Source organism: Glycine max, chromosome 13 (assembly GCF_000004515.6).
Source record: "Glycine max cultivar Williams 82 chromosome 13, Glycine_max_v4.0, whole genome shotgun sequence".
Lineage (NCBI taxonomy): Eukaryota > Viridiplantae > Streptophyta > Magnoliopsida > Fabales > Fabaceae > Glycine > Glycine max.
Genome location: NC_038249.2, coordinates 32,448,205 through 32,520,293, shown reverse-complemented (window position 1 = coordinate 32,520,293; position 72,089 = coordinate 32,448,205). Strand labels below are relative to the sequence as shown.

The 72,089-nt window shown below is 32.1% G+C and overlaps 6 protein-coding genes and 1 pseudogene across 8 annotated transcripts; 4 read left to right on the top strand and 3 right to left on the bottom strand.

Moving 5' to 3' along the window:
* Window positions 1–440: 440 nt before the first annotated feature.
* On the bottom strand, window positions 441–5,207 carry LOC100784060 (nuclear intron maturase 1, mitochondrial-like; annotated as a pseudogene).
* A 4,552-nt stretch (window positions 5,208–9,759) lies between these two features.
* Window positions 9,760–10,218, bottom strand: LOC102664871 (uncharacterized). The gene has a single exon (XM_006595336.1). It carries the CDS (start codon window positions 10,216–10,218, stop codon window positions 9,760–9,762), a length of 459 nt encoding a protein of 152 aa, XP_006595399.1.
* Window positions 10,219–12,332: 2,114 nt separating this feature from the next.
* Window positions 12,333–16,600, top strand: LOC100789211 (mannosyl-oligosaccharide 1,2-alpha-mannosidase MNS3). Its single transcript, XM_003542886.5, has 6 exons — window positions 12,333–12,685; window positions 12,898–13,865; window positions 14,075–14,336; window positions 15,283–15,480; window positions 15,690–15,838; window positions 15,987–16,600. The coding sequence occupies exons 1-6, from the start codon at window positions 12,608–12,610 to the stop codon at window positions 16,234–16,236; spliced, it is 1,905 nt and encodes a 634-aa protein (XP_003542934.1). The 5' UTR covers window positions 12,333–12,607; the 3' UTR covers window positions 16,237–16,600.
* On the bottom strand, window positions 16,161–20,960 carry LOC100783528 (potassium channel KAT3). Its single transcript, XM_003541614.5, has 11 exons — window positions 20,230–20,960; window positions 19,919–20,134; window positions 19,682–19,834; window positions 19,520–19,577; window positions 19,098–19,415; window positions 18,496–18,735; window positions 18,232–18,330; window positions 18,095–18,127; window positions 17,821–18,006; window positions 16,981–17,695; window positions 16,161–16,797 (listed from the first exon to the last, which is right to left on the bottom strand). The coding sequence occupies exons 1-11, from the start codon at window positions 20,409–20,411 to the stop codon at window positions 16,664–16,666; spliced, it is 2,334 nt and encodes a 777-aa protein (XP_003541662.1). The 5' UTR covers window positions 20,412–20,960; the 3' UTR covers window positions 16,161–16,663.
* A 22,615-nt stretch (window positions 20,961–43,575) lies between these two features.
* On the top strand, window positions 43,576–49,161 carry LOC100788675 (uncharacterized). Its single transcript, XM_003542885.5, has 3 exons — window positions 43,576–43,780; window positions 47,453–47,950; window positions 48,397–49,161. The coding sequence occupies exons 1-3, from the start codon at window positions 43,690–43,692 to the stop codon at window positions 48,987–48,989; spliced, it is 1,182 nt and encodes a 393-aa protein (XP_003542933.1). The 5' UTR covers window positions 43,576–43,689; the 3' UTR covers window positions 48,990–49,161.
* A 3,022-nt stretch (window positions 49,162–52,183) lies between these two features.
* LOC100788145 (la-related protein 6A) lies at window positions 52,184–57,204 on the top strand. 3 transcript variants are annotated; one of them, XM_003542884.4, is made up of 11 exons: window positions 52,184–52,690; window positions 53,142–53,223; window positions 54,476–54,570; window positions 54,663–54,734; window positions 54,809–54,888; window positions 54,967–55,054; window positions 56,049–56,096; window positions 56,191–56,256; window positions 56,330–56,461; window positions 56,580–56,673; window positions 56,760–57,204. In XM_003542884.4, exons 1-11 carry the CDS (start codon window positions 52,373–52,375, stop codon window positions 56,885–56,887), a joined length of 1,203 nt encoding a protein of 400 aa, XP_003542932.1. In that variant the 5' UTR covers window positions 52,184–52,372; the 3' UTR covers window positions 56,888–57,204. The 3 variants fall into 3 exon arrangements, with proteins under 3 accessions (XP_003542932.1, XP_006594501.1, XP_040864225.1); XM_006594438.3 differs by lacking the exon at window positions 56,191–56,256 and having other exon boundaries at window positions 52,293–52,690; XM_041008291.1 differs by having other exon boundaries at window positions 52,293–52,690; window positions 54,809–55,054.
* Window positions 57,205–60,295: 3,091 nt separating this feature from the next.
* LOC100782986 (phospho-N-acetylmuramoyl-pentapeptide-transferase homolog) lies at window positions 60,296–67,422 on the top strand. The gene is made up of 8 exons (XM_006594437.4): window positions 60,296–60,646; window positions 60,754–60,828; window positions 61,405–61,622; window positions 62,666–63,116; window positions 63,743–63,807; window positions 65,146–65,333; window positions 66,187–66,395; window positions 66,917–67,422. Exons 1-8 carry the CDS (start codon window positions 60,308–60,310, stop codon window positions 67,100–67,102), a joined length of 1,731 nt encoding a protein of 576 aa, XP_006594500.2. The 5' UTR covers window positions 60,296–60,307; the 3' UTR covers window positions 67,103–67,422.
* Window positions 67,423–72,089: the final 4,667 nt, after the last annotated feature.

Below are 72,089 nucleotides of genomic sequence, written 5' to 3'. Positions count from 1 at the left end.
TTCACAACCTAAAATAGAAAAAAAAGTAAAAATAATACCAATGAAAAATCCGATCTAGGGGAGCCAGGTTTTCACTTCAATAATATTTTGTATCATTTAGATAAATTATTTGAAAATTATATTATTTGAATACATATCTAGGGGGGCAATGAATTTTTTTTCTTCTTCTCTACCTGTTTAATCTTGTCTCTATTTTTTTTCAAACGTATTATTTGTGTAAAAAATTATAATTACTTTTTATTTTTATAGTTACATAAACATTCCATTTTAATCACTATATTTTAAAAATATCTTCTTAATCCTTCCACACATAATTTTTAAGCATTTTTAGTCCGTAAACGTATCATTTAACCTCTAATCATAACTACTAGGAAAGTTTGATATACCGACAAAATTTAGAGCAATAATTCAAGAAACAGTAACCAAATTAAACAGGTAGAGACGAAAAAACCAATTGTCAATATAGAGAGGATATTTACAGATGGAAATATATATCTGTCTCTATGGTGTTCCATCTCGAAGTGCATCTCGGATTGGTCAAACTAAGTTAAGAGACGGATATTTGAGACTACAATCATATAATCATAAAACATTACAAAAATTAAAATCTTATTCAATAAACTTAACTACCTAAGCCTTAGATTAATATAAACTTGTCCTTCCTACTTTAAATATATTGAATTTGATTGATACTCCAGGCTGGTTTCTAATCTTGTCTTGCATATAATAATGCTTTTTCCTCAAAAGTGGAACCATTTTCCTTGATCTTTAGGCAAAGGTACAACCGGGAATTACGTGAAACTGTAGACCCCAACCACATACGTTTCAACTGCTATAACACCCTGCTCCTCTCTCACTCTATTAAAGACAAATTTCCATCCCCATCCACGCAAAACAATGGTTTTTCCTCACCCCTTCTTCACCTTTTTTCTACTCTTCCTCTCATTATATTGTCTGAGCACATCAACACTTAATGCTAGGCCTTACAGTCACAAGCCACACACAGTTGTTGACATACTAAATGACCTGCCCAACAACCCCAAGGTGCAATTGGAACTTCGTTGCGATGAAGGTTCTTCCTTTTATCTCAAGCTAGGCCATCGCCACAACCACACTCTCACAGCAGATCAAGATTCCGAATGCACTGCTATGTGGTTGCCATGGTTTACCACTTGGGACGCGTACCATGCCGTGAGGGACAAAGGCCACCACTCTGTTTATTGGTCTGTGAGAAAGGACGGTTTCTATCACAGTTGGGATGGATCTAATTGGAAACTCCTTGAAGACTGGTACAGTGAATGATAAATCATACCTTGAAATTTTTTCTTCTCTTTAAGTTGTACATCAATCATCTGGTTTCCTCCAGGTCATGAATTAAAGCAGTTTCTGTCCAACTAAAAAATACCTCCCTGGAAACCAAATTTCTGAAATAGCATTAATGTTATTAATTCAATAATGCATAGCACATTAAAACTTAGAATCAAATTAATGTGCTAGGAATAACGGTCAGACAAGTTGATCTGTTTTTAAACATAGGCACTTAAAGGACACACCGTTGAAGAAATAGTCTCCAGCAGGTATATTGTTTTCAATCTTGAAAAAAGGTTTAACTAAAGTAATTTAAAAGGTTTTTTTATTCCCCTAATTGAAACAAAGAACAACTCTTCAAACAAAAAAAATTGAAACAAAGAACAATAGAGACAACCCAGCAATTACAGTCCCAGCTAATATGGCCTTAAAACATTTGTATGCAATCTCCAAGTCAATTCCATAGACGAATGGAGTTACCACTATTCATTTGCATAAAATACAAATCAAGGTAAACTTCAAAGCATCTTTTTGGCAGAAAATATTGATATTTACACAACTAATGCCTAGCATGTATTAAGTATTTATATTGCATTTTAACTTGAATGAATTTTGAATAAATTCATTGAATTAATCTAATTTGGGAAACAGTTTAAGCAGTCGCAAGAAAATCAGCATATGTTTAAGCACAAAATCACCTTATATACAAAATGATTGATTAATATAAATAATTGATATTACATAAAAATTTCAAACATTGAAAGCTAAACTTAAGCACCAAATATGTTGGATCCATCTTTACTCAGTGATAAGTAAGGGAATAATTAAGTTTTATTAAATCCTAATTAACATTTGTATCTGAGAGTCAAGTTATTTTTGTAGGTAAGCTAAACTGTGCTAAAAATTTCAATGCTAGACAGGCATAATGAGATACTTTCAGTCTACAACTGTTATACGAAACCCAATTTAAAGAAAAACAGCAAAAACAATATAAACAAAAAGCAGAGATTTGTTATTAAGTTATAGAAAATATATAACCAGTAACATATTTTGGTTCCGGGAGGAGAATCCTAATATATATGACTTTCAGCTATTACAAATACTAAAGATTATCAACTACAAATGTCCAATAAAATTTAGCCTGCAACCATTAAAATTTACTAGTAGACCGAATTGCCTCTTTTAATTTCTATTCCAAAAGATACCTTCCATATCCTAGTATCCCATGCAAAAAGTTATTCTTAAATATTTCATTAATATTACTTGAAATCTGTTGGCAAACATTCAGCAGAGATTCAGATACAAGTTTGTAAGCAGTGCTTCCCTGGTGACATAACCAGCAAACAAATCTTTATTAATATATTGTAATTGTAAAACATCCTCTTCAATTAACAATTTCAACCATGGCCTCAAGGAATCTCAACTTCAGTTCTTATAAAACTCTTACGAAAAAAATTCACCAATTACTAGCAATTCAACAATGTTAAAAAATTCGTCTGTACCTGTTGCCATGTTCCAAATTGTCAGTACTCGGTAGTTAATTGCAATGCTGCCATCTGAGCCGTGCACCCATCAAATGGACGTATTCTGACTTTTATGTAGATAATGTTAACATGGAGTCATGGACTAATGTTTCTCGTGAAACTAGTATTTGAAGGTCTTTCACCCTTAAGTGTTCAACATAAAAAATGGCTCAACAATGCACAAAACCATATTTCTACCATACCAGATCACACCAATTTGGAAGCAGAACCTTGATATTGAAGATACCACTAATTTTAGATCATTGCCAGGTTTACTCAGTTATCTCCTCCAATTCAGATTTTATTTCTTTATCCTTGTTAGATTGAAAATAACGAACCCCAAGAGTTTTGTAGTCGCATACCATTTGAGATATTTCATCTTGAGGCAGACTTAAACCTTTTTGCTCAACAGATCTAAGCAACTCACAGAAAAACTTGGGATTTTCAAGTTTTATATATTCATGCAACACCCTCTCATCCGGGATCCAGTTTCTTGGGAATGGAGTATAATCACAAGATGGAATTAAAGACATGTGCGAAAACTGAACACCTTCAATTGCATCAACCAGCCCCATCCTCAAAAGATCTGAATATTCAGGTGCAGAATTGTTACTGCTCTCCCTCAGAGGACGGCTGAGATTTCTTGAAGCTATTCCATACACCTTGGCACGGGACTTCAGCCTATACCTAGCAGCATACAATTTGGCCAAAGTGCTCCGAACAACATATGCACAAAAGCCAACAACCTTTTTGCGATTATCAGCATACCCATACCAATCAGCCATGGTCTCAAGGAACTTATTCATCTGAAAATTCGTATGAGCTTGACCCGAATACAACATAGGATTACACGGAAGTGGCTCGGGGTCCTTATCACCTTTCACAAGCTGAAGCCGCCTAAACTCGCGAATGCATTGCTGCAAGCTAGCAGTAACAGAAAGCAAAGTCCCCACACCCTTTTCACTCACTATGTTCGCTCCAGAACCAGTGTAACGCAAGGTAGGTAGGGTGTATCACCCTCCGGCATATTATATGATCCAAGAACTGTATCCCCCTGGTAACATGCTCAATCTCCAGCTTCGAATTATCCAACCTCACCCCAAACACACTCTCACAAAATGCAACAATCTTCTTCCTCAATTCCGCAGCATCCTCCCTAGGCCCTCGGATCCCAATCAAAAAATGCCCTCCAAACCTAACATAATCCATCTTCCTAGTCTTTTCTCTCCCACTGGATGGAACAAACTCTGGTCATGCAGGGTTATGAATCGAATGCTTCCATATGGAATCAAACGCACACGGCCTGAAAAACTCAACAATCTTTTCCTCCATCCAATGATCCAACTCATTAAGACAAACATTAGCAAGCAAAGGACTTAAAATCCCACAATGGCCATAATCAGGCACCTTAGCAGCTTCCTCAGGAGAAAAACTGAAAAACGTTCTCAACCAATAAGGATCGGGTTTCGGTTCATTATCTTTCAAAATCCTCTTCTTAGTAGCCCTCCTCTTCTTTAACCTCCTCAACTCATCAACATTCTCTTCCTTGAGCGACACATCACGCAATTTCTCATTCTCCCCGTCAAGCGCAGATTTTATCAACCCTAAAATCTTCTTATCCCTGGTACCCTTTTCGAGGTAACGCATTACAACATTCGGATCCACACGGTCCAAAAACTCGGTCAAGTCCCCTTTGAGGAACCAAAGGTACCCTGCGAAGTTACTCCGAATTGTTCGAATAACAGTGTGGGCGTTTGGACCGGGTCGAAACGCGTGCGATTAGGGGGGAGAAGCGGGGTTCAAAAACCGGTTCGAGGATCATCAACAGAATCTCCTGAACGACGCGGTCCTGGAAGCAGGGCTTGTCGGATTGGATAGCGGCGCGGAGCTTGCGTTTGGAGAGGGGCTTCGAAAAGGCGGCGTCGTTGGGGGCGCGGAAGAGAGGGTTGGTTTTGTCGTTCCATTCGAAACGGATCCGGATGACGGCGTTACGGAGGGAGTGGAGAACGGGGGTGTGGACGGCGTTACGGGGAGGGAAGGTTCCCGTTGCGTGGGCGCAGGAGCGTTGGTAAGCGAGGAGCCAGAGGTCGAAGTTGGAGAGGAAGCCAGTGAGGTTGGAGGAGGAGAAGGTTTTGACCCATAGGGAAGTGCAGATTTCGATTGGGTCTTGTTTCATTAGGGAGTGAGGGTCATGGTTTTGTTCCGCTGGTTGCGGGGAATGGGTGGCAAGTGGACGCGAGAAGGAAGAGAGTGTGCCGCGACGGTACTGAAAGTGTTCGACGATTTTCCTGAATGACATTTTTGAATTTTCTCATACTCGCACTCTGGAGCAAGATGGCTGGCATTCCCTCACTGGGAACCGAACTAAACTAACTACAGTCAATTTAATTCTTTATTTTTATAAATCTTCTTCCAATCTATAGTTTTAATTTTGTAAAAAATAAATATTTATTTAAAGAATTTAATTTAATTCAAAATAAAAAAAATTAACAAATAAATTCTATAATTTATTATTTAATATTTTTTTTCTTCATTAAATCACTTTAATTTGTCTTACACATATTATTTTGTCCTATTTTCTTCTCATTTTCTTTTATCATACCTTTATTTTTATAAATTTTAGTTATATAGGCTAAATTGCAGGTGACTTATTTTTAGTAGCTAACATTAGTTATTCACAATATTAGATTTAGGAAAATCCGCGGAGAACCCACCTCAGACTTAAAAAACTTTAGCTTTTTATATAAAAACAGTAAAAATATTGTATAAATGTATAATGATAAACTTACCAGTCAAATTATGAAAGTTATGAGAAAAAAGTCACTTAACATAGATTAAGAGAGCATTTAGGATTTTTAATAATAAAATTGAATTTATGAAAGGAAGGTGAAGCTCTACAACACATAAGTTATTTATTCCGTTGCTCATGTGTCTGATATCTAGGTTATACAAGACATATATGATGAGATATCTATTAATGCAAAAACTCCTACAAACGAGGAAATAAACTTTTCTACCAAGATAAATTTATATTAAAGTTTCTTCTCACGTCTTTCCTTGCTAAATTTAGTCTTATATATACGTGTTTATTAGAGATGTACAAAAGATTGTCCAATTCAAAACATTATCTTTATAAATATTTTCTTTTAATATTATGAAGTTTTGATTAAGGAATTAAGAGAAAATGTTAACTCTAAAATTCAGCTTTGGAGACACCCTAATTAAAGGGTTTTTGCTCGAGTATGATTAGGAGAACGTATATACATTGCAATTATAGCAAGAAATAAAAAGAAAAATGATTTGAAAGTAAAAATTAGGAATGTCTTACCACATGCATGTTGTTCCTTACTTATATATATATTAATTTAATTATATCACTTATTGACATGAGGTATTTAATACACACATCTCTTATATAAAAAATCAGACATTTCAAGTATGAAAATTTAAGATTCAATATGTTCAGATGATTTAATGACAACATCCAGTAAGGAACTGTCCAATAAGTTTAACAATTATTAAACTAACTTTAACCTTTTAAAATTAACTTGTTGTAATTTTGTCATATATCACTAACCTATATATCCAACATATTTGTTATACAAACGATTTATATTTTACGGGCGTGAACAATGAATTTAAAAACATCTGTAAATTATTGTTAAAATAATTTTCTAGTGTTTTGATCAAATCTTAATATTTTCAAAATTTTAAATATCAGCACTTAAATTATTTTGATAAATTAAAATAATATTTTTTAATTTAATTTATTTCAATTTATAAAAATAAGTATATGATTTATTGTCTTTTCTCATCTAAAGCAAATTTGAAGCATAAAGTCTGATACTATTCGGGAAGCAGCTTTAAACCATATATAAAGGTAATTGTTTAATCAAAGGCTTGGTTTCCTCACATCAATCACTAATCAACTTAACTTTTATTTATGCTGTCTCTAACTTTATGTAAATGATAATAAGTGGAATTAACAGTCGCGTCCTTCAACACACAAAAAAGTGGCGTCCAATTCTTTGGAAAACATAATTAATCCTTCGCGTTAAGTTAGCGTGCCAAATAGTAAAAACTAAAAACTTGTATTTTAGAATGTTGAGTAAATAAAAAATATTATAATTAAAATTTTAATAAATATTTTGAATATATAAGTTTATTTTTTTACAACAAATAATTTAAATTATAATAAAAAATTATTATTTTTAATTATTTATATTTTAAAAATGTTTAAATTTAACATAGAAATAGAGATAAAAGAAATGAATATATATAAAAAAGAAAGTAGTAAGACGAAGTTGTGGGAGAAATGTGTGAAATGTATCTCAAAATAAGAGAAGAAAGATAATATTCAGAATATAAAATTAAAAGAGTCAGGTCATATTCTCCAAGTTTAAATTCTAATATAGTATAGGAATAAATTTATGACATGCTGGGTCAACAAATAAGGTTATGTTTGAGTTCTTGTTTACGTTGTAAAAAAAAGTCTTGTTAATTTATGGTGCTCCAAATTTGATTTGGAGAGTAAACTCAATTTTATGACATGTTTGTTTAGCCTCAAAATATATGATGACACACTTATAGTTTGTTTGAAACCAAATATTTATAATAGTAAGACCAATGTTTTGCAAACTCAGTTTATAAAATAAAAACTACTCAAAATTAAGTTTGCCAATTTTAACTTAAACTTAACGTTAACACTTTTGTCAAAAAGAAAATGTTAACACTTAAACATGCATGTACGTTTAGTTTTCATATTTTTTGGTAAAAAATCACAAAGTATTTTTTTTATGGAAGACAATTATACAAAAAGTTAAACATAAATGTTATGAGATACAATTTTTTTTCTTCAAATATTTAATTCAACTACGTAAGATCATTGATTAAGTTGAAACAATTACGTATTTATTGATTCACACATTTATTGATCTTTAATTTTTGTATTTAAAAGTTAAAACACTATTAGAAGCCATTTTTTGAATATCTTGATTGTAAATTTTTAGAATAAGACGAATTAACATGCAAACGACGATAATTCGAATCATATCAAACAAGAATACATTCGGTGGCTACAACAATAAGATTAGGACCCACTCAATATTGACTATGGTTACCGTTCAATAAAAGAAAAAGTAAATACAATACAATACTAGTTCTAGTAATTAAAGAAAGATTAGCATTAATTTATATATCATTCTTTTAAATTCCCATCTAGGGTCTTAGCTACGGCCGCAATATATCAATTTTTGTTGTGACTGTAATTACAGTCGCATAAGCGATAATTTCTTGTAGTACTAAAGATTTTACCAGTTAATTATTATAGCCGTAATTGTTATTACAATTTAAAACATTATTATTTCGAGAAAATCATTCTCTCTCTTTATATTATTTTTACACGCTTCATTTGATACTATTGGAGGCATTAGATCTTTGATGTGCTACCCTCTTTTGATGTTGTTCCATTGCTAATTTGTTTTTGGGATGCAAGTCCCTTTAGAAAATAATTAATCCGACTTTAGTTTAGTAGTCACAATTGAAAGGAAACAGCTTTTTATCTTGACTCTTTGATGTTGCCGAAATGTTTTGTTACTTGAAAAGATAAATTTTTTCATATATTTATTGTGACATGGATCCGACTTGTGTGGCACATCGTCTAGAGAGCCGTCCCTACATTGCATGCAAGAACAAAGTAAACGCCACGAAACTTGAAGGAAGGGGATTCAAATATAGGACTTTTGCTTTCCCCAACGATGCAAATTCACATGCCTTTCTCTCATTCCCTGTCTCTCCCCAAAATTCATTTATTGGAAGAAAGCAACATATATACTTCAATAATCACAGACATCTCTGTCTATAACTCTGATTGATGAGCCCGCACGGCTTAGAGGTTATTTCAATTGCACAAATCTAAGGAAAAAGAGAGAAGAGAAAAAATAGTCTCTATTCATTATTCATATACTAAAGTGAGAAGAGACTATATAAAGAGGTTTAATCACAATTTGTTGAACTTATCATAAGTGATAAGTTATTCACTTTTATGATAATTTCTTATTGATTGAACTTTTGCACTATACAAAAATTAAGCTCAAAATAAGAAAACTAACTGAAACGAAGAAAGGAAAAATATTATGTAACGATGAAATTACTGTTAAAAGTAACTATGCTTAATTGATTTTTATAATTTTATTTTTTCAAATTATAATAGTTATCTTAAAAATTATACTTATCATAATTTTTTATTGATTACTTAAAGGTTTACACCGTAGAAATTAAACTAAAAAAAACTAATCAACATAAACGGAAAATATATTGTAACGATCAGACTACTATCACAATAATCATATGAATAATAATAATTTCACTTTTACAGTAATTATATTTAAAGTAATACCTACTTTATATATGAATCTTTGCTGGTTCAATTTTTACAGTACTCTATAGAAATTAAACTAGAAAAACAAGCCAAAACCAAGAAAGGGAAAATATACTGTAAAACAATCGCTATTACATACTGTAGCAATGAAAAAGATGGTCACCAGAAAATTAAGAGAACTAAAAGCTAAGCTTCACTGATTTATTATACTATACATTTTGTGAATGTTTATTGTCTTTTATATATGACAACATCAACATAAGGCAAGAAAAAACGAAAACAGTGAGTAATTATAGTCTTGGAGAAAGTTATACAATGCAAGAAATAAGGATCAAAAGCAATGATCAATATATTGTAGCTAGCCCTTTCCCCTTTCCTCACCTTAATTTCTAATCTCAATGCCCCACGTGTATGATGATGATATAATATTATATATATATATATATATATATATATATATATATATATATCTATATATAAATAGTGATCAAGAAGTGACGGTTATAATAATGTGTGGGAAATTATGAACCTTTAAATGTAGCAAAGTCATCAAGGTTGTTGTGCCGTGGTGGTACTGAGATGGCAGTGGAAAGATGAAACCGAATTGGGTTGATCATTGTGGCAAGGTGAGGAACCAGAAGGAGGGACAAAACCCTTTGGCAGCATAACGGAGAAAGCTCGTGATGAGTCTCGTGTCTGTTGTAGGTTCTTGACCATCTTCTTTCTATGCTTCATCATCATCATGTTCTTGCTAGTGTTTCTCTTTATTCTTCTCTTCTTGAAGCGTTGTTCTTGTTTGCTCAAAGTTGTGGAGTCTTTGTTCTTGAGGTAGAAGACTTGGTGTTGGTGGTAATGGGTAGGGTTGGTGGTTGAAGAAGAAGAAGGATTTTGGATCTCTTGAGTGGAGGAGTGTGAAGAAGAAGAAGAAGAAGCGGTGTAAGAGAGAAGGAAGAGAATGAACAGTGTTATTGTGCACATGCACTTGAAGCTTTGACTGAGATTTCCCATTAGAAAAAGAAGTGTTGAGAAAGAAGAGGCTAGTGAGTTTTGTAGTGCATATTAGGTAAAGGAGAATTATGGATGTGAGAGCGCCGAGATTGAAGATGAACGGGAATTCCAATGGGTGGTTGAGGCTTTTGAGACCATAAAGGGAGAAAAAAGGAGAGTGGTGATCGATCGAGTCTTCACTCCCTATGTCAAAGTTTAAAACTGTTGAAAATGGTATCAATTTGTGGGTTATATATAACATTATTTTTCATAACATGTATAGGATTCTTCATTATTAAATTAATACAAGTTATTGAAAGTTTTAAAGTTATAATTGATCTTTCTAAACTCTTGATCCGGTTTATTTTGCAATTTTGTTAATTAATTACCATGCAGATGATCAATTAATTAATATTATATTGTCAATGAGCAGTTTCTATTACTGCATCGATCATTCAAAGTAACAGAGCAAATTTAAATAGGAAAATAAATCACAAATATATGGGAGGAAAAGAGTAATTAATTAGCCTAAATGAAATAGTTTGTCAACATAGATTTAGCTTAAATGTAAGTTTGCAGTTAGCAACACAAGTCTAGTTTGCTTCTTCAAAATTAAGTTTTCAAATAAAATTTTAGTATGCAAATGTACTTTATAGGGCAATCAAATATCATGAAAAACTGAATTTATTTTCAAAAAATATATATGTTCAACATCCAAAATTACCCTTATTTTGTCACACATCTCCTTCTTTCTAGAACCCTCATGTTGTTGTTCCTCCGACAAATCGAGTTGTTGCTCCTACAATCAATATGCATTGAATTCAAATCTCTTCAACTTCACGTGACAGATCAACATTGAATTCAAATATCTTCAAATTCAACTTAAGAGGATCATTAGTGTCATTCGAAGATTTTCAAACTGTGTAAACAATTAAAAGACTACTGCAATACTAGAATAATAACAAAACGACTATAAATTTCTCTTATCCTCAAGTGAGCTAATGCTACGATAGATTATATATCTATTATAATCATTTAATTGTATCCAAACTTATGTTTTAGTCCCTGTGCTATGTATTTAATTGATTATATACTCGTTGTAATTGATTAAATGAATTGACTGTATCACCGTTGAACTAGTATTTTTTAAATTAATATAATTTTTCTTTTTTCTTTTTTATTTTTTATCTTAATCAAACAATCTTATAATATGTTTTTTTTAATTTCTCTTTTATTTCTTTCAAACTAAACAACTAAAAATTCTAGCATGTTTTTTTTATTGACTTTATTTTTTTCCCCTACCAAACGAAGTGTACGTGTATTAATATTGCTGTCATGTAGGTAGAAGAAAAAGAAGTATTGGCAATGGGAATGGTCATTTTGTCAACATATGACAAGTTGACAACGAATCACACTTGAAGTTTATCTCCACAGTCCGGGGGTTACACTTTTAAGTAATTATCGCATTTTTAAATTTACTAATTTTGATACATTAACAAATTAGACGCGAATTCAGCGTCACCCCGTAAAGTATTGCAGCAGTGCTTCTATCCCAAGAGATCTGATATGACTAAGGTTTTAGGTAAATAATTAATTAAATATTAAATCCTCTTATTTGTTATTAGTTACGTTTTTTTTCTTCTAGTTACCTAATAACACATTAAGAAGATTTGTAACAACTAAAATAGGAAATAAAAATCTGTCTAATAAAATATTCTCTGAAGATATTTTAATTAATTTTTAATTTTTTTTTAGTTGAAAATTTATTTGATTATTTGATAAATAATTTTTTTAATAACTTCTAATAATTTTTAAAATACTATTTGAGATAATATTTTTAAAAATTTTAACTTTTAATTTTTTATATTTTCTTCCTTAATTTATTTATCAAATTTTCTGTCTATTTTTTTAAAAATAAATCAAAATTTTATTGTTATTTAATATGAAATAGTAGTCATAAATTTACCCTATTTTATTTTATTTTTTATGTTATGTTTTAGATATTTTATATTACATTCTTAATTTAATATAGAAGGCTTTTACACTTTTATTTTGTATATGCGTTCTTCTTGGTGCCCTTTGTCATTAATCAATATATTTATTATCTTTTTGTCGATAAGTAAGAACTAAAAAGAAACAGTTAAAACGTAGTGATAAGTCAATGCGTTAAAAGAAAGAAAGAAAGAAAATTATGCGAGATGCAGCCATTGATCTGAAAGTTCCTATCAGACTCAGACATAGATTGTAACATCCCCTTTTCCCACAGCGGAGAAACCTCTCCTCTCTCTCTGGTCGCATGAGATGATACTACATAAGCGTAGAATCCTACGCAATCGAATTCCCAGCTAGATTGTCTCTCTGTCTCAATTAGAATTTGAATTGGTGATCGGATCCAACACAACACAACACCATGTCCAAGTCTTTGCCCTACTCCACCAAAGATGTTCACTACGACAACGCCAAGTTTCGCCCCCGCTCTTTCTTCAAGGTATTCATTCCTTTGCTTTTCAATTAAGATCCAGACGGCCTCGTTTTGCCCAATACCTACCTTCCTCTAGAATCTTGATGATGTTAATTGCAATTCTCTATAATCTTCACATTAGTTTCTCTTCATATTCCTTGCGAATTTGTAATGAACATTTGTATGAGTTCAGATTAAGGAACCTTTGTTTAGTTGTTTGCTATGTGTTGATTTTCCAGGTTGTTACTCAGAACTTACTCACCAGTAACCTAAGGCGTGATTGTGGTAGCTGTAGTACAGGAAAGTTTCTATTTTTGCTATTGATCTTTGGTGTGGCTTATCTTATGCTGGCACATGCCAGTTCGAGTGGTGTAGTTTCTGATGATCAAGCAATTGTGAATAGAAAGAGTTTTTATGCAAATAGCAGCATTGTTAATGGTGCTGGCAAAATAAAGAGGCTCTGGAGACGGCCACCGAGGCTCCCTCCTCGATTCTCGCCAGATGAAACAGGAACTGGTAATGGAAATGGACATGTATTGGGAAATCCGGATGTTGTTAGGTCAATGTGGATTGCTAGGCAAAAGAAAGTCAAGGAAGCTTTTATTCATGCTTGGTCTGGATACAAGAAATTCGCCATGGGTTATGATGAACTTATGCCTCTCAGCCAGCATGGAATTGATGGATTAGGTGGGTTGGGGGCTACAGTGGTGGATGCTCTCGATACGGCTATGATCATGGGTCTTGATGAGGTTGTGGCTGAAGCTGGATCCTGGGTTGAAGAACAACTTTCTGAGAGAATCAGTAAAAAGGGTCAAGTGAATTTATTTGAAACCACAATTCGGGTTTTGGGTGGGCTTTTAAGTGCGTATCATCTAAGTGGTGGGGAAAAAGGAACAAACTTAACTCATGCAGGACCTAAACCAGCAGTTTATCTAGAAATTGCTAAGGATTTGGCTGACCGTCTGTTATCTGCTTTTACAGCCAGTCCAACTGCTATTCCGTTTAGTGATGTTATTCTGCATGACAAGTCGGCACATCCAGCTCCTGGTGGACTGAGTAGCACATCGGAAGTTTCCACTTTACAGCTTGAGTTTAATTATCTCAGTCAGATATCTGGTGATCAGAAATATAGTTTGGAAGCAATGAAAGTCATGGAGCACATGAAGACTCTTCCAAAGATTGAAGGACTAGTTCCTATCTACATTAGGTATGAAACTGAATATAATTTGATCAGTGTATTTGGATATTAATCTTCACTTGTAGTAATTGGTGATAATCTTTTGATTTGTTTTTGTTCAATTACTTCTTTGATCACCCACCCCAATTGTTTTTTTTTGTCACCTTTAGGCTTGTGTCTTCTTTTCTTTTCTCGTCATTTTCTACTGACTTTTAGATATCTCTAATAACTAAATGCAGCCCTCATTCTGGTGAATTTAGTGGAGAAAATATTAGACTGGGATCTCGTGGTGACAGTTACTATGAGTACTTAATCAAAGTATGGCTTCAGAGTGGAGCTAGTAGCAACACTAATACATCATTCCTATATGAAATGTATAAGGAAGCAATGAATGGTGTTAGACATCTTCTTGTTCGGAAATCTATCCCAAATGGACTAGTTTTTGTTGGAGAATTGCCTTATGGATCTAACAGTGGTTTCAGCCCAAAAATGGATCACCTGGTATGCAGTACTTTCTAATTTTCAAGTTTGGCATTGCAGATAATTTATTTAGGGCTACAGTAGTTGCTTGAAAATATCATTAAGTAGAAATAGTGCAAAAGAATTGATCTAGTTAAGGTGCCATATAAAATATGCTCTGCACTTGCTGTACAATGTCCGAGAATCCTGAATTGTGGATTACTGGATTGGTTTGTTGTTAGAAACTATTTGTATTTGATGTATGTGAAATATGAAATTCAATTTTTATATTGCCTGTGAAATTATGATATTCCCAGTTTCCCACCCTACAGATATGTAGGAAATTATATAAAATTGAACTGTAGATGTTCCTGCAGGGCTGCGCTGTTACCATTGTCTACTGTACTGTAGTAATAACTGTATGCATGCTCAATGCTAAGTCATGCTCTAGTATCCTGTGGTTTAAAATTCATTCCATATCAGAAACTAGGTTTTCCTCTTATACTCAATTATACATTATGGGAATCCATTTTGATTTTTTTACAACTGAAGCATATTTGTCATGTGAGGATGTTATATCTGTACTCAACAATGGCATTTGAATAAACACTGAGCTTATATTCCATGGCTGATGTTACAAAAGAATGATGGACAAATCGCTACCATAATTTTCTGAAGCCTAACCATGTGATTCTGTGTTTGGTCTAGAAGGATATTTACATTTACATTAGCAATATTGATTCTGAGTAGTAAGATGGGTTCTATGACAACTTTAATGTTCATAAAAAGTTTTTGTCCCAAACATATGGTGAAGCTTGAGTTCAATAGATTTCCTTCAGCTGTGAATTGGACACTGATCATAAAGCATCAAATAGCAGTTCAGTTTAGTAGAAAACTATCTTTTCTTGTCATAATTAAGAGGTGGTGCCTGGTTAATGTTGATATGCATCTACTAACATTGATGTAAAATTTGATGCTGCCCTTTCAGGTGTGTTTCCTACCTGGTACACTTGCAATTGGTGCCACTAAAGGCCTTACAAAGAAACAGGCAATGGAAAACAATATGCTTAACTTTGAAGACCTAGAAAATTTGAAGCTAGCAGAAGATCTGACTAAAACATGCTTTGAAATGTATGCAGTAACTTCAACTGGTCTTGCTCCTGAAATTGCTTACTTTCATACTGAGGTTAGTAGATTTTTTATGGCATTTTGGATTTCATCAATTGATAAAAGATTTCAAAAAAATGCAGCAATGCATCTCATTATCTACTAATGTCCTCCCATTTCTGTTCTATGATTCTGCTAATGGGAAGCATTTGTTTTTGTACTGCATTTTTACATAGCAAGAATAGAGACATGACATCTAGCCTCTAATTTTATGCTTTTCATACCCAGGAATTTTCTGAAGAAGGTCATGATGGAGGAAATAAGAGCTCGGAATTTGTTAATGACATCATAATAAAACCTGCTGACCGTCATAATCTTTTGAGACCTGAGACCGTGGAGTCATTGTTTGTTTTGTACCGTATCACAGAAGATCCAAAGTATGCTTTTACCCTTCTTATGTATAAGATTAGTTTATACTTCTATTTCTTCTGGCCATGTGTAAGAAACAGTGAAAACAAGCTTAATTTTGTTTTTCCTGATTCTTTTTTCTTTGTAATAATCAGATATGAATATTTTGTGTTACAGATATCGGGAATGGGGTTGGCAAATCTTTGAAGCTTTTGAAAATCACACAAAGGTTGATACTGGTGGATATTGTTCTCTGGACGATGTAACTAGTGTTCCTCCTCATAGAAGAGACAAAATGGAGACTTTCTTTCTAGGAGAAACACTTAAGTATTTCTACTTGCTTTTTGCGGACAGCTCTCTTATTCCTCTGGATAAATTTGTTTTTAACACAGAAGCACATCCTATACCAATCAATTTGAAGAAATGAGTATAATCATCAAAGGCATTCAACAGAGTTATTAGAAATACGGATTCTGTCACCCTGGTCTCACAAAGTGAGATGCTTCTTTGAAGTCAGTCTAGCATCTCTTACACTGACCAAGAGCACTTCTGGTTATGTATAAGATTAGCTGGGTTCTCAGTGATAATAAATAACTGTGAAATATTGTTTGAATCATCCAATACATCAGCAAACACATTTTAGAGACCGCCAATTGATTATGACTCATTTTCTTGGATTTATAACCAGCCCTATCTAAATGGGATTGTAAATTTTGTTTCAAGTCATGGACAAAGAGCAGCTTTTGTAATCGAATTGTATGATTTTCCAATATGTTTTTGGATGCTTAGCATTTTTGTGACTTGATTACACGGTTGTCATTACGTTCCTAAAGATGCGATCTATCTTCGTAACATCATGAACTCAAATCTTCATTATTGCTGCACTGAAGAAAGAGGTGATCTCCATCCCGGATGACATTTATGTCATCTATCTCTGCATTCTCTGTATTAATTACTTTTGTAGGGTTGAAGCCACCAAATTTGTCACCTGCAGTTTTGCAAGTTTATAGTTAATGAGAAAGTAAAAGTAGTAAAAAGTTATACTCTTATGTGTTCAGAGGGACACAGAAATGTTGTATAAGGTTGATCCTGTGTGTGTGAATCTATTATTGCTCTGTTATAGGTTCATAAATCATAGAAACATTTTCTTTTCCCTGAGGTTAAAGCTTACCAGCAATTTGGAGCAGCTCTTCTAATGAATCAGGCAGGATTATTAATTTTCCATGCTGACCTCGTGAGGTACTCCCGCTGTGTAGCAAATGGATTGTTACTCTCTTCTTGGTGAGCCTTGCCGATTCTCTATCACTTGGACAGTTAGAATTTCTTGAATTGGAGTTTGTGTTTGTTTTCTCTAATGGGAACTTGATAGATCTAATACCATCTTGTCTTCTGTTTCTGGTCGAGCCATTCCTGTCAAGGTCAAGGATTTTTGGCTCTGCTATCTGTATTCTAAATTCATCTAACTTCTCATTTTCACAACTCATTTTTTGGGCACAAATGCTCTTGTTTTTTGGCCGTTTTACTTGAGCTTTTTGTGTCATCCCTAAGGAATTTGGGATAGGATATGCATCTCTTTCAAGCAGAATTTCAACAATGTCTAGATTCCCTTTATTTGCAGGGGCATGAATATCTCTTCTACCATGCTCAGGGATCATGTTATGTTTGCTGACTAAATGATCATCATTGGTCCCCTTATGCAAACTGGTCTCCGAGTTTCCAATATATATGCACTCTCCTTCATGCATTAATGAATGCTCAAGTGAATTATTTGTACACTCATGAGAAGGGCCTCCTCTCGTGTTACCTCCTTGAAGCACTTCATGTGGAAACCGTCCAGAATCTGTGCATGGATATTCAAAGCCAAAACCTTCACGCCCCTTTAATCTCTGTCAATACAAGATAACATGTGGTTTAGGAACCTATTATTGTTGTGGAGGGATGTACAATAAACAAAAAATATACTATATATTTCCCGTGTTTTGAGTTTAGAGGCCTTCAATATCCTAATTACCATTAAAAGGTTATCCATTATAATTTGTGCATCTCCTGGATTTGCGTGTAAGACATTCATTAAGGATGTTTTGTTGATTCTTAAAATCTGAGAAAGTTCTGTGGTCCGAACTGTGAAAGGCTGTGGTATATGATATAAAACTCCAATCTCTCCAAATGCATCTACTGCAGCTGCCTTCCCATGAACCTGAATTGTTTAATGTAGAGACAGAAAGTTATATTCAGTTATTTCATATTATGAAGATAAACAAAAACACCATGATTGAATTTTTTACATGATCATGCCCATCGATGTAGCGAACCAGATCCTGCAACAAAACACCATTTGAAAAGATTTTTTTTAGTCAGTATGCATTCTCCAAGATTAATTAATGGTTACTAACTAGATGATTCATGATTTAAGCTAACTCACCACTACCCCAGAAACCAGCACATAAAGTTCTGTGGAAGACTCGTTTTGCAGTATCACATCCTCCTTGGGTGGGAAATACTCAGCTTCCATATCTGAAACCTATTATTACAGGGTTATTTTTGACATATATTGTAACATTAGTTCTTCGCTCTTAGCCGAAGAAGAAGAACACAGAAGGAGAAATGAATGAAAGTAAAGACAAAAAAATGTCACGATAATATTTATTAATAAAAACAAGCAAGCCATGTGGGGTATTAGTATTACCAGTTGGAAAAGGAAATCATGTGAGACTCCTTGGAAAAGGTAGACCTTTTGCACGACAGGGAAAAACAGATGGTGTGCAATGCTTGAACGAATTGCCTTTGGAAGATCATTCAATGTTTCTTGCTGCTTCAGTCCTTCTGTTTTGAACCTCAAACATATATGTGACAACATTTGATCCTGAATGCGATGAGGCAAATGATTTCTTGAAGCAAATTCAGAAGCTGCTTTCACTGTGTCCCTCTGTGGCACCAAAACCAATCCTATCTTTCATTAGGGGAAGAAATAAAATTCCTCTTATCTGAATGAGTTTTTTTTTTATTGGAAAGGAAATGATTAGTTATTGCTGAAGCACAACATACCATGAAACTAACAGGAAAACTATGCAAGATTTGATGTTTCAAATATAATACCAAAATGTGGGGCCTACAGAATATTTAAAACTTAAAAGTAGCTTTTTGAACACTGTCCTCTGGATAGTGACTTTGAAGAGTATTATTAAATGAGAAACAGAGTTTAGTTTAGTCTAACACATGTATAATAATTGGCACTGACAAATTGAGCAGTAGCAGAATAGAAAAAAGCTAAAGTTTGAGAGTACATACAAAATTTCTGGTACGGCTGGTCCAGTGGACTACAAGGTTAGTCATGTTTCCAATGATGTATGATGTTAAACCCAAGTTGAAGAGCATGTAAGCTATATCAAACAGCATCTCTCTCGTGTTCTCAGCATGTAAATCCCCATAGCCAGTGGTAGTAAGAGTGACAATGGACCAGTATATTGCAGTGACATATCTGTCCCAAAGACTTTCTTCTTTAAAATTTGGGTACACTGCACCAATCCATGTTCTTTTGGAATCTGGATACCTATCTGCAATAAGATAGTTAAAGCATCCCGCACAATGCACCGTAAACAAGGTCACCTGAAATTTTTATGAAAAGTGCCAATTTAGTTCTACAAAGTACCTTGAGATTGTTACAGGAAGAAAAACAAAGCAAAAATATGATATGAACTCTAGTGGCTTACAGCAATGAGCTTTGTGCACCTAGTCCAAAAATAATTGAAGCGAATGTCCTTTTCAAGTCTGAAAGCAAAGAAAAGGAGCTAGTGAGCACTGTCACATTATTGTAATTAGAAGCCTATGATGAAAACCATAACCATAAAGTTGAATATGACATGATGGTAGACCTTGCAAACAGAGAACTGACTCGTCTCAACCTCCATAACCGAAACATGTTAAGAACTTTGAAGCCAAGTTCACTGCTATGATTGAAGAGGAAGCTGAAGGATTGAAATGGTATTGTTGAGCAGACATCAAAAGCAAACCAGGTAGATATGTACCTGCAAGTTTGGTTGAGCTTTGTGAAGTAAGCAGAGTTGTTGTAGCATCATCTTAGTTTTGAAGAAGAGTTGATGGACATTCACCTGATCGCAATCTTCTTTGGATCATCAACAAGAAGATAAGAATGGCGATCAAGGTATGCAACAAAGAATGTCAACACTATGTCAATGGCAAAGAAGCCATTGACAATGTTGTCTGCGATGAATAGAGCATTTTCCTTGTAAGGAAGAAATGCAAACTCAAATGGGCAAATCCAAGCTGAGTATATGACTAGAACAACCAGTACCAACTCCCAAGCCCTGTAATAAAAGTACATGAGAAGATGCAGGCACAAACAATATTCACAAGTGTTATGTATCTTGCTGTGACAATATGTAAAGGTTCATCACATCACCTATAGCGAGGATGGAAAGGAGAGATTATGTATCTTCTAAGTCTAGTTTCCTGGTTTATCCTAGCTCCAAGAGATGGAAGGAGATCATCATTGGCCAAAAAGCTTCCATGGGGAATATTTCCCGTTTGAAATTCATCTTGCCAGAACCTCTGGAAGAAGTTTTTAACACAAGAAACCGACATGTGTGCTTGAATTTGAATCCTCAAGGCTACAGTAGAGGTAGTTAAGTGTTCATGAGGTTGAATTGAATCCTCAGGAATTGGCCATATTTATAGTCGGGTTGTTGACACCGGCTTTACACCACTTTCTATTTTGTTTTTTCTTCCTAACTTTTTCCTTATGTGGCCTATGATAAAGGGATAATCAGGAAGCTTATGCAACTAATGCTAAATATAAGATATAGAAAGAGAGAGGTAAAAACGTGTAGGGAAAATCCTTCATCTTGTCTCAACAAATAAGATTGACAAAATGGAAGAAGAGTGGTGGAAGAATGATAGAGCCCGGCAAGTGGCAGACAAGAGAGTATAGACTTTCTGAAAATGCAGTTGCAGACAATTTTGTATGTCTAATAGGGGATACAAAGAAGGTGCATATGGTGTTTCTTGCTGCGTATATGGTGGTGCTATTGGTGGCCGTGGGGTTGGGTTTGGTTGATGTGGTGGTGGCTCCATCACTACATATAGGGGTTGGAAATTATATAATGAAAAATATAGCCTTTTTTTTTGCTTTAGAAGAATAGATTCAGGATAAAACATATTGGTTAGTGTTTAGTTTACATTTCAGAGGACAGACCAGAAAGACAGTAGAATGAGTGGGGATTCTATGTAAATATGACACGTGGGCCAGTTAGGCTTTTTTCTTGGGGGTTGTAACACACTAATACTTGTCCAAAACCCACTAACAGAAAATCTCAATTATCAATTAATGTTGCTGATTATCACAATCCCTTCATGTGCTAATTCATATCCTTTCTTTTTCTTTGTAGTTTTGGATCGACCGACATTGAAATGCTGCTGATTACTACCGACCTTACACCTTTGATTAAGTGGCCTTGTGGCCCATATATGATAATTAGGTGATGATAATCTACTGCATGTGGATTTTATAATTATGTTGATAAGTATTTTGGAAATTTGAGGTTAAGATCAATGTATATATATTGTAAGGATTTTTCTTTATATGCTCTCCATTCATTCATTCTTGTCTTTAAGCCACTAGGTAGGATGTCTCCATTGCAAGGCAACAAAAACGACTTAGTTTGTGTGACGTTTTGAAATATTTGATGGAATGGAATTGAGCACCAAAAACTTCTGGCTTTTGAAATGGAGAAATTCCAAAGCAATATAAAAAGTCTTGAGAGCTATCCTTGGTTAATTTAGCATGTGAGAAAGAGGGTCATTATCTTGAGTACTGGTCCCGTATGAATATCTTACAAGAATCTTTCCCAAGAGATAATTTGGGGGGGGGGGGGGGGGGGGATAAATAAACCCACTTGCTGTTGTACGAAAGATGTGGCAAAAGAGAAGAACAACTTGTTAAAAGGGCAAAAGTATGCGAGCCAAATAGAATTTCTGCTCTGATAAGGTAAATTCCCCAGAGTCTTGGAAGAAAGCATTTTCACAAAATATAGATCATAAATAGGATTTTCTGCACATGGATCAAGAAAGAATGCGTTGTATACAATTTGGTTTTCAGCAAAGAAGTTAACCAATAATATTATTATTAGGAATAGAAGTAAAACACCGTCAAGATCTTTACTAATAATTAACCAAGTGAACTTAACACCATATTTAATTCAATAAGACATTAAATATACCATTAATTGTCACATGTATGTTGTTTAACATGTACATCTCTAACCAATGTAAAACTTAGTCATGTACTTACGCTCCAACATTTATCCAACCACCACAGTATGCAAGTAATGGCTGATAAGTAATTAAGTATTATTTTAATCATTAATGCAATTATGCAAGCATGGAAGTGGGGTTGTGATAATTAAACTGTTTGTTTCTTATGGTGGCGCCTATGGCCTGTAGAGAAGCCCCACCTCTCGTGGGAGGCATGTTCTCCAGGTACACAAATACAAGGTACAAGGATGTCAATGTTCGCACTCTCATCACGTGGACTAACTAAGAATAGTTTTCAGGGTTCCTTTGATTAGCAATACGAATCATCCCAAAATCTTGTTGGTTAAGGGATTACTGTGTAGAACTTTTGAGTGTGGTTTAGTTCTGTTAGGTTGCACCATGAATCATGATCCTCATGAAAATACTCCCTGCAAAAAGTTCCAAGGATGTTGACAATGCATTGGAAAAATCTCTTATCTCCATTAACAGCTAGCTCCACTAGAGCAACAAAAGTGCAGTGCGTTGGGGCATAAATTATGTGAAAAGGAAACTTGAGGAAGAAAAAATGAAGAAAGAAAGAAAGAGGTACACATCAAGTTCCTGTTCCTTGGGTTTGTATTATTGGTAATGAAGTCAAACATTTTTTTAATCAATTTCATGAATATTCAAGAGTCCTCAACTGATTTTGAAATATGCATAGAGCCTAAACAACTTCTTTTCCCCCAATCAAAAAGATAGATTTGTAGAATCTCTTTTTTTTTTAAATATGATATTTGGATTTGAGGTGTGCTGTCATAGTTAGAATTCTTATATCCGAGGTATTATTCGCTAAATTGTTAGATTGATAGTTTGAGAGAAGAGAGTGTTTATAAATATTTATATCTAAGGTATTATTCGCTTAATAAGTGTTCCATCATCAGAATTTTATCTTTAGTAAAAGAATACATCGATAAGTTGAGACAAAATGATGTCTATAAACAACTATTGCCTCTTGAACGATATAGGATTTTATAACTATCGAACATATGATAATCCTTGTTTTAGAAAAAATAGAAAGAGAAAGACAGAAATAACCGGAAGGTGCAAACAAATGATAGGGAAACGTGTAGAGGTTATTTTATGCCTTTCTTCTCTTTTTAATATAAGGATAGGATTCAAATCCCATGCTTAACGAGCATTTGCCTTAGGTATCAATTGGGGCTCACTCTTGCGTGTTTGTGTTGGCCTCGGGTATCAAATGGGGCTCACTATTTTGCTCTCTAGCTATGCATAAAGGGTGTCCCCATTTGATTCTCCAGCAAATCCACATGATTACTTCATTAATTGTTTAATATTTCTCTGGAAAAAAAAACCCACAATACACCTGCATGATTTGTTTGATAGCTTTATGTTACAACATATGGTGCTTCCTGATGCCATTGAAAAGGATCAAGATTCTCTGCAGATTTTTGAGAAAAAACTAAACAAATCCTGGCCTTTAATTTTTTATTATATAAATAACAAATAATTAAAAAACATGACAAGATACTTCAACCATTATAACTCATCATTACAAAACTGCACCTATTGCAATTTGCTGAAAACTCGAGACATCCAATTGGCAGTGAAATATTGACTATCCAAGAAAGTCAAGAATTGACCAAATAATAAATAGAAAATCAATATTTAAATAAATTTTAAAAAAAATAGATAAATGGGATATTGAGTTAGTCTTTTAAAATTTAAATGGTTTAGACATCAATATGGTCCTTAAACATAAATCATGTGACTAAATTGATGTCCATAAATATATCAAAACTAAATTCTTGTCTATTTTAAATATTTAAGAAATAAATTGATATTTAAAATCTTTAACGAGTGATATCATATGCTTTTGGAAGATTAATTTAGATATTTGGTCAAAATGTATAGGTATAATTTGGAGAATGGAGGAAGCCATTCTGCCCTTGCTATTCTAAAATTACACAAAACAACACTCTGGAACACCACTTCTAATTATGATCCAATGTTGAATACTGATTAATGCCACCTAAAAAATAAAATAGAATCTACCAAGAAAAAGAGAATATTTGTCCTATGGCTATTGAAAGGCCACAGGCAAATTGCAAACAAGACAAGGTCGATGGTCCTGTAAAAGGGTGCTCATAATTCATCATGGATATATCCCCAAATTTTTGCAGGATTTAGCCATCACCATCAAGTGGTCCTGTTTAATTAATTACTCTAATACCCAATTATGCGATTTCCATCAAAATATTGTGAACTTCCGGATAACCAAATTGCATTTAGGTTTTCATGGCAAAGGATCAATATGCATTTTGTGTCACTTTCTTGAGAATGTAAACTTTGGCATCTCTGTCTATGTAGTGACGATATCTACGTGTGTATCGTGACCATATCAATCGCAATACTTAGAAGCGAAAACGAAATCCGTCGTAAATCTTTCTGAAAACTGAGCATGCCACGTTATTTAAAAAAAAAAATCATTCTTTTTTGTACAAAGTCACATGCCTCATCTACTATCCACTGAAATGAAAAAATTTCTGCTCCAATTGAGTAAGATCATAAATAATAACCCATAAAGTTCTCTCAAGTATTTTTGGGTTATTCTTTTAGATGAGATTATTATATTATTAATACAAAGGATTCATCAACGTATTATTAATAAACCAATTTTTTATTAAGAAAACTGATTAACCATCTCAATATAGTATTTTTTTCCCTTTTTAACCACGTGTATTCCATTCATAAATATGATTTTTCATTCAAGATTTAGTAACTAATTAAAAAACATCAGTTTCTCAAAAGAAATTTTGAAATCTAATATGTTAGCAGACACCTGGTGAGAGTATAAAAAAAGAAAAAAAAATATTACAAGTGATAGAAAAAGAAAAAAAGAAAAAAATAATTTTTGAATAAGTATTTAAAAAATTGAATTTCAAAATATTTAAATAAAGCCCTCTCGTCCTTCCCTTCCGTTTGTTCTCTGTCTTCACTCTGCACTTACTTTCAGAATGGCTACAATTCCTGCAAAGAACTAATATGACAAGATTTTGGTATGGAAATTAATGATATGATAGTTAGACACAATTGAATTAAGTAGGACAATTGTCGATGAGTCCTGATTTTTTACACCGACAAATATAAAATATTTAGTTAACATTTTTATTTTTATTTTCGTATCAAATCATGATAGCTAGTATATTTATATCTTTTTTTCTTTCTTAAGGTTGTCAAAAAATCTTTTTTCATTGACAATAGATATGAAACAAAAGAAAATATTTGATGGACACCCATGATACTATTAGACATCTAAGAAGAGAGAGAGAAAATAAGAAAAAAAAATATAAATTTAATAAAATTAATGATGTGATAGGAAAAAAATTAAAAATAAATAAATAATATTGATGAAAAATTTTAAATAAAAGATAATTCATATATGATTACTCTTAAAACAAATTAAGGGGTTACCGCGCTTCAAGGCCAAGGGTTTAATTTGTACTTTTTGTGAGATATATATAGTGTGTAGTTTGTGACTAATATATATAGCAAAACATTGTGGGTCTTGTATACGGTGGAAGTGGGGTAGTTGTGACATGAAAGAAGGACAAAGCTATACCTGGAAGCAATGCTTGCAACTTTGGTTCATTTGAGTTTGCATGTCACAGAGATGGATCGAATTGGATGGGTTTTGGTTTTAGTTAATTGTTTTGAGTGTTTTTCAATTCACGTAAGGATGGTTTCCCTGCTGATAATGGAAATTTAATTTGGACTTGGTGATCACATGTTGTGTGAGTGGCTCTTTTTGGTTCTATCTGGTGGTGGATTCATGCATGGTGTGGTTAACTTGTTTAGCAGTATTATGCAGGTAAGGTTAGGTTTATTCATGGACAAGGAGAGAAAACCAAGTTGTTTTCTAGTATCCTTCATCTCTACCTCTCAAACCTTATAGTCTCAAATTGGCCATGTTTCCTCCTTCTTCCTTTTCTTTCTTTTTTTTTTTTTAAGGATTTAGGTGACAATATCTTGCATGATATCATATTATAATTAAAGCATGTGACATCTTAAAACACGTGCATTATATTAAACATGTCACATCAGTATTTCCCTTAAATGTTAATCTATGTCTATTAATGTAGGTATTTATGACCAACGTATTGATCTTTCAAGAATCTTAATAACAACTTTTTTTAATTTATTAAGGACCCTGCTTTATATAAAAATATGCCCAATAGTTCCATTAAAGTTATTTGAATGTTTTATAGAAAAAATATAAATAATCTGTTTAAAGTCTGTGCTTCATATCTTTGTCCACTACTAAATCCATTTATGTAGAAACATGGCTTAACATATCTGTGTTTTCCCCATGAAAAATTTCAACTAGTGCCTTCCTTCGCTTGTCTCTCCCCACGATCTGGGCACATGATATGTTTTAAGTGTCTTTTCGTTCTCGAAAGGGGTGTTTGAGAATTTTCAAAAATATATTTATCTAAGTACATATAATGAAAATAGTTTTTAATTTAATGATTACTCGAAGGCCAAAAGTTAGAAGTTGCTTAAATGAATTTGACCCCACTAAAGGGAAAGGAGTGCACTTATGAATTTGATCCCCCTAGAGTAAGAAGATTGAATTTTAGAGAATAAAGTGTACTAATCATTATTAATTAAAAATTAATGATTGAGATGCAATTAATTTTAAATTTTATTATATATATTTCCTCTCATCATGTACCTATTTTCCCTCAAGTAGATGATAACATTTTTTTAAGAAACGAAAAAAAAATTCTTAAAATAATTAACGAGGAAGAAGTTGGTGGCGCCTTAAATGGATTGGACTCACTCGTGCAAGATAATAACAGTTACAATTCAAATTTAGAGAAATTATTTAGATGGTTTAAGACGAACTCATTATCATAAAATTAAACATTTAATAATTACTTAAATCATTGAAATCATGGATAACGTAATAATACTAAATCACTGATAATTTTTCACACAGCACACCTTCTCAAAGTGTCTTACTTTCCCCATCAAACCTGATTCCGTGGGTAAGACTTTTTTCGTTGTTCTAACAACAGCATAAATATAACACCCATGCGCATCTCTATTCATATCTCTAAACAATCAATACAAAACAAAAATTAGTAAGATGCTGGGGATAGAATTACTAAATTAAAAAATCAATTACATTAATATAACAGGAATAAAAATAAAAGATAAACGTCAATAATGCTTTCTTTCTAATATTTTTTTATTTATAATTATGTAAAATTTATTAAAAAGAATCAATTTCAATGAATGAATTGTTGATTAAGAGAGATGAAATGCTAAGCTAGCTACAGAAAATGACACAGGAGAAGATAGATATTATTGTCCAAGTGATGACAAGGGATAACACATTGGAATAATGAATGAGATCTGGGACGACCAATTAATGGTGGCGAGAAGAGTTCTATTGCCGCGTAGGTAGATTGATGCCATATGCCTAACAGCTTCTTGTGGCCCTGTGCATGGTTTGAAAGCCAGTTGCATTTAGTACCCTTCAACTCTGGCTCTCTTTTTTCACTCTGATTCATATGCACTTATTGCACTATGCTTTCCTTTTTGGTCCACACTCCACATCAAAGACGTGCTCTTGATTATGAAGAATAATATTTAAAGCTTCTTTGTTTGTTAAATATGAAGTTTAATTGGGTTTACATATATAAAACTTCTTATTTGTTTTTATTCGTTAAAATTAAATGGTTGTCTTCCCTTTTTTGTTTTTTATTATGCTTTTTAATATTTTCTTGTTACAAAATTTAAAGTAATTTTTTATTTTGAATGTGAAATTATAATTTATTTTATTATTCATTCTTTTATTTTACTCTAAAGCTTTTGTCATTTGAGGTTTTAATATATATTTTCAAATTTTTATCGTAACGGGGGGAATTTATTTATAATATATATTTATAAAATAGAAGAAGTTTTGTGTAATGAGACAAAACTTATTTATAAAATAGAATAGGTTTTAATAAACATTGTTATCTTAACACATGGATGGGGATAATGAGACAAAGTAGTGTGTTTTGTAAAACACTCGAAGAGTTTACAAGTTTACAAGCTTTTTTTAGCAAACTTATAACCTAGTTTGATCAAATAAGAATGTTTATAAAGTAATATATATTTATAAAAATGAAAAATTTACTTATTTCAAGAGTAAATTTTATTAATTTATCGGTTACTTTGAAAGGTTGCATTAATTAAATCAAATATATAAAATTTTACTAACATGTTATAAGTTGGAATAAAACTAACTTCAAATCTCTTAAGCAATATCTCTAGTTTAGTCTCATGATTAAAAAAATGTGATATAAAACAAAATTTTTACTAAAAGTGATAAGTTAAATTATACAATAAAAATTAGTTATCAATCAAACTGATAGATAAACCAATGTCGTATTAATCAAATAAAATATTTCAAATTTTAAATGATTTTAAAAAGTAATTAATATAAGGAATTGATATTTCATCAATTAACTTTATTTTAACATATAATATGTTTTAAAAGTATAAGTAAATATTGGTTAGAAAATTATATGCCTATAAGTATTTAATTTATTCAAAATTTAACATACATATATTACATCAATGTGAGTAAGTGTATGAAACTCCCAAACTTACTGAAGTAAAGTAAAACTGAGATTACAATATGCGATAATTACTTTAAATGTATATTTTTATATTGGATTTCATATATATGGGAGTTTCATAAAAAAGTAAAGTAATTTACATTTAATTTTTAGGAGAAAATACTAATAATTAATAATATTTAGAAAGAACATTTGGTTTTATGATATGATATGATCGGTTAGACCAATTCAATGATAAATAGGATCTAAAATAAATTTTAAGATAAATATTTTATTTTAAATAAGAAAATTATATATTAAATTTTTTTCAATAAATTTGATATTTTTTTCTAAATGAAAATTTATTTTTGTTGGTGAACCTAAAATGTGTTTTAGTTTTTTATCTTTGGGCTTGGCCGATCTTGTGATTGAACTTGTTTTTTTACAATTACAAAACTTAGATAGACAGTTCAACTAACTTAGTTGAACATTGATTATGGCTGCCCCCTTGTTTCAACCATGTAATTAAAGTCATTCTCAACGCAGGACAAGAAAAATAAGTATAATTGTTTGTTTCAACTAATTTGTTCTAGCTGTTGCAGAAACATTTTGTTTCCAAAATGTCTTCCAAAATAATGGCTTCATGCGTGACTGTTTACCAACTATTTTTCCATTAATTTTTTATGTTAAAACCTTACATCCAACTATTCTTAGGTTAATTATAAAATTTGAAAAAATTCTTTTTTTTCAGTGTGTGTGAATGAATAATCTTCTCTTCTTATGTTGGCTTAAAATTTAGTTAGATAGAGTTTGTTTTTATTATGATATTGAGTCTTTATTTTTTGTATAAGCAAATAAAATATCGAGTCTATTTTTTATTTTAATTTTGTGATTCTATATATCGAGTCTATTTAGTTTGGGTCACACGACTTCACACAACATTTTAATGTCTTAGAGTGATTTTTTCTTGATAAAAATAATTATTCATTTATTTACTTCAAATTATCCTTAAATCCAAATCAAGCATACGCGTCAAGTTTAGCAATCCAGTATATAGCTTAAAATCAATAAGATCAACCAATTTCGAGTTTTTCTTTTTAAGCAATGCATGATCTAGCTATGGCATAACCTGCTGCTAAAAAGGGATTCTGCATTCAAGAAGATTTTTTTTATTATTAACAACAACCGTAATCATTCAATTTGGAATTTAATTAAACTTCTTCCTTCATTTCCAAGAATATATTTTATTTTATGAAAATTGAATCTAGAAATTTTTTTATAAATTTAACATGTGTTGTCAATTGAGTTATATTTATGGAGATACATCGTTACTGAATAATTAGTTAATTTTTCATTTTAGAAGCTTAGTATAAAGTCAATTATTATGTAAACTACAACTCAAATTATTGAGCAAGAAGGGAAAGAAATGAAAGAAAAAAAAAAGAAAAAATGGTGGGTATACATGATAAATAATATGATAATAAATGAAGAGAAAAATAGCTGAAAATGAGGTAGTAGAAATGAAAAAAAAAATGTATGATAATAATACTACTAAATTATATTGAAAATAAATGTATATAGTATACAAATCATGATTTACGTACGATATGATACGGTGATCGGAAGAACCAGAAAATTCTTGATAGAATAATCATTCATTCTATGACTAAAGGAATACCATCCCCCACGCCAGAATTAATAGTCATTCAGTAGCGCATTGTGGCGTCACTTTTCTATTTTAAGGTAATTAAGAGTATAGCAACAACTTTAATTAGTTAGTGCCCTCCGTCACTCCGCTAATGACCCTGAAAAGTGATGACACGTTACAATTTGCTTCCCAAGAAAGGGTTTGTGAGCTAGCTGAATGAATATGCTTCGGATGTTTTGGTATGGTACGTGCAGTATATATATATATTAGGTAATTAAACGTACGTGGTGCATTACATATCCCAGAAATCCAGAATGTGGATAGTAGCCAAATGCTTTGCTTGATTTCGTGACAAGTGTTGGAGACGTCCACCATTAAAGTTTTCTGCTGCTTTAATCATATAGCGTGGTTTTTCCCGAACCATGTATGGATATATAACGGTTAACTCGTTTACTGTGTTTCAGAAGAAATAGAATTTTACATATACTATAGAGACAGTTTCTGAATTGAAGAAATTTTGCTATATATACCAAATAAGTTTTATACTCTACAAGAGATCTAAATCTAGTTCAGTTAGCTAGCTGAGTAGGATAGATGTGTTATAAATTATTTTGATATGGTGTTTAATTTCTACCCATAAAAAAAATCTTGGAGTTATTGGAGTAGGTTTATTAATTTAGTGATGAATTATATAAAAGATATGGTGATAGGTCACTAATTAGGCAAATTAAAGAGTGGATAAAATATCATTTTATGTAGCTTAAATATTCTTTTCTCATAGTCATTGATTAAATTTGTTTTTCTCATGTGAGTCATAGTACAATAAAAGTATAAAACCATTGTCAAATTAAATTCCACTAATTTCTACAAGTGTTCCTACCTTATGAATTTTTTTATATATAATTAAGGTCATACTCAATTACACAAATGATTTTATATAGCACTTGATGTTTCTAAAATAAATATCCAATTCCACGAGCTTTCCAAATCAAGTCTCTAACACAGGTGTAGATAAGATGTGAATAGATTTGTCCACCACAATTGAAGCCAATTAAGGCCGCGTCAGAAACATTAAAACAAATAGATAACACATCTAAAAATTTAAGATATTGATGAACATATATGTCGACATTATTATTAATCTGCTAGTCAACTTATTTATTTATTCCCATCCCACATGAAACTTATCAAATATATTTTTTTAGAGGCTTTATCAAATATGCATACACCAAACATGTTTATCCTATGCAAAATAACAGGATAGATCTAAGACTAAAGTAACTAAAGTTTAAGCTTCATACTCATTATTAAAATATTTACTTTGAAGTTCTACAGAGAAAAAAAATCATTTATTAAAAAAAGTCACAAATATGAATAAAAAGATTCAATATTTTTGACATCTTTGTAGTAAATAAGTTTTTATGATTTATTTACGGTTGGATCGGCAGCCTTAAAAAAATATAAAAACTCCAAAGTAGTTATTATCTTAATTTCGAAGACTATTGGTAACATACTCTTTAATATATTTATTTTTATATATTATTATTTACTAAAATTTATTAAAAACTGAAATTATAAATGAGTTATTAAATAAAAAATGTTGTTAAAAAATTAGTACTTTTAATAAATTTAGTAAAAAGTAAAAATATGTGATAAAAAGAATGTTAGAAAATATGTTTAGTAATACTGGTATCACCTGATGATGGGATCTTCTAAAAGAAAATGATGACTTCTAAACTTTTAAGGACAAAGAGTGATAGATCTATCTATGGCATACAATAGCCAATAAGAAAATTTTACCACACGTTTATGAATGATACATAAATTTGTTTCTCGTACAGATTATGAATAGGAAGAAAAGAAAAGACTTTTTATTTTCTTCTTATATGATAACTAGCGTGTCTCATAATGCAAGAGTTGGAAATCATATTTCCCACTGCAATTTTGCGCAACGAGGACGCACTCGTCTGTGCTCATGCTAGTTAATCACAACAACGGAAAGCGTCCACATGCTGCAAACCCACTTGGTGCTTTGGTGGTAACTAGTGGCTATTACCATGTCAGTACAATTCTGAGGATAAATTCTTGTCAAGCATGCGTGCTTTTGTACTTGATGGTGATTTGTGATAACTCCACCACATGTATTCATGCTAAATGCTAATACAAACAAACTAAATGTAAAATATATGTACAGTCACGTTTGGTAAACATATTACCTAGAGATGAAGAAGCCTGATAAAATTAACACGGGTTCGGGAACAGCATATATTGATACAATGTGAGGCATGTGTTTGGTTATTGGTATTTAGTTGGAGGGTAAAAGTGATAGAATTAGGGGACACCCAATATAATTGGACAGGACGCACAAGAAATGTTAGAACTTCTGCAATTTAATTGGAATTTAATTTAACCTTATAAAATAAGTTTGTAAGATCAATGAGAATTAAACATTTTAAGGATAAAGTTTGCATAACAGAACATTTTGTGGATGGTTCCATAGTAACTTAATATAGGGTGTCTAATAAACTATAATGTCGTCTTATAATTTGAGGAATTAACACAACCTTAAAAAATTGATTTTGCTAAAGGCTAAAAATTATTTTTACTTCTATACTTTAATTTGATCATATGATCATAATGTGAAATTTCTAATGGCTTTATCAAATTAGAGCTGAATATCTTAATCTCACAAACTTGTCCCTTAAATGGTAAGCATTATTTATTTGATATAAATTTATTTTAATATTTTTAACTCATTTTTCACTTAAATTAAGGCTTAAAATGAGTACGCAATTTTTTTCTTGTACGAAATTGATAAATGGTACAAAACTTGCTGTAGAAAAGTTAGGAACATTACATTCGTGTTGTTATTGTATTGAAGAATGATTACTTTCTCTCCAATTTGAATGGTAATGCATATGTTGATGGGTTGATTTTGTAATTCTTATGTTCTTATACAAAATATTTTATGTGCAATACAGCTAGCACAACTATTTTTAATAAAATTAAAACTTAAATGATTACAAAAAAACATTCCTTTGAATCCCGTTTATAAGATCCAATTATTTAATTTATCATTTTTATCAAGATATTAATATGGTAAATGCTTCTGGTGACAAGGATGTAAATATGGTTGCGTTGGTGTAACGAAAACGCAGGTGGGATTCATGTAACATTTCAAGCTTCGTTTTAATTTGTCTAGGAAAATGATCAACGGGGACAGTGGAATGAAGGAAATTGACTAGGAAGGCGATGTCTTTCCGTAAAATGAAGAGTGGTAAAAGCTTTAATTTGTTCTTCATAGCATTTATGACCTATTTATTAGCCTTTCTAATGTTGGAAGACAACAACAATATAACCCTTTAATTTTCTTTGATGGTCTCTTTTTTTTTCGTTAACTTCGCTTTTTGGGCTGTAGCGGGTGCAAAAAAATGGACTTTCCACTCTTTCTTTTACTAAATCTCTTCTCTCTCTTTGCATTCCTTTTTGGATTCTAATATTGCCTTATTTTTCTACCACATTCCTTTCTCTTTTCTTCTACTCATGATTGTATTGTGAAGGTTCCACTATGCTTCTGTTTTTTCCTGCCCGAGTCTAGGCGCATTACTGTATTAACTTTGGGACGTAAATTCGGATATCAAATATTGCACTGGAGTTTTTTCAAAGTTTACCATCAAATTATTCTTCAACTGGGGATATTTGTGTGCTTTACCATCAAACACGTGTTGTTTTTTTTCTGATAAAATAAAGATTATTCAATTCACAATGTAATAGCAAAATTATATATCCTTCTCTGCTATAGTATAGAAGTCAATCTAATGAGTAACGTAATGCATTTAATTTAGTGAAAAGAACATTAATAGTCAGGAGCCAGGAGGGATCTCCCTTTACCCCCAAGAGTTTATGGTCGAGGGATTTCTATATATGTTTACTGAAAATTTTCTTTGAAAGGTGTTTGAGCCATTGAGTCAATATTGTACAAGTGTACTAACTAACCAGCAGACTAAATCTAATAAAAGAGATTAATCTCTACAACATATTGAATCAAGATTCAAATTCTCACTAAGATGTGTACTTATATTAATTTAATGTCTAACGGCACCTTGAATAGAATTGTCTCTAAATTGAGAATGTCTATGGGAAACTTATGGATTTTTTTTTACAGGTGTATTAATGTGATGAAAGTTATTTACACATGAGCACAAGATCAAGAAAGTATTTAATGAAATTGTGCAAGAGTTTTGTGAATATTTTACAAAGATCTTGTTAGAATTTTTATATATTTAATTCATTTGTAAATGTAATTGGGGTTTTATAGATTTATTTAGAAATCATATACGAATCAAATTTTATTAGGATTTTTTATTTAATTAAGACAAATTACTGTATATTTAATTAGGATTTGAATTGAATAGTTAAATTAAATTTGACTCATAATATCATAGGTCAAGTTTATTATCATTGGATCAGAGTGCTCAAGTGTTTTGCTCGTAATATCATAGGTCTCCTTCTGCAAGACGTTGAAGGGTCTAATATTTTATTCTTACTTGTCTATATTTACAGCTAGGGCTCAGTGCATTCAAGTTTTGTCTTTCAGAACACTTTTGGTGCAAATTTGAGAATGAAATGTCTTTGGTTCTAATAACTCGAATAAACAGGTAGATATCTGGATTCTTCCTTCTTGATTCAACAAACAGGTAACCCTTGACACATATAATAAAAAAAAATAGTCCCCTAATCTATGTAGCAATATTACAAAATTTCACACATTAATTAATTGTTCATATAAAACCAGGGATAACATAATAACTCGAATAACCAAATTAAAACACACATTGGGATAATGGTTCAAGTTCAAAACATTGATGATCGAAACTTTCATCTTCATGGAATACCTGAAAGCATTAGCAGTTAGCATATTCAGCATTTGTCTGAGCATTTTTAATATGAAATGCTTCATCTTACGAGCCTGCGGTTTTCTTTCTTTTTTATTTATTTATTTTAACTTGTTTTCCTCATTATTAACCTCCTGAATTAATCATTGACCGACCAAAAAGTAGATGTTTCTTAGTGGCCGCTAAAGTGCTTCATAATTACGTCCTTCGACCACAAGGTCAGATAGGGACTGATGACAGGATCTTTCGTGCTTAGAATTAATTTAGAAGTGGCAAGTGACTAATAGTGCATGAGAAAATGGTACGCTATGAAAGCCCACTAACATCAGATAGAAGTACCCACTTGCTTGGATGCAAAGCATATATTGGCCAAATGATATTTTTTTCTTCTTGTTGGGGGAGGAGGCGGTGCATGTCTTAGTTTAAACGAATGAGACTTGATATAAAGATATCCATGAGACTCAGGGTTGCTTCCTTCGACCAATTAACTCCTTAGAATTATTATTGACTAATGATACTTTTAAATAATAAATAAGTTTCATCTAACATTTTAAATATAACAACAATAAGTCTTATCCTTTGAGATCGATGCATTTTAAATAACTGTCTAAAATTGTCATCCAGGGCCGATTATCTAGGATTCTGTATGTATGATCTCTCCAAACTGCAATTACAACAGTATTAGCTGCACTTGTTGGTAATTTTTCACAATAGTAAAGTTTTTTTAAGACTACAACTATAACCTACAAAATGCAACTATTAGCATAACCTCGATTTAAAACCTAAGCTTTCATTCATAATTTTGTCCTCCTTCAGCGTCATGTGTTCCTCACCCTAGAGACTAGTTAATTAGAATTCAATTTTCACTCAAACAAATTGGACTTGTCCCCATATTGGGGTATGAAAGCCGCAATGTTCATGTGAAAAGATATTTATGTAAATTGAAAAGGATATGACTTGCTCTTGAGATAATGAATTCTTAATTCCATCATACATCCCATTCTCCATCATCCTTGAGTGACTTGTTCCTTTTCTAGGGACTAGAATTCAATATATAGTGCTTCACCAGATAAGCCCCGACCCAGTATCTTCTGAAATTCGTGGCGATTATATGCACTATTTTGAAGCTCTTTAATTGAATATAAAGCAAGAATGAATATGCCCGACAAGCAATATCGGCTATCTTGGAAGCAAATACAAAATGAAGATGAACACGAATCTTATATGACGGAAGTGACCCACCATGTAAGTTAGGAATTACGATTTGGAGGGCTAATTAATTTATCAATGTCAATATCAATATCATGGGTACCTCACATTTTGCTATCACATCTCAGTACGGAACTTACCTATCAGTGTTTACAATTAGATGGATTATTGTCGTTATAGAAGCCAACCTTCTGTTAGTTGTGCGTACATATATGTATGCCTTGCATGTGCTGAGTGCTTAGAGCACAGAAAAAAGAACGTGATAAGAAAATGCGCTTCTTCCGGAATTTGTTTTCTTGTTTGTTTTCTTCTCCTATACGGTACGGAATATATATGCTTTAAGTTAGCTTTTACTTCCTGTAAAACAAAGTTAGCTTTTATATCAACCAAATTATTTAAGTTTAATTAGTACGTTAGGATGTGCATTGTGAAAGATAGGTATTTATTAATTTTTATAAACTTAATTGTACTTTTTGGTCTCTAAAGTTTCACATGCAATATCACAATTTTCATTCCATTTTTTTTCAAATTTTGCTCCCCAATTTATTAAACATTGCAAATTTTGCTCCCTGTGCAAAAAAAAAAACCCGCCACAAATAATAAAAAAAAATCATCACAAAATCATCATAGTTGTAATGGTTTTAGAAAAACTGCCACAAAATTTCTTAATTGTGATTATTTTTCTAAGTGAGGCAAAATTTGTAGCCTTTGTTAGACCTTCATAAATCATAATCATCTTTCACCATGCATTCTTCAACTCCCAACTTCCATTTTTTTTTATCTCTAAGCACGAGATGAATGAGTCTCCCCCACTAAAGTTGCCTTATAGTATTTCTTTTTATAACTTGGTCTTCTCATTTATTTGTTTATGGCCATTAAAAATTCTTGGTGCCTTTTCATTTTTCTATTCAACACAGGTGGATTAGACCAAGTAACAGCTACAATATTGTCTACCATATGCATAACATTGAAGCTACTGCAATTGGCTGAACTCCATCACAGAGTTCCACCATTTACAGTGTTCCTTCTCGACCAAAGACTCCACATTGTCATAACAAAAGTGCAGACTTTGCTATCATCCAAAACCCTGCAGAGTTTAGAAACTAACTCTTTTCAGGAATCAACCTCCAATATTAGAGAATCAATCAACTGCCATAATCTAATACTAGCCCAAACCGAAATACTAGTAGGACAAGTAAAAAAGATATGAAAGTAATTCTCCAAGTACTCCTCACATAATAAAACACATAAAGCTGGAAAAGAGAAGTCTTTACTTTTAAGAATTAAGAATAAAGAATAAATACTCAAATTTTAATATATATATATATATATATTAACGACTAATTTAATAATAAAATAAAAATATACATTTTCATATAAAAATTAATTAAAACTTTATACATATATATTTTTAAAATATTTTTGTTATGAATTTTGGGCTCATTCTTACTTCTCTTCATTTTTTTCTCATCCATTGGACCCATATATTGAGACTTCAAAGACTGCATTTTTAACTAGTATATCAATTTTTTAGTGTGACCACCTGATTTCCACATTACTAGTAGTAATATGATTTCCCCTACCCCAAATGATATCCATGATGCCTAGTTTCACCAACTTCATGAGTTTCATAAAGCAATGACTGAATAACCTACTCCGTTGAACCGTTGACTGTCAGAGTGGAATGGAACAGTGGTCCAATAGAATAAAGGGCTTTGACCCTATATACTAAAAAAGGGGGGGCTTAGGAACAGTTCTTGTATAGAAAGAGGATACGAACATTTGCGGATAGAAGACTAGAGCGAGTCTTTAACTTGGAAATTTGTCAAACAGATTTTGGAATTGGAATTGGAAAGGAGCTGGAGCTTTTCCTTTGATGGGCTGTCCATTATCCAAAAATAAAATAATAAAAAATAGAGTAAACCAAGTTAAATTATTTTGAAAGTAATTTATATTATCCTCCCGGACAAGAGATGCGACCATTACTCTTATCCTCATTTCTTATGTTAAAATATTCAATTTAATCCATTTTTTAATTACTTAAAGGGTATTATTAATTATTATCCTTTAGACACTAGTTAAGGAATTAATAAATAAGAGGTTTTTATTATTGGAGTTGTATTAGAAATTATGAAAGAATGTATTGTAATACTTTTTAAAAGTAAAAAAATTACTTTTAATTTTTTAACCAACCAATATATTAAGAGCACTTGCTAACATTTTCTTTTAAATAGTTAGACAAAAAAAAAATATTGTATAGGGATTGGCATACCCCCCTCATGATGTACTATCCAGTGGCCTGTCTCTGTAAATGGTGAATATAGCCTCGGATCCGTTCATTTCTATAGATTTCCATTAACGAATAACCAGGGCCGAATTAGTGATGTAAACTCAAATATTTGCATTATATTAAGGTGTGGTAGAAACACAATGTATGATGCAAATATAATGCGACCCTTTTAACCTGGCCCTCGCCAATGATTCTCTGATAATTATGGAAACTTTTGATGAAAGGAAAATATTAGGAGAAAGAAATTTGAAAATGAGTAAAAGAGTTAACTCAATACAAAAAAGATCATATGCAGGTTTATATACAAGCAAGATGTCTAACAGAAAATAACTAACAAACTCTAAATGGGAGAAAGATATTCTCGATACCGAGCTTGGAAATGATGTTGAGAAAAGCATTTCGAGACAAAGATTTTGTGAAAATATCTGCTAGTTGATGATGTTTTCTTACATGAATCAGCTTTAGTGCTCCTTTATCAACTTGTTCTTTAACATAATGCATATCAATCTCTAGGTGCTTGGTTCTTTCATGGTATGTGGGGTTTGTAGCAATGTGGGTTGCTGCTTTGTTGTCACGGTAGACAACTGCAAATTATATCTGAATGTTGAAATCATTTAGCAAGTTTAGCAGCCAAGTAAGCTCACTTGACACAAATGATAAAACTCAATATTCTGCTTCTGCAGAAGATTTACTAACTGGCTTCTATTTCTTTGCCTTCCAGGAAATTAATGAATTTCCTAAAAAAATACAATATTCAGTTGTTGATTTTCAGTTGTCAAGACATGAACCCCAATCGGCATCTACATAAGAATGGAGGGATGTGTCTAATTTGGCCTTAAAAAGGACCCATTGTCCAACTATGTGCTTGAGGTATCTTAGCAGAATGTTGGCTGCATTCATATGTCCTGAGCGAGGATCAGATACAAACTGGCTTAGTTTGTGAACAGTGTAACAAATATCGGGCCTTGAGATGGTTAGGTATAGAAGTCTTCCTATTAGTCTTCTATAAGTTTCTGGGTCTGGAAGTTGTGATCCTAATTATGCATTCAATTTTAGATCAGCCTCCATAGGTACTGCAGATGGCTTAAAAGCAAGCATGCCAGTGTCCTCCAAAATAGACATAGTATAATGTCTCTAGCACATGAATATTCCTACTTGAGATCTTAAGAGTTCTAGGCCAAGGAAGAATTTTAGATCACCCAAATCTTCTAATTTGAAGTATTGTTGAAGCATATTTTTGCAGAGTGAATAGCTATTTTATCAAGGCTTGCAATGACAATGTCATCAACATAGACCAAAATGGCTATGAATGATGAACTTGTTCCTTTGGTGAACAAGGTGTAATCATGCTTTGACTGAATGTATTTTTGAGAGCTCGATGTGATGCGAAACTTATTGAACCAGCTTCTTGAAGCTTGCTTCAGGCCATAAATAGACTTATTCAACCTGCAAACAAAAGGTGCAAATGATCGAGAAGGAGATTCATGGTTGTAGCCTTAAGGGATCTGCATATAGATTTCTTCATCCAGGCTGCCATTAAGGAATGCATTGTTCACATCTAGCTGAGCTAGGTGCCAATGCTGGGAAGCAGCAAGAGACAAAAGGAGTCTGAGAGTAGTAATCTTAGCCACAGGGGAAAAAGTTTCTTGGAAATCTAGGCCATATTGTTGTGTGAAACCACGCGCTACAAGTCTTGCCTTGTGTTTTGCCACAGTCCCATCAGAATTCAATTTTAGTTTGAATAACCATTTACAGGTGATAGGTTTCTTGTTGGGCAGTAGTTGAATGATGGTCCAAGTGTTGTTGAGATCCATGGCTATAAGTTCATCTTGAATGGCTTGTTTCCATTGAGGAAACTTGATGGCTTGCTTGTAAGTCTGTGGTTCATGATTTTCATAAATTTGACAAATATAGTGGGTATGATGTGTTGTAAGTTTTGAGTAATTAATGTAGTTTTGGATAGGATATAGAGGTTTGGAATCCATAGTGACATTGTAACAATGATAATCATTAAGGTATTTGGGTTGGCCACATTGTCTAGTTGATCTTCTGAGTTGGTATTTTGAAAATGGGTTAGGCTGAGGGCTATTTTGTATGCTTGGTTGAGTGTCAGGATGGTGTTGTGTGTGTGTAGGGTCAGGATCATCACAAGTGCCTGGAGTAATCAAATTTGGAGTAATGTGAGGGCTAAGAGGATTAATGGACCTTGTTATAGAGTATGTGTCTTTGAAAGGAAATATGTGTTCATAGAACTTCACACCCTTGATATGAAAGTTTCGAGAGTGGTCAAGTCTAACAACTTGTAGCCTTTATATCCATGAGGATAACCTATTAAAACTGTTGCAATAGCTCTTGGACTGAACTTGTGTCATGTGGATAGAAGAGTAGATGCATAACATAGAGTTCCAAAGGTCCTGAAATCAGAATAGTTAGGTAGTTGTTGATGCAGAATTTTATAAGGAGATTTGTGTTACAAAATAGGACTTGGTGTTCTATTCATCAAAAAGACAGTAGTTTTAACACATTCTCCCCACATTTTTATAGGAACATTAGATTGATGCAGTAAAGTCCTAACAATGTTTAATATATATAGGTGTTTTCTTTCTACCACACTGTTCTGTTGGTGTCTCTACACAGGAAAATTGATGTAAGACACCTTTTTGAAGGAAAAAATCTTTGAAAACCAGTTCTCTAGCATTATCAGACCAAAAGGCCTTAATACTAGTTTATAATTGATTCTCAACATAGGAAAAAAACTGAGGTATGACAATAATATAATCAGATTTATTCTTAAGCATATATATCCATGTGGATTTCCTTTACTCCAATTTTCACACTTACAATGCTCTATCTCTTCTACTTCTTCTAATTGCTTAATAATTGGGTTTGCATCACTTAAGTACAACAAAAGTTCATGTGGATTCGACACTCGGACTTCTCAGTCTTTTACTACTTAAAACGAATTGGTATACCTGCCAACGAGTTAACAGTCTGTGACGTTGATGTGTGCGTAAATTTCATGCGCCCTCCCCACCACCTTCGATGCCATCGCGTACTGTGTCGTCAATAGGTCCTTTATCATTACCACCGCGGATTGCATTATCAGTTTTCTCATATTCCTTTTTTTTCTTTTTTTTTTTAATTTTGTGATTGATTGTCACTCACTATTGATTTCATCTACTTCCATCATGACAAATAATGTGATGTTTCTAATTTTTATTGTATGTTGTTGAGTTAGAGATAAAGATGGTGGAAGATGAGGAAAGGGGAAGAAAAAGGGATAAGGAAAGGAGGAGGATAAAGGAAAAAACATTTATACTTTGCGACAATTTTTAATTGCCAATACCTTTATTTCACTAATAATGTTTATGTACTAACGAATAATCATTTTGATCCTTTTTTAAAATATAAAAGATCAAAAGGAATTTTAAAAGATAAGTAATCAAATTGAACTAAGCAAATAAGATAAAAAAACCAAATATTTCATTTGACCAAAATTAAATGGGATAGGTAATTGTATTAACCATAGATGTCGAAAAAAACCAAAGTTTCACATCGGCTAAAAATAAGTCAAATTAGAATATATAAATGAGAGGCAACCCTTACCCCTTGAGCTAACTTTTGGGATTGAGTTAGGCCTAAACTCATATTCTTAACGTTCTAAGATGGTATCAAAGCAAATTCAAGATTAATCCAAAGGGTCACCCACCATTTGTTATTCATGCACCAAAAAGCCCAAAAAGTGGTAGGGCATGAAGGGGTATATTGGAAAAAATTCAAAAAAAATGATCACTCACCATTGTTATTCACGCACCAAGCCCAAAGATTAAAAATTAAACCCATACCGATGGGAAGCCAAGAAATTTGAAGCCCAAAAAATGATCGGATGAGAGAGAGTTGGATCATGTTTTGGATAATTAGATAAGAAAAAGGAAATTTCTATTTACACCCCTTTATCTCTTTTTTGTGTTTCTTTAAATATTATTTTTCAAAAACTAAATTTTGGAACTTACTTTTTAATTCAACAAATAACTTACTTTTCTAAAAAAATATAATTTAATTTTAGTATATTTCTTTTGATATTATTTTTACATTTCAATTCATTAATTTAATTGTTTGTAATATAATTTACTTTTTTTTTAAATATATTACACGTAATGATTTTTGTGTTCAAAATATTGTACTTTTCTTTTAAAAATATATTAATAATAATTAAAAAATGAAGAATATTTTTATTATTAATTATTATTATTATATTTTTCTTTAAAAAAAGTATAACATTTGACTTTTTATTTATATCAATATAATCTTAATTCAGAAAAAAAAATTGTATCAATCTAAACAGCATGTTTTTTTCTTTCTTATTTCTCTTATATACTTTCTTTATCTTTTATAATTATTAATTTGTTTTTATTCTATTTCTTGCTTCTCTAATTCACTCTACGTCCACACAAAAAAAAACATTAAGATTATCATCTTCATAATAAACTCACGGGATACACGATAGATAGTATGAACACTGTCTGTACAAAATAAATAATATGAACACTGTCTAGTGCCGTAATACGGCGGTGGAAATTAAGGGGCCCGCCGGGAGACCCTAAAAAAAAACAGCCTGTACATAAAGTAAATACTATTTTTTGTACACAAATTAAATAAAAAAAAATGTATTCCAATAACACTAGTTCCTATAATAATTATAGGAAACTAAAATCGGCGTCCACACTGCAGATTGGAAGAAACTTTTGTCAAATATCACTAATTATTAACTCGAACTTATTTTAATAAAGTGGTTTTAACCTAAGCTAAAGAGGAAAAAAGAAAGAAAAAAAAAGACCACAACACTGCTGAGAATCTTGGATAAAAGGACATACATTCTTTGGCTTTGCGCTCCTCAAAAACAGAGTACCCTACACGTATCAGAGAGAGAATATTTTTGTTCGTGCAGGTGCAGAAGATGGCTCGGAGCTCCACAAGAATGAAATGGGTCTCTATCTTCACACTTCTATTCCTCTCCCACTCGCCCCTCACAATCTCCGCAGAAGATGGTAATGTCCCTCTTCTTCCATTTCTACTCTTTCTACTTCTTCCTCTTTTTTATGCGCTGAGATCTGATATTGCATTTGTTACTTGGCATATGTGCTTCAATTTGTTTACCCATTTTCATGTTTTGGGTTGAGTTTTTAGTTACCTTCTCCATTTTATGGTCTAGTATTATTGTACGAAGATAAAATAAAATTCTGGATGGTGTTTAATCGGTATTTTTGAGTTCTGGGGCTGAACATTAAGGATATTACCGATTACAGAAACAAGAGAGTGATCTATTGGGTTCAAACTTTGAAACTGTTTCCCTTCTATTTAACTTGCAAACAAGTTAAATAACTCAACTTAGTTAAAATGTTTGACTTTGTTTATGGTTTCTTACTTCTAACTCTAAGTGAAGTGAAGTGAACTTTGAACTCTATCGTTTTCCATTTGGAATTCTCTGGTCATGATTTTCAACACAGAAGGCCCACCTTCCTCTTTGTTATGAGCATTTTTCTTACCTGTGATCATAACTTTTCAGACTACTCCGTGGTGCTGTTCTGTTTTCCACTGGCTTGGTATTTTGATTTCATTTTTCATTTACTGAAGGATGCTTCTAATTTTTGTGTCATGTGACATATCATACCCCTATTAATCTTTCTCCATAGTCAAAGGCATCAGAGGAATGAACTTAAAATTATATCCAAAAAAATGAAATCTAGTTTGAAAAAACTATGATGGCAAAAATTGAAAAATGGCACTAGTTGTAAGTGTTTTCAAAGTTAAAGCGATATATAATACTTTTAAGTTCTAACTAATCCATATTCTGTAAAAGTACTTGAACAGAAAAGTATTTTTTAGTTGAAACTTGAAACTTTAATAAAAACGCTTTAATCTTTTATCTAGCTATTTTTTAGTTGCTACTCTTTAAATATTTTGATAATGCTTTAATATTAGTTGCTGTGTAGATAAAATTATCCATAAATACTTGTAGGAGAAGAAAAAACCAAATAAATTTCTTACACAAGTTAAAATTACCTTATACATAAATTTATTTGTAGAAATTCTTTCTCATTAACTTTTTTAAAAGTTAATTTTAACTTCTGTATAAGTTAAATTTACTTTATAATAAATTTTTATAAAAAAATACTTATAAAGAAACTTGTCTGAACATAGAATTTATCTAAACATAGTATTAGGATACGTCAGTATTACATATTTTGACTGAAAAAAGTAGCAGTATATAATTGGTTATAGGAGTTTGATGAATATAATAATGAGCCATAGATTGTGTAGTTAAGCTTATTAAATTACAAGAATCGACTCCATATGACCAAATTAAAAGTCTTGAGTACTGTGTATGATCCATTTTTTGGGGGGAAAGGGGTACAAGACTATTTGTGACATTTGGATATCTAAATCTTAATGAACCGCAAAACATCACCATCGTGCAATTATGGATGCCTTGTGGCATAATAAGACCGAAAAACTAGCAATGTAATGTAAGTAAAAAAAGAAGTACCCGAAACTCTACCTTAAAAAATGTAGATCAAACTAGGTTAGTGGTTTGTTTCTTATAGGAAGACTATAGTAGGAGAAGAAAAATAAAAACCGGCCTAGAGATACACGAAAGAAGGTTAAGCAAATGGGTCCGGAGCAAAAGACCTTTGTGATTCTTGTTAACCTAGGGATGGGAAATGACCCAATTGTCAGTGTTCCCGCCACTCAATACACGCTTTTTAGTTTTTTTTTTCCTCCAATCATGACCAAATGGCTAGTTCCTTTCCGTAAAGGACGCTAATTACTTTTACTATTATTGTCGCGTAGGTCGCTATCCTCCTCTATTCCATGCTCAGTTAAATAATAAAAAACACAGTAAGAAAAAAAAAAGTACTACTTTTTTTGTCCTCTTTGGTCAGAGTGAAAGGATTGCGGAGCGTAGTGAATGGCAGCATGCGTTAGGACCCACGCGCTCTCTGCTTCTTCAGGTTTTAGGAAGATGGATCTTGCAAAAATTATTAAGATCTCATTTGGGGTAAATTTTAGTTGAGTTTCGAAATTTTTAAAACAGCCCATTTAAGATTATCACTATTTTTCCTACTAGAGCCCACTTTGATATCAGGTTAGATTTTATCTCAAAATTAATTGGCATTAAGTAAAGTTGTCCAACATCCAAAGATCGAGGCAGTCCATGTGAGATTTAGATATTTTTCGAATATGTATTATTTAATCATAAATAAGTGATAGTTTCATGTTACTTGGTAAATTTTTTTATTGGACCATACCTCAAATGCTCCCCGTCAACATCATCTTTTGTCGTTTTTGCTGCCTTCGGATCTTCCCTATCCTTCTTGGCTAGTTGTCATGTTCTTTGTTAGGCCTTTTTGATGGGTAGTAGTTTATATTGATCCTCTTTTTTTGTTACTACTTGAATCATTGTGTGCTTCTAACCTGCTTCGCAAGTTGGCACCTCTAAAAATGTGTTCCTTCTTTATTGTTTCAACGTGGGTTTTCACATTCTTGAGGCCCATTCTTGGATAAGGCAATCCAGATTATACTAAAAGTTTGCTGTTTTTTCTTGATTAGTGGGTGTTATTGTTATGAAAAACAAATGTAGAGACGGAACAAGATATAAATTGGAAAGAATGGTGTGGTTATGGTGCAATCACTACAAAACGACGCGGATATTTGTTGCATCCTAGTTCAACATAAATGTTGATTGCATTGCATTTTGGTTGGAATTACCTATGGGATGGGGTGGGAACATGTGCTTGAGGAATACACCTTGACAATGATTCTGCCGCCTCTAACCTGTTGAAAATACCTTGAGAGCAAAATGTGGCCCCGTACTCATCACAAATGCTTTTTTCTTTTTTATTATTATCATCTTAAGATAAATGATACCCATGTTATGCTTGATGCTTTGCTTGCTTGAAACATTAATGGACCATGATCTATGTTATTATTTTGGATGTTGATGATTTATATCATTTTTCAATTGACCACTTGTCACATATTTGGAGTCTAAACGTTATTAATATGCGCTACTTTTTGTCAACTATGCCATGTTTTAGAAAGTGATAGCAGCGGGGACGGGATAGATTTTTATATTGTAAACTTTTTTTAAAAAAAACAATTTTATATTGTAAACTTCATACTTTTAAATTTTTAATAATTTTATAAAGAAAAACGAATGTGTGCTAGTATTGATTTTGGTTGAACCTCGAATTATTTGAAATTGAAAGGTAATATTGTTGACGTGGAATTTGTTTGGGTCCCATGAATTAAGCTTTTGAAGTTGTTAACTTTACTTTCTTTTATTGTTATTTATCAGAATTAATTTAAGAATGATCTTGGCTTTAACTAAACTAAAACCGTTAGCTTAAGGGAAAATATTGCACAAATCATTAAAAGATTGCCATATGGATTTCAACGAATAAAAAAACTCGTACAATGTTTAGCATAAGGATATTGTGGGATCAAACGTGATATGCCATATGCCAGGTTGTGGCATTCAATGTGCCGGACAAATAGTTTTGGGGCAATCCATTTTTGGAGTATATAAAAGATGATGAGATTTGTCGCTGATTTTAGTTAGTTTAACTAGTAGTACTATGCTGAGGAGAGGAAATTGTATATATTTAGAGGTACCAAAAAAGATATAAAGTAACATAAAAAGTGGAATCGAATTGCAGGGCTAGTGGCGAATGGAGATTTTGAGGCTACCCCAAGAAACGGGTTCCCAAACGAGGCGATTGTGGAGGGCCCCAGCGAGGTCCCAAACTGGAAGTCAAACGGCAACGTTGAGCTTGTGGAATCGGGGCAAAAACAGGGTGGGATGATCCTCATCGTACCGCAGGGTAGACACGCGGTCAGGCTCGGCAACGACGCCGAGATCAGCCAGGAGCTGCCGGTTGAGAAGGGTTCCATTTACTCGCTCACGTTTTGTGCGGCTCGCACCTGCGCGCAGTTTGAGTCCATCAACGTCTCGGTTCTGCCTGCGTCGCAGACGATAGACCTGCAGACACTCTACAACGTCCAGGGATGGAACCCTTACGCGGTTTCTTTCAATGCGGATCAGGACACTTTTAGGTTGCTATTTAAGAATCCCGGCATGGAGGATGACCCCACTTGTGGCCCCATCATTGACAACATTGCTATCAAGAAGCTTTTCACTCCTCTTAAACCCAAAGGTACCTCTACTTTATATTTATACATTACTTGTCATCACTCTAATTTTTAGACCATCATCAACCTATAATTTTTTTCTTATTAGACAGATAGTACCACCAACAAGGTCCTGTTATAGTAGATTTTTACTTCCTTAAGCATGTTGAAAGGGGTTAAATTCCCTAGTGCTGGGTATAGAAAAGAATTTATTCCAAGAGACAAAATCCATTTTGATTATCTTTATGTCTGGAAGGTTGGTTCCATGATTTCCGGTTGTGGGAATACCTTACTTTCAAAAAAAACACACACACACACATAAATAGTAGTACTGGAAATACCTTAATGTAGGGATACCTTACTTTCATAGTACTGAAAAGTGAAAACTAAACTAGGATTCAAACAAGCTTAACCAAAGATACATTTGCTGAATGGGTATTAATGTTGGTTTGGCTGTGTTGATATGTGCCAGACAATGCAGTGATCAATGGGGATTTTGAAGAGGGTCCATGGATGTTCAGGAACACTTCACTGGGTGTGTTGCTTCCCACAAATTTGGATGAAGAAACTTCATCACTGCCAGGTTGGATAGTCGAATCCAACCGTGCCGTCCGTTACATTGATTCCGATCACTACTCTGTTCCACAAGGCAGGAGAGCCATTGAGTTGCTCTCAGGAAAGGAAGGAATCATATCTCAAATGGTTGAGACCAAACCAGACATGCTCTACAGCTTGACCTTCTCATTGGGTCATGCTGATGATAAGTGCAAGGAGCCTCTTGCTGTTATGGCCTTTGCTGGGGACCAGGCTCAGAACATTCACTACACTCCCAATTCCAATTCTACCTTCCAAACTGCTAACGTCAATTTCACTGCCAAGGCTGAGAGGACTAGAATTGCCTTCTACAGCATATACTACAACACCAGAAGTGATGATATGAGTTCTCTATGTGGACCTGTGGTGGATGATGTCAGGGTCTGGTTTTCCGGCTCCAACGGGCTTCATGGGTTGGGCTTAGGAAGGCTTGGGCTTGTAATTTTGGGTTTAGTTTTGGTTCTGATGTAAAAAGGTTTTATTTGGTCTTGCTTTATTTATTATTACTATTACCATATGCCTAATAGGTTGTTTTGGGGTTGGGGTGTAGGTAAAGTCACATTCTCCATGTCAACAACGTTGTATGTGAACTGGCCTTAAGTTTATAGTTTATGCAATGAGAAATGAAATTGTCTTAGCTGTCTCATTTGTGCCTTTTCCCTGGTTAATACTTTCTTTTCTTTTTTGGGGGTGGTGGATATTGGAAAACAATGCGACTAAAAGTCTAAAAGTTTGATGCTTAAGTGCATCTCCGGTAAGTAAAGTATGCCGCTCCCCATTTTCGATTTTATATTAATAAACACTATTATTTATGTTGGTTGTTTGTCAATTCCAGTTCAAAAAAAATTATAGAAAAAATTGTTACTAGTATTTTTATATGCATATCTACCTATCTATCTAGATATAGATCCCCTTTGAAGATTTTACTCAGCGATTGGATCAAACTTTTAATGTATCTATCCTAGGTACGATGGTTGATACATTAAATGTGGTGGTTGAAGCGCATCTCAAATTTTGTCATTTGTCGAATTTTGACTCCCTACGGTGAGAAGAAAGTTGGTTGAATTTTGCTTTCGCATTAAGGTGCTGCGCAAAATCAGTTGTACATATCTGCTGGTAATGGTATCTTTCGTGAGATTATGATAATGCTTTTACAGTTTATTCCAACTCGTACGATGTACCTCAAGTCACCAGCCAGGCCCAAGAATATGTTTTGTGGCTTGCCTTTGACTAAATCGAAGACGTGGACAAGTTGATGGTGCTTAAGCTAATTCGAGACTGTTTCAATCTTTTTTTTTTGTCAACAAAAGTTAAATGTTAATATGTTAGTCTCTGTTAGGGTGAAGGATTTGAAGTTCAAATCCAATCTTTTTTTTCCTTCACTTTTTAATCATTAAATCAATTTTATATAACTTTGAGACTATTTTAAACATGATTTGGCTGATTGATGTTGAATCGACTAAGTGGTTTCCTTTTAGATATGTGTATGTGAAATTAGTTTTGAAGTAATATAACTTTGTAGAACTGATTATGAAAAAATGAGTTTAAGTAATGTAATCTTTGTTTGAATAATATATATTAGAAAATTCATGTTTGTAGAGTCAATTTTTTTTAGTATTATATATAGAAATGTAGTTAAACTAGTAATTTGTCTATAAATTTTGTTAAGGTTGTGTATCCAACAAAAATGTTCCCAATGTCTCATAATATGTTAAGTTTTTAGTTATATTTGATAAAATTAGCTGAAAAATTAGTTTATAAAATTATAAGTGTCTAGTAAAATTAATTGTTGAAATAGTTGAAAAATATAAAATAACAAAAAATAATAATTATAATTTATTTAAAAAAGTAAAGTTTTTCATAATTTTCAACTTGAAAGTCAAGTTTTTTTTAGTTAAACCTACAATTTTTGTTAAGGTTATGTGTCCAAGAAAAATACTCCCAATGTCTCATAATATGTTAAGTTTCTGGTTATGTTTGACAAAATTAACTAAAAAACTAGTTAGTAATTGGAAGCTGAAAAATTAACTTGTGAGTATTTGATAAAACTAATTGTTGAAGTAGCTAAAAAATGTAAAATGATTAAAAAATAATAATATTATAATTTGTTTTTAAAAAAGTAACAAGAAAAATGAATAAATATATCAATGATAAAAGAAGAAGAAAATATAAAAAATTAGAGATTAGAAACTAGCCTTTTAAAAAACGCTAAAATTTATTGAGAAACTACTTAAAATAAATTATTTATCAAACAATTAAATGAATTTTTCCACTAATACAAAAAGAAACTAACTGAAATCTCTTCTATGCAAAACTTATTGTGATATTAATGTAAAATATATATCAATTTTGTTAATGACTATTTTTATTGAAAAACTTGAGTGACCATTCTTGGTAAGATTTTCTCTTACAATCATGTTTTTTTATATAAAATTCAAATTCAAAATCTTATTTAAGATGACTAAAGTTAATTTCAATTATACTTTTAAATTGTTAATATTAAAAGTTACATTTTAGAATAAAAATATAATATACATATATGTAAAACACAAACCTATAGTCGTGTATCCTATACAATAAATTTTGGTTTTGGAGACACCAAATGAATCATTTGGTTTCACCAAAAAAACAATTCAATAAAATTAAAAAAAAAATCAATTATTTTGATTTTTTTATTTTTTTTATCAATTTTCTTTCTCTTTTTTAGATTATTTGGATTTCCAAAACTTTTAACTTTTTTTATATTTTGTTTCTATCTTTTCGTGTTCTTTTTTCTATCATTCTATTGTCTATGTTTGTTTGTTTTTTACATGTAAAATTGATTCTATTATATACCACCTTATACCTTTTGACGAAGAGATATAATTAATTAAAAAAAAACACATTTCATAACTTTTGCTAAAAAAAAATATAACTCTTAAAAGAGACACATATTTTCTATGAAAAAACTACAATTTCATAAAAAAATATAACCTTTTATACTTGTATGTTTTTATGAAAGAACACATAATTTCATGAAATGGTACAACCATATTTATATCTTCTCATTATTAAACACATATAACCTTTTTTAATGTTTAATGAATAGACACATCCTTTCATTTATTTGAAAATCTGTCACAAATATTTTATCTTCTATTTTCCTAAATATCAGTTACTTGATTTTCTCCAGCATATTACCATTTTAATTTTCCATCTTTACTCTTAAAAAAATATTTATCTTTTTTATGCACTCATGCTTGCTTGCGGATTTTGCCCTTCGAAGGCATAAACTATATACTCAATGCCTTTCTTATTTGAAATGTAAGTAGTTTACAAATTTTAATTCATCATCAACAAATATATTACGTGTATTATTATGAAATTTAAATTGTTGATAAATACTAGACATATAATAATCATTTTCATAATTTAATATTTTTTGTAGATTTTATGCTGATAGTATAATTTTTTTATACTGATTCAAACAATAATAAACTTGTAGGTTTTTATAATAATCATTTTCAAAATATACTACAAATGACTTTTGAGTTTTGATGCCTTGACCACGTAAAAACTTGCTACGACTTTTTTTTTTTTTTTTTGCTGAATAACTTAGTATGACCGTACATACAATAAGTTTTGTTTTTCTTCCTTTTTAATGCCAGGTGAAATGAAAAATAATTAATTTTTCCTTAAAAAATTATAGCAAAAATGAAAAAAAAGGACGGTGACTTGAACACGGTGGTGATGACGAAGCAAAATGTCAACAAGTATCTTGGGCTATAAAAGGATCTGATCTGAGAAACGGAAACACTGTGGAGACCGAAAGGTCGGAACATAAGGCGGGGAAGAGTTAGTTTCTTCTCTCTTCGATGGAAGGCGGGGAAGAGGTTCTCCCTTCGGCCACTGCCACCTCCGCCGCCACCGGCAATCCCACCGCTTCGCCTCCTCCGCTCGCTGATCTTGTCGGTGCTCCCGATCTCGCTGCTGCCTCGGACGACGTCGTTACCCAACCTGAAATTCACGCGCTGATTTCAGACGAAGAGCACGATCACGAGCATGAACATGACGATGACCTCGAGCACGAGCACGATCAGCATGAGCATGACCACCACCACGAGGACCGCGATGATCACGCCGCTGTGGCCGCTGTCTCCTTGGAAGATCTCAAACTCAAGATCATTAAGCAGGCAACGCCTCTTCTCCCTTTCCACTATTCTCAATTTAAAAATTGCTTTGTTTCTGTGGAATTCGCTTTCCGTATTACTGACATGTGGAATTGGAGAGTGAGAATTGTTGTTGTATCGTATGCAGCTTGTGGATGGAGAATAGAATTTGATGTGTTTATTACTTGAAAAAAAAAACCCTAGAAATCTCGTGCTTTCGCCTTTACTAGGTTTTGCTGTTTCGATATTTATATGATTCTGCTAGCTTTGCTCTGTGGAATTCTCGTATCGTGATACTAACTTGTAGAATTGAAGGGTAAGAATTGTTGTTGTATCGTATGCAGCTTGTGGATGGAGAATAGAATTTGATGTTCGAAAACCTATAATATTCGTGTTTTTCCGTCTAGGTTTTGCTTGCTGCTTGGATATTTTTTGTACTTCTGTTAGTGATTTGTTTGTGTTGATTTTATTGCAGGCGGAGTATTATTTCAGCGATGAAAACCTGCCTACTGATAAGTATCTGTTGGGTTTCGTCAAGAGGAACAAGGAAGGGTTTGGTAAGGGATATGTCTCTTAAGTGTCTTGGACCAATTTGATTTTAACTTGTGGAATTTTCACAATTTGATCTCCAATGTATTTATTGCCTCGCGGATTTGCATATGTTGTGCATTCCCTTTATATGACCATTTTGGAGTTTTTTTTAAAGTTGAAAAATAAAATAGTTTATTGCTAAGTTGAATATGTTAGTATGAAGTGTGGAATAATCTGGGTTATGTATAACATATATTTTGTAGGAGATCCTAAGGGAAGTTAAGTATTAGATCTTCATTTTTTCTAAAGGGCCCTGACTTTTGAATTTGGTCATATACACAAAGTTATGAAGGACAACTAAGTTGAATTGGCAGTGTGACGGTTGTTTAAACTGTCATTTTTAGTGACTCATTATGTATGTACAGTTAATTAAGATTACTTTTTGTATGAGTTATTCAATTGTACTACTTGACAATAAAGGATGATCATATTTTCTCTTTCCTATAGATGATAAAAAAGAAGGATATTTGATGATGCTAGTGATCGATTAGAATTCATGATAGAAAAGGTGATCATTTATGTGGATTGAAAGGTGGAGCAGCTGTAGCAGCCCACCTTCTGCATATATACACTAAACTGAATGTAATATAAACAACAATGATGCCTTTGTAATAAAGTATTATTGATTTTTTTTCAACAGCTAAAAAGTATTTATATATATTATGTATAAAGGTTTAGGATATGCCACAAGTGGTAACATATCATAACCATATCAGAGTCCATCTATACATGCTTTGTACCATAACAATATGTCATAATCATAATTTTTTATGTCCACCTAGCATTAAAAATAAGACACACTACATAAACAACTCCCACTTAAACAAACTATACTAGGAGTAACAAATCCCTCTCACGCAAACATTCTGGTTTTCCACCGTCCCTTTCTATCCTCCTGCGGTATCTGTGGAGCCTTATTTTATCCTTGCATTCCACCTTTTAATCCCTCCACAATCAGCACAATGAGAATTGTTGTTTATTTAATCTGAAAAGCATTATCTAAGCCCTGCACATAATCATATGTCTGCAGTTGTGCATGCATTAAATGTTTTCAATTATGATCTATTCAAATAACCATTGTAGCATTTATTGCTTTTTGTATTAATAGCTTATCCTAGTTTTATGTTATCTGTATAGTTATCATTATTATTTGTCCATTGCTGCATGCATGTGTTTGTGTACCCTATCATTTAATCTTACTTAACTCCGTTCATGCAGTTCCTGTATCAGTAATTGCTTCTTTTAGAAAAATAAAGAAGCTCACGCGAGACCATGCATTTATTGTTGCTGCACTGAAGGAGTCTTCACTGCTTGTATGATTCTTCCTTCCTTGTTTGTCAACATGAACTGCATTGCAATCTATACTTCAAGTCCTAAGCAAAAAATTCTCCCATGGGGACTGCAGGTTGTTAGTGGTGATGGGAGAAGGGTCAAGCGGCTCAATCCACTTCGTTTCAATGAATCTAGAGATCATAAGGTATTTACTTAAGGAGCTTTATACTCTTTTTTGGTTTGTTCTCTGTTATCCTGCATCTTATTCTTGGACTCTAGTTATATACTGTTTTGGTAGAGAATTTGCCAGAGGATCATTCAAAGAAGAACATTCAACAAATATTCCATGAAGCTGGAAAGTATGATTTCTTCCTTAACTTGTGCTTGTGTATCCATGCTTCCAAATCTGCAATGATGTTAACATTTTTAATATGCAGTATAAAGAGGATAACCATTCATGACCCACATTCTACTTCAGAGTCTGCAAAACAACATAACAAGCAAGAAATGCTAATTAGTAATAAGGTACGAAACCATCTAATATTAACAGCTAACCCTAAATATGGACTGCTCTTACATTTTTTATTGTATTATTGCTTTTACTTAAACTTCCATTTTGAAGATTTTAGCTGTCTCTATATGGATGCATTTTATATATATATTTTTTTTAATGTGGATAATTACATGCTTTGGTGGTTTTTATTGTCTCTAAAAGTCCAGCTAGGGTACCAAGTAAAAAACTGTTTTGTCGGATGATGCATATTAGGCTGCAATAATTGCATCTGTCTAGCCCCAATTCCACCTTTAAAAAAAAAAAAGATAAACGAAAAGAAAGCCCATTCTCCTTATTGCTCGTGAACATAATAGTTAACTCCTTCACTGTAGTCGTCACTATTATCAATCTTCAAAGTCACTTTGGTGATTATTTTGAAAACTCCTTGTGGCCATGATTCTTATCTTATTTCTTCAAGAGTGAATGGAAAAAACATGAAGTTTACAGATATGTAGTTTCCTCCCTTAAACTAAGTATATGTCCACCTTGTTGATAATTCTTCAAGATAGCCAAGGGTTGTCATACTTTTAATTCATGCATTGACTTTTTCCTGGTTCAGTTGGATATCAGTTTTGGTGCTTGATTGGATGTGAAAAAAAAATTGGTGCTGCAGGCGCAGCTTGATCTCTGTTTGCAGTGTCATTCACCATGATTTAGTTTTATAAAATCTTTCTTGTCTATTATTTTCTACTGTAACATCAACCCTGCCGACACATGGGTAGGTCTGCAGACTGACAACTTTCAATTTGTGCTTTGCATTCTCTTGGGTTAATTTTTCAGCTTTTCCAGATTTTATTTAAAAAGGTTTTAGATAGATATAAGATAATCATCTTGTGTTTTTAAACTGCCCATGAGAAGTTATCAGCCTTTGAGTGTTAACTCTACATGCTATATTCTTTGCCATTCGTGCCTTGTTTAACTTTGTTTGCACTTACCATATCAATCTAATTCACTTATTTATTGTAGTTACACGCTCTTGTGGAATATGAGACTATGGAGGCTGCTGAGAAAGCAGTGAGTTTCAGTTTATGTACTTTTATATAATGATTGAGACTTTCATTGCCTGGATGGTTAACTTTGTCTTTGCCACTCCAATCCTGGGTTATAGGTGGCTATGTTAAATAATGAACAAGACTGGAGAAATGGCATGCGGGTTAAACTTCTCAAGGGAATGGTTAGTTGCAGGCTTTTTTTTTTTATTTGATTAATTGACAGTAAAAGATGTTGATGGTGATTTTATGATTCAGGGGAAGTATGGACACAAAAAACAAGCTTGGAAAGGACATCATTCTGAGAAGAATAGCTCAAGGCCTGAACAAACAGGAGATGAGGAGAATCATGGCTCTAATGATCATCATGAAGATACCCATGAGGAAGAAGTATGTATTCCGTTTGTTTTTCACTATTAGCAGCATCCTATAGTGTATCTGTTAGTAATTTGAAACCCTAAGAGTTGTTTTTAATGCTTCTACTATTTACAATTTTACATTAATACAGGATGGGGATCATTTGTCAAAGGATAAGGGTGGGCAGAGGTATAGAAATCAAGGAAGATCAAGAAAACATAAATATCGTGCTGGAAATGGAATGGGTATCTTTCTATTGTGGCAGTTCCATTTGATTACTATTATTATTTTCGAATCCTTGTGCTTTTCATAACCTGTTTCATTGTTCTAGGCCATGGAAGTGCACCATCAACTCATGCTGCTGAAGCATCAAAGTCACCTCCTGGACCCAGAATGCCAGATGGAACACGTGGCTTCGCAGTTGGACGAGGTCGGCCTCCTGTCCCTGCTTCGAATTAGCAAGATTTGACACAACACGAGGGATTGTATTTAGCAGTATTATGTGGTCCGATGTTTTAGTGATGGTACTAGTTTTAATCTGGGTCCCTATGCGTGTTCGGTTGAGTCAACATGGGTTTGTTGGACTGTTAAATTATGCATTCAATCTTTGGAAGCGAGTGTTGGTGGTGAAGTACATGCCCATTTTAAGATTATTAGGCTGGGAAACATAGAACTGTTTTTGTTGTGGTAATCCTCACCTTACGAGGATTCTGTGTAACAAAATCATATCGAGAAATTTGTTAATGGGGATGAAAGAAAGCTGTGTTTGATACCAATTGAAAATTTCTAGGTTGACAGTATAATGGTCTAGTTAACTATGTACCCATTTTTTTTCTTCTCAAGATAAGAATAAGAATAATTATAATATAGGCATTACTTAAACTGAAAAATTTGCTTAAAAACTGAATTTGGTCTGAAATTGGAGAGACCATTCTGTGAATACACTCTAATTTTCAATCTACACTGCTTTGGACTTTGGACTTTGTGTTTTGATTTACACCAATTTATAAATGAAAGTGACCAAAAAGATTGGATAGAATGAACGTGAATACACTCTTTCTTTCTTTTTTGTTTTTATTTTAAATTTAAAATATTATAAAATATAAATATTATATTATATAATTTTTTAAATTGGTTTTAAAATTACTTATTTGTTAAATTAAATTTTATTTTTTTATTTTTTTAAAGAAAATGATATTATTAAATATAATTATTTTTGTTTTATTATTTAATTTATTTAACATATTTTTTAGGTGAATATTTTTATTTAAAATCTGAATTTTCTAATATATTTATTTTTAATAAAATTATATTACTAAATATAATTAGTTTGTTTATGTCATTAGATTTAATTAAAAATGATAAGATTTTTTGTTTAGCAATTTATTTATAGAAGAATATCATATTGTATTATCAATAAAATACTTAAACAAGTATACTTGATTAAGGAAAAATTTAGGATGGAGATATGTTAGGACAATTGTTCTTGTTATGGTCAGCAAATTTCACATTTTTCTACTCCGTTCATTTTCTTCGTCCATCTCAGTATGAATGCGAGTTGAACCAGGACGATCATTTGCAGTCTTCTTTCTCCTTGGATCAGGACCCCAATGATCTCGTTTCTTGCCACATTGATTCGTTCGTGTGGCAGTAAACCAAAGGAGTTCTAGTAGACGTATAAAATGTGTTGTAAAGTGAATAACATCGACACATATTTCATGGGATCAAGATTGACATATTTATAGGTAATCATGACGTAAGAACATGACAAGTGTTTAGCTTGATATTTATCACAATCACACTTTTAGGATTGTAACATTACTCTAAACCTTTCAGGTTGTGTGAGTGTTTGAAGTAGGGATTGAGTCTTTATTATAACAAAAGTTTGATTGTGTCTGTCGAATTCATTTACAATGTGTGTATTAGATTCTTGTTGACCATTATTCATTGCATTCGAGACGACTTCAGAATAATGTGAGTTGGGGTTGATCATTGCCTGTTTGTCGACCTCTAATAGCAAAGAGTTGTGCGGTCTTAGATACGTCTCATCAAGCAACGATGACACCGGATGTCTTGTGTTTTTTTAACATGGAATTAACAGAATCAGACAAATTGATAGTCATATGTCCCCAACGTTTCCCCTCATTGAAGCATTGTATAATTTTTTGTTTGTGTAATTGATGAAACCATTCAGCTGCACTTGGCTTATTCGCAGTGATATTTCCAAGGTGTAACTAAAAAAATATCAACAAGTAAATCTAACTACAAAATTACATACAATGTAACTAAAAAATTATACTATAATTTTATCCTATTTTTTATTTTTTTTATCTGTATATTTTTATTTTAAAAAAACAAAATTATAGAATTTAATTTAATAAATAAGTAATTTTAAAGCCAATTAAAAAAATTATATAATATAATATTTATATTTTATAATATTTTAAATTAAAAAAAAAACAAAAAAGAGAGAGAATGTATTCACGTTAATTTGGAAGGTGATGTGAATCAAAGTAAAAAAATCTAAAAGTGTAGATTGAAAATTAAATTTCAAAATGATATACATTAAAAAAAACAAGAAAGAAATAGTGTATTCAAATAAATAAAAAAACTGACCAGAGAGTGTAATTAGAGCGTGTACTCTTGTATATTGTTGCATTTAATGTAATGTATTAATAATATATTTTTTTATTTAATAATATATTGTTGTGTATAATAAATTTGTTGATTTTTAATAGTTACCTTAACAAATTATTGCTTCCGAATTCCAATATTATTATAAGGGTTTATTTTATTTTGAAAATTTGAACATTAAGCAGCAGTTTTTTTCTTCCTCTTTTGTTCTTTTTCTTTTTTTTTCCCTTGAAGATTCAGGTGTTTTATCGCCTTCCAACACTTAACAGAGAAAAAAAAAAACTTGTTTAAAATTTCGGGTCTCTTTGATTTCTGGTTTTTGAAAAAATGATTATCCAGTTTAAAAAGCGCAAGAACAATTTTTTTTTATAATGAGTAGATTATTTTTGTCTTTTTTTTTACTTTCAATTTTTTATTAATCATGTTTTTTTTTTCCTGCCAGATTTTCCTATATCCTCTAAAACTTGGTTTTTTAACATTATTTTATAAAGCACTAGTATTTTTTTTTTAAAAAAATAGTCAACGTGTGATTTTCGGTAGATTAGTATCTATTTTTATGATTTCTCAGTAATTTTTCTTTTATTTCCATTTTATTAAAATATGGCTTGGATTCAAAACATCGTTGGTTAAGGTATTTGTCCTTCCATAACGAGGATTACCTTCGGAAGAAAAAATAACACGAATATGTGAATGTCAAATTTGTTGAATTTAATAAATAAATAAATAGATAATGTAAATTGTAGCTGGATCACGTTGGACATTTTAATTAGTAGTATATATTTAACAATCAAAATTAATTTTAACCGGAAACTCAACTTCACTTGCTAGCTTAGTGCATGTTTGTTTTATGGTTACAAATAAAGTTTGGAGCAAAATGAGATTTGTAAAAGAATCCAAATCCTTCTTTTTGCAAAACTAAATTTGGAGATCATTAGATTTATGTTAAAATTCGTATATCTATTTTAAAGGGAAAATCAAACATAATTTTATCCTCACATGGTATGAGCAGCTAACAGAACAAAACCACATAAAAAATCAAAGAATTGAGAACAAAAATAGCAAAAGATCTTCCCGTGACGGAATATGTGTTGGGTTAGACACACGTAAAGTGGTTCACACATATAGCAGAAGCGAAAGCCAGTCCCTTCTAATGCCAAACGCAGGCATAAAAGCACGTTTCCACGTGGCAATTGCTGGTAAATCCAACTAAGTGACCCTAGCAAGCAAAACGGTTTGGGCGACGCGATGATTTCGAAGTGCCGCCATTTGACAATTTCCCTCTCTGTTTATATAAAACGTTTATTTCCATATCATAACATGGAATATGCTCGCGTCCATTCCATACCATTGCGTTCGAAGTTCATTTCCTGCTTCTCCTCAGATCTACTCCTTCTGCAACTCTCTCTCGCATCGCATTGCATTGCATCCATGCCTTCTCATTCTTGCATCCTCAACCACCACCGCCATCGCTCTCTCCCACTCCCTCTCCCTCTCCATCTCTCTCGCCGCAAACGCCTCTCTCTCCCTCCAACCCCTTCCCTCATCTATTCTCCCAGTTCCCGCTTCGATTGCGCCACTCTCGAGGTACTCTCTTTCTCTCTCTCTCTGCTCTGATCTCACTGTTTATACAATACGATTCCGTGATTCGTGTGGTTTAATAACTTATTTATCGTTCGATTCCTTCTCTGCAGTTACATCCGTCGATTATTCCGCAGAATGAATGCTGCTTTCCACGCAATGTTGCTCCTACGAGAGCCTTCGACGATGTTCGTTCTCGCTTCTCTGAAAATCAATTTTATTTTATTTTTCTGTAGTTTCACTGTGGCGTTACTCTTACTGTTCGTAATAGTACTCGTTACTCAGTGGAAGTGCTTGATGCTCTGAAAGTCTGAAAGCGTAATCACTTAGTCTCTAATTTTGAGTTTCAGAGATTATTACTTTCGATATCTAAAGAAACAATTGTATGAATGATGAATGCTAATATATTATTTTAACTACGTTGAGAATTTGGTGCTTTTGATGCTTAGGTTACCAGTGGAAACCGTTATTATGCGAATTATCTAGGTGAAATTCTAATTCTAATTGGACGAGGACGATGACGTAAAAGCACCTAAAGAACTGTATCTAAGTTTTATCCTTTTGCAAACTCTTGATTCTTTGACTAATGATAGTTGTGGAACTGATGTGATAATGTGCATACTTTCACACGCATATGTTGCAAGAGTTTATATCTGGAATTTAACTTAACGAGTCCCCTTTGAGGCTCTAGCAAGTCATTTTTCGTCATGAACCGTGTTTTATCTATGCTGATTCGGCGTCATGACATTTATTATCTTTTACAGGATTCGTTTGACATACCAATGCTTGATTATTGGGATGCTGATGATAATTCTTCTGCGTATATGCTCTCTTCTAGTGATGGGGAAGACAGTGATGGTGAAATTTTTCTTACTCCAGTGAATGATCTTGATTTGCCTTCTGTTTCGGCGTCAAATAATGATGCTCTAACAGTGGCTGCTCATCGTTTTGCAAATCTTGGGAGGGGACGCAAGAAATCTAGGCAAGTATGTAGAAACTTATGCAAATAGTTTATTTGAATAACCCTTCTTTGTCAATCTGAATATTTCATATATTGAAAAACTATTATTCTATAGCATAAGATGGTTTCTAGAAATTTGGCATGATCTATGTAGCACTGGCACTGCATGTTGAAGCTGTGTCCAAGTGTTAAACACATGTTGGACATTGACACTCATATAACATGTGTCCAACTCTCCATCTTGGTGTTGGAATAAGAAAATATTTTTTCCTGGCATCATGTTTGTACGTGTGTCTATGTCATGTCTAGTGTTCGTATTTGTTTTTGTGCTTCATAGTGCATTTATCAATATTATCAAAATAATAATGATAATAATAATGATAATGATAATAGCTCTTCAAAGACATGATGAAGATGAAGATTTGATGCTTAACAGAGATCAAAGGTGTGACCTAAATGAACATAAGATTTCGTTTAGAGTGTGTTTGGATGAAGAAATTTTAAATTCTCAGAAATTTTAAATTCTAAGAATTTCAAATACTTCAATTGAAATTCTTTTATTTTCAAAATTTTGTATCTGGATAAAAAAAATTAAAATTACGAGGATGAAAAAAAAGAAAAAATATGATTGGTGTGCTAGTTATACGCGTTCCTCTATGCTCACACCCGATCGATATTTTAGGAGTTCAGTGTTTCTTGAAGAAGAATGTAAGAAGAGAATTTCAATTTCTTACATTTTAGAAGGAAATTGAAATTCCAGATTTTTAGTTATTTAAAATTATATTTTAAAATTCCAAAATTTTAAATTCTTCATAAAAAACATCCAAACAATGAATTCTAAATTACAGAAATTCAAATTCTCTGATAAATTACTTTTCTCAATTAAAATTCTCTATCCAAACACACTCTTAAGGTTTTTGTCAGAACTAGAAATGCATTTTAGTATAGTTGATAACTTAGTGCTTGATAGCCTTTCTTGTCATCTATTACTTAAATCCTTACAAATTTTCCTTTTATTTTTGTGGTGCTATGGTAACCCAGTTCAGGTTTTAATGTGTTTGCAGGACCAAACTTGGTATTTTCATCACTATGGGGCTTATAATCGTCTTGACATTACTGCTTTTGTATGTGGATTGGTGTGCATGGAGAATTGTTAGACTTCCCTTATCACCTTTTTACTTGACCCGCCCATTTCTCATATCAGCCATTTTGGTTTCTTTTGTTGGCTATGTTTGTGTCCCAATTTTTCGTCATTTTAAAATTATCCATGTAATCAAGAAACAAGGACCTGCTAGACATCACATGAAAAAGACAACACCCACATTGGGTGGTTTGCTTTTTATACCTGTTGGTGTAGTTGTTGCTCATGTCTTTGCTGGTTCCTCATCTATAGAAGTGTCTGGGGCAGCTGGAGCAACCATTGGATTTGCTGCAGTTGGTTTACTTAGTGATATATTAAGCCTCACCAAGAATCATTGGAGAGGTTTGCCTGCATTGACAGAAGTTCTATTGGAGGTGACTATTTTATATTTTTATTAGAAGCATTGTTTTTGGAGTTATAATATGCTAATTGATTTGTTGATTTTTAACCCCTCCCAAAAAATCCCATTTTGTTCACTCAGGGTCTGTTTGGTAGGAAGGAAGTAGGTGAGAAATTGGGTGGATAGAAATAGGGAAGGTTAATGACAATAAGTGAGAAAATATAGGGAAAAGAAAGGTGTTTGATGTAAAGATAACAAGGAAGAAATAGGGAAAAGATTAATTGGGGAGAAATAAAGTGAAAATACCTAGTGGGTCTCTCACCTTTTTTGTTCTACATGTCTCATTTCCCCTCTACCAAACACACTCACCTTTTTTATTACCCACCTATTTCTTATTCTCCAAACAAATGCTCAGTGATATCTTTCTCTTTACTTAGTCTCTCAGAAAACAGTTTTTGCAATCGAATCCCTCACTAGTACAAATATGCCTCAATTTTGTTCTTCTGCAATCAAATTTAGACAAGTGAGACACTAGATTGCAAAAGTGATGGGAGAAACTAAGTTGAAAATAAAGAAAAATTAGCAATAGGGTTTTTGTTTTGGCCAATGATTACAGATATGCTTTTCTTTTTATTAATCTGCATTTTTGATGCCACACAGGTAGCTGTTGGAACATGGTTTTCATTTTGGTTGGACATCACCAGTATATCTTCACCCTATGGCATGTATACTTTCTTGTAACTCATCTGATCAGCATTTTTCTGATGGTAACTCACATATCTGTTCTCAAAGAATGCATTTCACAGACAGTAGCAAGCATGACTTTTTGCCCCTTCTAAGTTTGAGTTAAACCAATAATTAAAAAATGATATGGAGATTTTCTTTTTTCTCATAGGAAAAATACATTCAACAGTTTTTAAACTTATCTGAAATGTTTAGTTGGATGAACGACATGAAAGGATTTTCGCTTGGTCATAAAATTTTGTATTTAGTATTCAATGTTCATTTGATCTACTCATGCAACTGAAGAATCCCAAACATGTTTTTTGGCTGTGGAACTAACTGGTCTCTGTTATCTTCATAAGTTCAGACTTAGTTTGGTATGTGAAAGTAATTTAATGTCTTAATTCAGACTTTCAGGATTCATTTTTATTTTTGATTTACTCAATTTTGAAATTAACCAAATTATAAAAAATGAAAGATTTGAAGTCAAATGCAGCAATCTTAATTTTTTGATAATACACCACACAGTTGAATTGCATTATTTATTATGTAGTGTTACAGGAAGTGTTGGGCAATGTCAAGTAAAAAAAATGAACATTTAATTTCTGTAGTTTAAGTTGCTTTTGTTTTTTGGTATTTTATCTTTTAGATGAACTGTCTCCACACTTCATAGATCACGTCAATACAATAATTTTTCCCTTGTCAATACTGCATTCTGATATTTTTTTTCTTTTATTTTTTTTTGCTTACTACTAATATGCTTATTTATACGTATTTGCATTTTGACCTTTTGTCATGATACTGCATAGGATATTATACTCACATGCTTACCAGTGCTACCCAAAAGGGAGAAGAGAAAGTCTTTTATCATGTTGATGCTTTGTGATTGTGATGCTTTCTATTTTTTGTTGGTCTATGAGTATTCCATTGGTTGTTCTGAAAGTGCTCCTTATCATCAGAAGTGGAACTAGAAAATTTTAGTAGAGGTAGTTTGCTTTAAAATTTTAGATGAGGGAGGGGGAGGAGGGAATTTAGCTTTATGGGGGTGCATATCTAATAAACCATCTATAAGTTTTTTTTTTAAACTTTGGATGCACCCCCATTTTTTACCTATAAGTTCATCCCTGCTGGACATAGAAAACAACCAGGGAAAACTATAAAGTTGAAGTCTTGTAAGAACATTTTTTGTCTACAATCCTGTAAAATATAAAATGTAGATGACAATGCCCATAAGTGAGACTTCTTATTTGTGTGTTTATCTATTGTTAGGTTATCTGTATGATTGACTGGTAACAAATCACACACGTACCTCCTCCTTCATCTCATTTCCTTATATGCAGGAAGATGCTGGTTCCTCTACCTCTGGGCCTTGTGTACTTGGGACGATGTTACCAACTCTTGACTTCATTTTGTTTTGTTTCCATGGGACATGGTGTTAAATTAGCAGATGCTCTTGATGGACTAGCTGGAGGTATTGCTGCGTTGGCATTTACCGGAATGTCAATAGCTGTTCTTCCAATTTGTTCTGGTTAGTAGCACATTTTTAAATCAACTGTAGACTTTGAACACATCTTTAAGTCATAATTTTTTTTTCTTAATCATTTCAGTTCCACATTCAATCTATATGATCAATAAAAGGAATTAAAAAAAGAGTATATAAATTACAACAACAATAACAAAAGCTTACAAGGATCATACAACGTCATTTGGTTTGGTTACAGGTCAAATCTTCAGCTAGGTACCATGAGATCCCTCTCAATGTCTTTCTTTGTCTCCTCTTTTTTACAGTACTAATTTACTAAAAACCATGCAATTTACTCACACTGTTGCTTCTAGTGAACTTTGTACATATTGAAACTCCAAACCACCATAACCAATTTTTTGTTATCTTTTCCTTAATCATTTTTACACCATTATCTCCCTGCTTATAATCATTTGGTATCCTGTCCTTTCTTATGTGTCGCACATCTCATTCTGCTAGTCTCACCTTTTTCTCTTGTTCTTTTAGAGTCCAACATTCACTATCATAGAGTATAGCCAAAAACATGTATAGCAATATGATAAAACTAACCTTTGAGCTTGATATGTACTTGGTGATCACAAGTAATTCCCAATGTCTTTCTCTATTTTAGTCATCTCGCTTATATCTTGTGTGTGACATCTCATTAATTTTCCCATCATTTTGTATTATTGCTCCTTGATATTTCAACTTTATCAATTTTTACTTGATATTTCTTTAAACCAAGCAATGTTTCCCTACCAACTTTGTTTTCTTATCATGACTCTAAAAATGGTCATTTTTAGAACTATATAGAATGAATTATTACTTAAAACAATGACTTTCTTTGATAAATTTGTTATTTGTAAATATTCCAAACCAGATCTTGCTATATTTGGAGCTTCAATGGCTGGATCTTGTGTTGGATTTCTTCTACACAACAGATACAAAGCGTCTGTATTTATGGGTAATATTGGATCTTTGGCACTTGGCGGTGCATTAGCTGCAATGGCTGCATGTACTGGAATGTTCTTCCCGCTACTCATTTCTTCCGGATTTTTCATTGTTGAGTCATTATCAGTTATCATTCAGGTCTGTCCCATGCTTATAATGCTTCCATACATTAGTTTAATTTATTTTTTCTTGTGTAAAGCACACTCATTAATATGCTCAAATCAAAGGCATTCCTGTTTATTTCCAAATGAATTTTATGCCCCATCCACATTTCAAGTGCATGAGCAAAAAGATGTGATGCTTGTGCTGCATAGTCATAGGAGTGGTTGGTGACTCGGTGTCTTGAGTTGTAGGTTCAAGCCACGTTCTAAATTAGACAAAAAAATAGTGTGTTCCTTGTAGACAGGCATTTTGTATCTTTTTCTACTTCATGTCGTCCTCTGATTTAGGATTTGACTCCTTGAAACGAAGTTTGGAATATGTGTACTAAACTATGAAGTTAAAATCTCAACCGTAATGTTATAATTTCATACTTTATTTTCTAATATGCATCGTTCACTTACCAAATCTCTTGATCAAATTTTAACCGACATATCTATAAAATTTACGTATTCGTCATTTTATTTTAATATTTGATTGTTTTCTTTTCTCTATACCAGGTTGTCTACTTCAAGATTACCAAGGGCTTCCCGAGAGCATGGTGGTGGCGCTTTTTGAGAATCCCTCCCTTCCATTACCGCCTCCAGTTACGTGGGTTCAGAGAACCAAATATTGTATTAGGTGCTTATCTTATATCATCTGTTTTGGCTTTGCTTGGCGGCTATGTGGGTCTTGTTTCAGCATAACATTTGATATGGATCGGTAAACAACCCACACAATTGAACGGTTTTGAGGACTGTGACCTCCTTAGCAGAATGGGGAAAAGGAGAAGTCAGAAGATTGCAATCCATCCCTCTGGTTTCAAAATGCATCACACCATTTTAACCATAGCTTGTTATCATTATCACTGTTACAAATGCCGAGTCTACTGTATTGCATGAACAATATTCTTATCGGCGTTATAGCATTGACACCTTTCTCCACTGTTGCAGCATTACTTTACCAAATGTCAAATCTCCTCTATAACATGTGTGGGCCTTTATATTTGGGCGTCCTCGTTTAGTTTTCTTTTTTCTCAGCATGTTGTTCTTGATTCACCATTTAACAAAACCGTTACCATTTTCCATAAGGTATTCTTTACATATCTATAACATGATAGTTAGTAACTTAGTTGTCTCTGTTAATTTTCTTTTTTCACACACAAGGTTGAAATGAGTCTTTAAAGGAATCAAACATGAATACATGATTACTTGAATTAATTACCCTTTAATAATATTTTTACATTTAATAAAACGTAACAAAATTTAAATCTAACAAAATGAATTAATTGTTTTGCATAGTGTATTTCCAGCACTTGTAATAAAAAAAATAGATATATATAAATCTATTTAACACAGTTATGAAATAACTATTTTATAAATATGTAAGCCTAAGGCTTATATTATTCAATATATGTTAAAAATATATAACTAATTGGTTATATGTTATATTTGTGATTTATGAACTTGAAACCATACAAATATTTTGTTGCGGTGAATTTAATCATAATTGTTATATATAAATGGGAAGAGACTAAATTACTTAAAAAATAATGTAAAATAATTATTTTTCATCTTTATTATTTATTTTTTTAATCTAAAGTTCTGAGTAACTAACATTGAACCATTAATTAAAAAAATAATTAGAATAAAAAGTAACTCTTCTTAAAGTTATTTTTTTAGAATAAATTAATCTCTTTTCATAATAAATTGTTATAGCATTCACGGTTGCTCACCATTACTACAGGAATCTTCCTCTGGCGAATGTCATGCAAAGCCTGCACATCATTAAGATCATATATTTGCACGAATTTTGACACAAATGAGACGGACTAGCATAAACGCAACGAAAAAAATAAGGGTTGAGATGCTTTGGAGTACCTCCGCTTGCAAACACACACTTCATTAAAGACAAGAGTGAGAATGTGAGATACAACAAGGCCATCATATAATTTGCGTAATATTGAAAATAATGCATATTAAGATTTTTACTCGTTTAACAGATATTTTTTCTCCTATTCGTGTCTATTTTTCTGAGAACATGTTGAATTTAGATCTAATTATCATGGAGTGCCCGTATTAGTCTATGAAATTATCACATGTTTTCACCTTAGTTCTTAGAACTATTTAATTTTTTTTAAATATCTTATGTACCAAAAAAAAAGAGAATATATATATATATTACTCACATTAGGCTAAGACATTATGAGAGTTTTGCTATATTTAATGGATGTGCCCGTGTGGCTGGTCACACCTTTAAGTGTCACAGATTAAAAATTCAATTTTCCTTTAAAAAAAATGCAATTATATAACGATTATAGTGTATATTTAATATTTAATTTGTGCATCGATTAAATTTTAGAAATAAGATTTACAGGTGAAGAATGAAGTCTATGATGATTAATGAGAACATTGAACTGTCCCGACAAAAACAAAGATTGGGCTGCAGATTGGTTTGTCAGTGTTTTAAGTGACTATGCTAAGCAGGTCTCATCACACGTTGTGGAAGGCAGAGCCACAGGCTCCATGTTTAAAGTGACCGGTAACAAATATATTTACTTTTTTTTTATTTGTTACGAGTATTTTCCTCTTTTTATTTTTCTTTTATTTTCCTCTTTCTTGCATTTATTCACCCAAAATTATTATTAAAAAAAATAATATAATACAATTTATTTTTTTCTTTTTTTTTTACTTTAAGATCCATTTGGATGGAGTGAGAGTGAAAAGAAAAAAATTGAAAGAAAGAAAACACTATATATGATATATTTTTCTTTTTTCAGTTGAAAAAATTGAAAGAAAATAAAAAAATTGATTTCAAAAAAGAAATTATTTTTTTCCTTTCAATTTAAATTTCAAAAAAAATTATTTATTTTTTCTATCAAACAGGAATAGTATCCATTTCGTAGCTACACGAGTTTTATCAAAGTAAAAATATTTTATAATATTAATGAATCATTAAATATTTTTCCTATTATATTTAGTAATGAGAAAGTAGAAAAAAATATTAATAAAAGAGAATCTAATTAATATAAAAAGATTCGAATATATAAAAAATTATATACTCCCTCAATTTCAAAACAACAGTGTTTGTAGTTTTTTTACAAAATATATTTTTTAGAGTAGTAGTTTTTCTATAAAAAATAAAAGAAATATATTTTGTTTCAAAATATAGTTCTTTGTAATTTTTAAGCTATTTTTTATATAATTAAAATAACTAAATTAATATTTGTATTAAAAAGAAACATCAATCATAAAAAGAAGTTAATAAATAATATAATGTATTATTGGTAGATTATAGGATAGTTTATCATAAAAATAGTTGAAAACTGAGAATATTTTTGACAAAATTTCTATTGATTGAATATTTTCTCAAATAAATTGTCCCAATTCAATTTAAGTTAATGAAAAATAAATGTAAACAAACATTGTCTTAGTAATTAAATAAAGAAAAAACCTTAAAATGTGTGACGTTGGTTTCCAAGGACAAGACACAACACAAATCGAAGACCAAGAGGCTAACATGATAGTGGTGTCTGTGCAACATGGGCATGTGACCACACCACCGAGTTTTACTTACACTTCCCTTTCCCTCAATAATCGACCAAAGATAGCTTCACAACACAGTGCACATCCTCCTTGGATGCTACAATCAACCAGAAGCTACCCAACCTATCTACACTATACATCCTCCTTCCATGTTACACTCACTCACGAGAGTTTTCATGCTAGTAATTTATATATTGAGTTACCATAAACTTTACTCAACATGTAAGGAAAGAAAAATAATAAATCATCATTTGGATTCAACATATAAATTACTGATAATTTAATCCTTCAAAAATAAAAAATTATAATTTAATTTTTAAATGTATAAAAAGAAAGACAATTATATTTTTGTGAAATCATTTCATGGGTAATAAACTATAATGTTTAAATATTAATTTCATATTAAGTTACAAAATTCAAAAATTAATTGATCATTAAATTATATGGTATATGGTATGATGTAATTGTTAGTACATCTTTTATACATTTAAGTATTAAATTATAATTTTTTTTAAGGAATTAAATTGTTGCATGGATGATCGTAAGTTATGAAGTGTTAGGTATATTGGATAAGTCATGGTTGAACTCGTGAAAAATATGGGAAGTTATAGGGTGTTGTTGTTCCAAGCACTTATTTCTTTGACTTCTGGTTCGTATAATTTGAATTTATTCTCTTATTAGATTGAACAACTTATCTTTCCTCAGCATTGCATCATTAGGCTAACCAAGGTTTAGCGAATAATTTTCGTTCATCGGGGGTTGATGATTCTTTGAATTTGGCTTTGTGAGCTGGTTATCAAGGTTGCTCTAATTTTCAGAGCATCTTATTCCATCAAAAGTAGTCATGATTGTGAAGACCTCAAAGAACTCTAAAATGGCAAGTGAATAAGGAAATTGATTCAATAAAATATTGATTCTCATAGACGACACTAAATGTTCTACACTGGTCCAATGGAATGGAATACTCACTAGAATAACTAAAATTGTCATTGAAATCCTTAGGGTATCCTTTGAGCCAAACTCTAGCGTGGTCACTTGCAATGATTATTATGATTGTGAAAATTGGTGTTATCAGAATAACAACGATGCTTGACTAGGTTAAGATACCATATTAATGAGTCATTAGTTAAACAAAACAAACGAGTGAATAGTTAAATCATATGAATCAATATATAATAAATATGTGAAATTTATTTTTAATATATAAAGAGCATGATATATGAGAATGATTATCTTATATGAAAATAAAAATGATCAATTTCAACTGTTAGATTAAAATAAAATATTAAGATTAAAATATTTTAAATTTAAATTATTTTTTTAACCATAAAATATCTAAATGATTTATAAAACAAAAAAAATAATATCTTAAAATTTTAATTTATATTTCTTCTATAAAAAATTATGTCAATATCGTGAAATCTCAACTACAATCATCACCGTAAATTAAATCTTTAAGATAATTAATTTCTTATTTAGTAATCTTTTTTAGAGATTTTATAGTTAAATAAAATTTAAATTTAAAATATTTTAACTTATTTTAATATAACAATTAAAATTAATATTTTCATTTTTATATAAGATTCACAAATAAATATATATATATATATATATATATATATATATATATATATTTATTGTCATGGGAAAAACTATGTTGACATGTGACAATTGTCTTTAAGCCACCAATTATTACAGAGAATGAACAAATATTCTTTTAATAAAGATGTGTTATCAACATTCAGCGCCATCTCATTAACTAATTTGTAATACGATTTCTCATCATACTCCAATTGCTAATACAACTTTATCTGCTTTGTAATACAATTTTTTGTCTATAATTTTTTTAATTAGTCTCCTTCAAACACTCATTAACGAAAAAATAACATAGCTAAGCACCATCCCTTATGCCACACGTGAGCTGCTCATACACATTTCTATTAAGAATCATTATTGACTTAGCTATACAGATGTAGCACCTATTATAATAATAGCAATAATTTCATCATCCAGAGTGATCACAAGTATGTAATAATGTTTTCTTTTCAAAAGAAGAACACCTTTTAGTTCTTTACAATAGATATACACAGATACAACAGCAGCAGCCAAAAAGTTCAAAAGGGCCACCTTACCTCAATAAATTTGGAAT

Bases quoted from the DNA above. Each gene is read 5' to 3' on its own strand.
- LOC100783528 (XM_003541614.5), bottom strand. From the start codon at position 20,411: ATGTCGGTTTCTTGTGTTAAAAACTTCTTCCAGAGGTTCTGGCAAGAT. The intron at 20,135-20,229 runs GTGATGTGATGA...CTTTTATTACAG, and splicing joins CCTTTCCATCCTCGCTATAG to GGCTTGGGAGTTGGTACTGG. The intron at 19,416-19,519 runs GTAAGCCACTAG...TAAAAATTTCAG, and splicing joins GGTGCACAAAGCTCATTGCT to GTGACCTTGTTTACGGTGCA.
- LOC100782986 (XM_006594437.4), top strand. From the start codon at position 60,308: ATGATTTCGAAGTGCCGCCATTTGACAATTTCCCTCTCTGTTTATATA. The intron at 63,117-63,742 runs GTGACTATTTTA...GATGCCACACAG, and splicing joins TGACAGAAGTTCTATTGGAG to GTAGCTGTTGGAACATGGTT. The intron at 65,334-66,186 runs GTTAGTAGCACA...ATTCCAAACCAG, and splicing joins TGTTCTTCCAATTTGTTCTG to ATCTTGCTATATTTGGAGCT.
- LOC100788675 (XM_003542885.5), top strand. From the start codon at position 43,690: ATGGCTCGGAGCTCCACAAGAATGAAATGGGTCTCTATCTTCACACTT. The intron at 43,781-47,452 runs GTAATGTCCCTC...ATCGAATTGCAG, and splicing joins CACAATCTCCGCAGAAGATG to GGCTAGTGGCGAATGGAGAT. The intron at 47,951-48,396 runs GTACCTCTACTT...GATATGTGCCAG, and splicing joins CACTCCTCTTAAACCCAAAG to ACAATGCAGTGATCAATGGG.
- LOC102664871 (XM_006595336.1), bottom strand. From the start codon at position 10,218: ATGGGAAATCTCAGTCAAAGCTTCAAGTGCATGTGCACAATAACACTG.
- LOC100789211 (XM_003542886.5), top strand. From the start codon at position 12,608: ATGTCCAAGTCTTTGCCCTACTCCACCAAAGATGTTCACTACGACAAC. The intron at 14,337-15,282 runs GTATGCAGTACT...CTGCCCTTTCAG, and splicing joins GCCCAAAAATGGATCACCTG to GTGTGTTTCCTACCTGGTAC. The intron at 15,839-15,986 runs GTATGCTTTTAC...TTTGTGTTACAG, and splicing joins CGTATCACAGAAGATCCAAA to ATATCGGGAATGGGGTTGGC.
- LOC100788145 (XM_041008291.1), top strand. From the start codon at position 52,373: ATGGAAGGCGGGGAAGAGGTTCTCCCTTCGGCCACTGCCACCTCCGCC. The intron at 55,055-56,048 runs GTACGAAACCAT...TATTTATTGTAG, and splicing joins AAATGCTAATTAGTAATAAG to TTACACGCTCTTGTGGAATA. The intron at 56,674-56,759 runs GTATCTTTCTAT...TCATTGTTCTAG, and splicing joins TCGTGCTGGAAATGGAATGG to GCCATGGAAGTGCACCATCA.